The sequence below is a fragment of the Mesoplodon densirostris genome, chromosome 4 (genome assembly GCF_025265405.1).
Source record: "Mesoplodon densirostris isolate mMesDen1 chromosome 4, mMesDen1 primary haplotype, whole genome shotgun sequence".
In the NCBI taxonomy this organism is placed as follows: Eukaryota; Metazoa; Chordata; class Mammalia; order Artiodactyla; family Ziphiidae; genus Mesoplodon; species Mesoplodon densirostris.
The window spans coordinates 152,047,718-152,119,806 of NC_082664.1; the positions used below are offsets into that span (position 1 = coordinate 152,047,718).

A 72,089-nucleotide genomic window follows, 5' to 3' on the forward strand; every position below is an offset into this window, starting at 1 on the left:
TAGTATGTACAAGACATTTTCCCTTCTGGGGACAATATTTCAGCCATGAGCCACTGCCTTGGCACATTCAAGTTGCTTAAGAAATATCAGTTGACTAAATAAATAAATGAATAAACCGAAGGGTAAAAAAAAGATTGGATCAGAAAGAAGTATATAGGTCACATATACATTGCTAATGAGAAAACTGAACTTTAATAATAAAACAACAAAATGCTAATTTAGACTGCCTGAGACATCCAGATCAAACAGCATTGGTCCCAGAGAAAATGAGCTAGGAAAGGCTCCCTCATTGGGACTTCTGAAAGTATACAAGAATCATTAAAATGGAGAACATGACTGTGCATAACCAGCATGAAAATACCATGCACATGTTCTTCTGTTAGCAGGATAACTACTCAGTAACTTATTAGGAATAATTTATTAAGCGCTTTCCTTGACAAAGGAAAGGAAACTGTACTGTAATTAGCCACACTCGCACTACTGATTCCTAACAATAATTTTATGTCCAGGATGTAATGAACCTTTCGGGAATTTCAAAAACTGCTACAAGTTGAAGTCAATTTTGAGACAGCAAAGCAACAGTGTTTGTGTGGGTTGAAATGCGGTGGCTGGTTCCAGCCAGGAACTCCAAAGTTTTCCTGATTTCGGATACGGGAATATTTTCACATAACGTACTATCACTTCTGTGTGAAGTCATATGTACCTCCTCCCTCTTCTTTTCATTACAAGGAGTAGTGAAGACATAAACCAATTCCAGGTACAGCAAAATCTCAATAATTCAGGCTCACCCTGGAGAAAGCCAAGGGCAGCTATGGCCAAGCCTGAATTCTAAAGGAAGGAAGTGGTGTATGCTTCTTAAAAAGGTACATCCAATACTAACCAAGTATTGACTTTGCTAGTACCTGGGGGGAGGACTCTAAATTAATGTCGGATTAAAATGACTTACAATGGCATATTGCAATTGATTTGTCCTCTTAGGGAGAATAAACATTGTCTTCTACAAGATTAGTTATATTAGTCCGTGCGTGCTTGCCAGCGGTCCTCGTTCTCTCCATGAACCTGAGGGAGCCGCGGCCACCCCCGGCCGGCACTGCAGGCCCCCAGGATCCTGGCCCCGAGGTGTGAAATATTTCAGTCAAAGGAAGAAATAGCTCTTCTCCTAAGATGGAATCTGTTGTTTGAGAATGTGGTTGATCAACTTGATATGTTGGCCAAGTGGTGCCCTATGTAATAAACTGAAAAGAGGAGGCAAGATGATGTCATTTTCCCATATTGTGAAACCAAAAACAAATGCCTTGTGTGAGACCAAGCTAACAAACCTCTGACGGTGCAAAGAGTATTTCTGTTTGAAGAACTTAACAGTAAGATAGAAGTACTTTCAAGCTGAGGCCTGCAAGTGTATAAAGATCTAAAATACATATTGAGTAGGCCTGATCATCTGAGTCCCATTCAGTCGAGGAAGCATGGCTGTGAGTTGGATGGTCTTCATTCTGTGGCCCTCGACTATGTTTGTGGGGCATATAGGTGGGCACAGTTTATTTTCTTGTGAACCTATTACCTTCAGGATGTGCCAAGATTTGTCTTATAATACCACCTTCATGCCTAATCTCCTGAACGTTATGACCAACAGACAGCAGCTTTAGCAATGAAGCCATTCCACCCTATGGTGAATTTGGATTGTTCTCGGGATTTCCAGGCATTTGTGCACTCTATGCTCCTATTTGTATGGCATATGGACATGTCAAACTTCCCTGCCCTAGGCTCTGTCAGAGGGCTTACAGAGAGTGTTTGAAGCTCATGGAGATGTTTGGTGTTCCTTGGCCTGAAGATATGGAATTCAGTAGGTTCCCAGATTGTGATGAGCTGTATCCTCGACTTGTGGATGTGAATTTAGCTGGAGATCCTACTGAAGGAGCCCCAGTGGCAGTGCAGAGGGACTATAGTTTTTGGTGTCCCCGAGAGTTGAAAATTGATCCTGATCTTGGCTATTCCTTTTCACACGTGTGTGACTGTTCACCTCCTTGTCCAAATATGTACTTTAGGAGAGAAAAACTTTCATTTGCTCTGTATTTCATAGGATTGATTTCAATCATTTGCCTCTCAGCCACATTATTTACTTTTTTAACTTTTTTGATTGATGTCACCAGATTCCATTATCCTGAAAGACCTATTCTATTTTATGCAGTCTGCTACATGATGGTATCATTAATTTTCTTTATTGTGTTTTTGCTTGAGGACCGAGTAGCCTGTAATGCATCTAGCCCTGCACAGTAAGGTTTCCACAGTGACACAAGGATCTCATAATAAAGCCTGTACCATGATTTTAATGGTACTCTATTTTTTTTTTTATTATGGCTGGCAGCGTTTGGTGGGTAATTCTTACCATGATGTGGTTCTTGGCAGCTGTGCCAAAGTGGGATAGTGAAGCTATTGAGAAGAAAGCATTGCTATTTCACGCCAGTGTGTGGGGCATCCCTGGAACTACAGCTATCTTCCTTTTAGTGATGAACAAAATTGAAAGTGACAATATCAAAAAAAAAGATTACTTATATTGTTTTCTTAATTCATTTTTTCAGAATACTTAGGCAAAATTCAATCCAGGTCCAGTCCATCTGTATGCAAACTTTGGATTTGTGGGTCTGAATTACCATTTTATCATAAAACTAAAAAGCATTCTTATAACCAACATGGTATAGTCTCTCTAACGGTCTCCAAGATCTTGTCAGAGACCTCTTTCTGTGTTTAGGTGTCAAGATATTAATTGCTTTTTCCAATGTGCTGTGACTCATGTTTAGTCACTTTTCTTTAATGACTCAAGCTGGGAACTCAGTGACGTTTGTGAGTGGCAGGATGACACAAAAGAAGCCGGGTGAATTCTCTCTTCACCATCCTCCATGATATGATTTTACAAGCTCAGGCTTCTGCCCAAGTAACCTATCATTCCTTTACTTCATGGCGAGAAATGCCTAACGTCTCAGGGTTGAAAAAATTATGTCAATGTTGTGCTTACACAAGAACAGATGACAGGACAAATGGAGCAGAATAAAAAGTCCAGAAAACCATATTTACTTTCAACAGACTAATGTCAAAGGGGGAAAGATGAACTTTCTAATAAATAGCACCAATCAATGGATATACAAATGGGGAAGAAACATATCTTAACCCCCTACCTCATACCAGGTATAAATATCAATTCCAAAAAGAGTACATTATTTTTTAATATATTTATTTATTTATGTTTGGCTGTGTTGGGTCTTTGTTGCTGCGCGGGGGTTTTCTCTAGCTGTGGCGAGTGGGGGCTGCTCTTCGTTGCAGTACGTGGGCTTCTCATTGCGGTGGCTTCTCTTGTTGCGGAGCACGGGCTCTAGGCGTGTGGGCTTCAGTAGTTGTGGCTCGCGGGCTCTAGAGCGCAGGCTCAGTAGTTGTGGCGCACGGGCTTAGTTGCTCTGTGGCATGTGGGATCTTCCCGGACCAGGGCTCGAACCCGTGTCCCCTGCATTGGCAGGCAGATTCTCAACCACGGTGCCAGGGAAGGCCCCCCCAAGAAGAGTACATTATTAATAATGCCGATAATTTGCTGCAACATGGATGGACCTAGAGACTGTCATACAGAAGAGAGAAGAGATTCTCTCTCTCTGAAGTCAGACAGAGAAAGAGAAACATCGTATATCGCTTACATGTGGAATCTAAAAAGAAATGATGCAAATGAACTGACAAAACAGACTCACAGACTTAAAGAATGAACTTATGGTTACCAGCAGGGAAAGGTGGGGGGAAGGCATAGGGAGTGTGGGATTGACATGTACACACTGCTGTATTTAAAATGGATAACCGGGCTTCCCTGGTGGTGCAGTGGTTGAGAGTCCGCCTGCCGATGCAGGGAACACGGGTTCGTGCCCCGGTCCGGGAAGATCCCACATGCCGCGGAGCAGCTGGGCCCGTGAGCCATGGCCGCTGAGCCTGTGCGTCCGGAGCCTGTGCTCCACATCGGGAGAGGCCACAACAGTGAGAGGCACACTTACTGCAAAAAATAAAAAATAAAAATAAAAATAAATAAAATGGATAACCAACAAGGACTTACTGTATAGCACATGGAACTCTGCTCAATACTATCTAACAACCTAAATGGAAAAAATTTTGAAAAAGAATAGATACATGTATATGTATAACCAAATCACTTTGCTGTACACCTAAAACTAACATAACATTATTAATCAACTATACTCCAATATAAAATAAAAGGTTAAAAATATTAAAAAAATAATTTTAAAAAAGGAGCACAGATCTAACCATGAAAAATAAAACAATAAAGCTTCTTAAAGTATACAGCATTTTCATGACATTGGAGTCTGCATAGATTTCTCAAACAGGACTCAAATTGCCAATCATAAGAAGAAAATGATACATTTTTATGTTAAAATAGAGAACTTCCATTGATCAAAAAGACTCCGTTAAAAGAGTAGAAAATGCAGCTCACAGAATGGAAAATTGTATTTATAATGTATATCTGACAAATAACTCATTTCCAGAATTTGTAGAGAATGTCTACAAATCAATAAGAAAAAGACAAAAACCTAATAGAAACTGGCAAAAATGTGGACAGGCACTCCACAAAACATGAGATCTAAATGGTCAATAAACATACAAAAAGGTAGCAAGTCTTATTAGTGACCAGAAAAACACAAATTAAATACACAATGAGATACCACTACACACCGAGCAGAATGGCTCAGATGAGAGACAGACAGTATCAATTGTTTAGTAGGATGTAGAGCAGGTGGAACTCCCATATACTCTGCTGATGGGGCTGTAGGTTGGTAGAACCATGTTCAAAAACTTTTTGGCAGTGTCTACTAAAGCAAAACATAAGCACATCTCATGATCCAGCAGTTTTACTCCTAGGTATACCCGTTACAGAAATGCACATACAAGCATATTCCTAGCCCCAAACTGGAAGCTACCCAAATGTCCATCAACAGTGGAATGAATAAATAAATCGTGCTATATTCACAATCAGTGCAACGAGAATGAGAAAACTACAACCACACCCCACAGCATGGATGTTTTTCACAACATCATGTTGAGTGATACAAAAGAGTACATACCGCATGAAATGCATTCACACAAAGCTTTAAAACAGGCAAAACTAACATGTGCCTTTAAAAGTCAGGACAGTTCTTCTTTGCAAGGTTTTTGCTGGAAGGGGGCTTGAGGGAGGTTTTTGGGGTGGTTGAATGTTCTGGTTTTTCATCTGGGTGCTGATTACATGGATGTGTTCAATTTGTGAAAAAGCATCGAGTTGGACGCTTATGATCTGTGCGTGAAACTGACAACTTATAATTCATGCATAGAATAAAACCTCACGGCATGCTATTTTATCATTTTTCAGTTTATTTTCGATTATATTTGGAGAGGCAGATTTTACATGATAGCTTCAAACCAACCATTATACATTAACCAAATTTTACACAAGCCATTTGAAAAAAGATCTAAAAATGTGCTTAGTTATTGGTATTATATAACAATGATCAAGCACCAAGAGTGTGCTGAGAGCTTTTCAGAACAAACATAGAAAAGACGAGTCCCTGCCTTCATGGATACCCATTCCTTTAGAGTCTTGCGCATAAAACTTCACCTAATATTTCACACCCCTTTACTCATAAGGCATAAATAAGGAAGTTTGTTGCATTTCTCATTGTTACTTAATAAATATTTAATACACTTTTCCCCAAGTATACCAACTATTACTAATATTTTTGCCTTTAAATACAAATTTCCGAAGTACAATACACAGTATACTCTGATTTGGTATTCACACAGTTGACCACAATATTCTTGCAGGTTGGTTATAATATGAAGCATGTTGAATTTCAACATTCACACATTTTTATACCACTTAACAGAATCATTTACTATTGGCAGAGCTTTTTTTGTTAAGAAAAATGAGGTGCCATTGCTGTTAGATTGATAAACTGTAAACAAAAACAGCACTGCCTTGATTCCAATAAGGGTGTCAGAACTTATGGCACATTCAGAACAGTGAATTTTAGCACATCTATCAAGCTAGCCTTGCAGATACCAACCACATAGCTACATGCCCTAAAATACTAACAATTTATGATCAGCTAGTAATGGGTGATATATGTATGATTTGCTTGACTGTATTTTCCGTTTAAAGGAGAGGATACTGGCGTAAAATATCTGAAAACTGTGAGCTGGGCTGGGAAATTTTTTTGCTTCTCTGCAAGGCTGTGTTCCAAGCAAATTCAGAATGAAAAAGAGGATGAAATGATTCCAACTTTAATCATTGGCTAAAGAGATCTAATTTCAGAACAATCCCTTAATGACATCTGATTGTTCATTTTTTTAAATGCAAGAGAAATGAAGTGAATTTTGATAGTGTAGTGATTTTCGGTTTCGGCACAAGAAATCATACTTCATGGGAAAATGCCAGAGAGTGAGGTAGAAGCTGCGCCCACTACAAAAGTCAGGCCAGTCCCTATGTCACCTCCAGGGAGCTCACAGCAGCAGGAGATTAGAGGCAGGTTTTAGAGGGATGGGTAGATGCTTCCTTCCCGACCAGACTCTGGTCTTGACCCTTTCTGCAAATAGGATGGAGGAGCTGGAGTGAGTCTGGGGTCCAGGGAAAGAAGGTGTAACAAGCTTGGGATCAATGGAGAGAAAGGACCCGACTGTGAACTTCACCTTATCTAGATTCCAAGACCCCAAGCATCCATCAGGATTCAAGCCATGGTTATTCCCTTTCCAGAGGAAACCACCTTGCCTTTGGGCCACCACTGTGTGGTTTCCCAGGGGTATTATCAGGTCTGGATGTTTCCATTACATGGCAATGAGGCTGAGCTGAATTTTAAAGTTACACTGGACTTAGAGCAAGACTAAATTTCTTTCACAACCTCTCCAGATATGAAAAGAGTAGAAGAACATTCTCAAGAGTCCCTTCTCTTCTATGTGTGGGGTGGGGCTTATAATCATGCCCTCTCTACGGAGCTAGGCACATGGCCTCAACAGGGCCCATTAGGAATAGATTCACCCAAGGGCAGTGGCAATAGTGGTTTGGTCCATCCACCATGATCCTACCTGGCAAAGGAAGGAGTCCGAATGGGATTTGACAAATTTTTTTTATCCTGGGTAACTGCATCTCCACTTCTCTGCCAATCATAGAGCAAGAGATTGGGAACAACCTATCTCTGCTGCTCTCGTGGCTTAACCTGTGATAAAGGTGACAGTGGCAGGACTGGGATGTGTTCTAGAGCCATACTGGTTGGGAGGAGAGCTGGGATGGCAACACCCAACTCCCGAGGGTATTAATCTAGAATCCCTTTTGGGGTGAAAGAAACAACCTTATTGAATGTGCCCAACCCAAAACAGAGCACCAAAAGACTAAAATTCTGACAGTAGACAGTAATATATATGTTTTTTCATTTTCAATTATAAATCCTCAGTTTTCCATACTAAGGCTTAAATTGCAGTCACCTAGCTGAAAATCTGTACATAAACATGAGACTAGAAATAGACGACGTGAAGACCTCTAAAAACAAAGGTTCACGACAAATGAAAGCATCCATCCCTTATTTATTAACAACATGAAATGTTCTGACTACCCTTTACAGTGAACAATAGGATTAGACCCAGCAAGCTAAGCATTATTTGGAAGTTTTTAGGATGGAGGCTGAACGCCTATTGCTTTAAAATCTGAGATGCTTCCCATAACTCTCTTTCAGGAGTGTATTATATCATCCAGAGTGATGATTCTTACCACCAGCATATATTTATAATCCACCTTGTTCTCAGAAGAATTAAGGTAGCTAGTTTCTATCAATCGTTTTTCTTTAACCTGTAACAAGACATTAGGATCAAATGCCGAAAAGGATTCTTTCCGTCCAATTATGTCAAAGCACCATTCAACAGGTGGAAACTGAGATCAAATTCTAATGAAATTACAACGGCTTCCTTACACTGGAGAAACCTTGCTCTCAAGTTATTTAACAGAGATGACAATAAACCAAACTTAGGTATTTAGATAGACATTATAGATAGATAGATAAATGGTTAAATAGATCTTTTTTTTTTTTTGCACAGCTGACAAGTATTCAAAACTCTGGAGTAGGTGTTGGGGTAGTTGAGAATATCTCACAGCCTTTATCATATTATTGACAAGCTTTCAAAAATTGTTTAAAGCCATTGGAAATGGTTGGTATTAGTGGTGCACGGAAACCATGGTTTATAGTTAGAATGTCAAAGTTCAGCCATTGTCTCTACTCTTCAAGGCACAAGGACAAGTTCCAAATTCTTCAACTCATGTGTGAGAAGCAGAGCAATGGGTACCACCAGGAGACAGAAGATTAAGGAGAGGAACCACACACCAAAGCAAGAATGGGAGATCCTTTGGGATGCCATGACTTTCAGATATTGATCGTACGTCGTTAGCAAGCAACTCTCCCACACCTTGAGGTGGGTACAGGAAGGTCTCCTGGCCTGAACACCTTGGCCTATTAAGCAGAGAGCACAATTCACGCCACGCCTGATTTGGCAGTCCAGCACCTTCCTACCCGGGGCACCAGGAAGAAGGTCCAGAACGTTTCCATGAAGATCTGCAATGAAGATCGTAATGATGACAGAAGGGCAAGAATGAGAAGTCGGTAGCCCTTGATAAAAGTCAGCAGAGAAGTAACCCCCTTTATGGATACATACCCTGTTTCTTTGCCTGTGATGGTCTAAGTACATTAAGGGAAAGAGAACCCATGCTTTCTTTTTAATTCTCATCTTGCTATCTCCCTTAGCTTCCCTAAAAAAAAAGGCATGGGTGAACCATCTCCTCTCTAACATATTCCCCGCCATGAAATTTCAACAAAATGGAAAGAATCCAACCAATTAATCTTCCTCTTTTTTTTTGCTTGGAATTCAGTTTGTATCTACTGGTAGTCCATTACATTCTTTTGGTAGGAAAAGATATTGCACTTCTTAAAATTTATCCATGTTATTAAGTCAAAGCTAATAGGTAGGTAGATATCTCTCTAGAATGTATACTTTCTGAAGACCATCATCAGTATTTGCAGAAAAGCCTCCGTGATTTCTATTTCAACAAACTGTGGCCCCACTGGCACGTGATTTTAAACTACAAAGGGAGACGTCGGTGGTCATGAGCCGTAGGCAACATTGCATGTCCAGCGGCTCATGACTTCATTGTGCAGATGGGCACGACGATGACCAGAATGACTGTGCACGTGGCTGCAGCGATCAGAGCAGCGATCTTGCAGACCTTGGCTCGTCTGAACTCGGCTTCTTTCCTTTTCAGTAATGAGTCGTAGCCTGGAGTATAAATATCTTCCATCCAGTATTCTAAGTTGTTTGGGTTTAAAGATTCTTGAGTCTAAAAGTGAAGAGAAGATGTTAGAAATATGGTGAATATGTGCAACAGGTTCAAGACGTTCTGACTATCATCACCCCTGAAGCATCTCAGAGCTGTCTGCAGCTTGCAGGGGAGATGACCGAGGAGTCCAGCGCTGCCCACCAGCCCCTCCTGAGGTGGACCACCAAGGACTCAGGCTCCCGCACATCCCAGATTGTACCTGCCCCTCTCCTACTACAGAAGTCATGATGGTGGACTTCCCTGGTGGTGCAGTGGATAAGATTCTGTGCTCCCAATGCAGGGGGCCAAGGTTCGATCCCTGGTCAGGGAACTAGATCCCATATGCATGTCACAACTAAGAGTTTGTATGCCACAACTAAGGAGCCCATGTGCTGCAACTAAGGAGCCCGCCTGCCACAACTAACACTCAGTGCAACTAAATAAATAAATATTTTAAAAAAACAGGTCACAATGGTCTTGACACAGGAAAACCCAGGGATTTCCTGGGAGCAAGCAAAATAGGGCCGAGAAACAAGACTCTACCCCTCAAGGGCGTAAGGCCAAGAACAGGCTGGCCCTGCTGCATGGGAAGCAGGGAAAGTCACTGAAAAATATTCTCCACTAACGGTCCCTAAGAACAGGGGTGTCTAAAGCAAGGCTACTGTATTACGCTGATTTGGTTCCCAGTTCTTCAGTAAAGCCTCTACTGAAAAGTGAAAGGCACCTCCCAGATAAGCAGTTCAAACAAAACATAAAATATTTCCATTTCAAACATCTGTCAGGCCACTGCTCATAGGCCAGGTCTACAGACCAGTGGCAGGCCACCCCCATGCCAGGTGCAGGGTCCCCAGTGGGAGAGACCCCCACCCACTGACATTTGTCTCCCAGCCTCCCTGAGATTAATGCCTGTCTGCAGGAGAAATATTATATTTAACCTGTTATCACCCAGGAATCCCATTCCCCGTGGATGGCTCTAATCTCTTTCCATAAAGAAAGGCAGTGTTCTCATTTTACGGCAAACATTTAATAATGTGACTGACACATAAAAGCAGCAACACATTGCAATTCCAAGTGAGGTCGTCTAAATCTTTGAAACACAAGCAAAATATCCATTTTGAAGATTTTCTCAGATTGTTTAACGCTCATAAAGATGGGCATGTTACAAATCACATACACACACACACACACACACACACACACAGGATTACAAAACAAATGCTTCCAAAACTTAAAAAGAAACCAATTCAGTTGTACTATGTTATTGGAATATTGATTACTCTAACGCATATTAGTCATTCTCCATCTGTCCTTTCAGAACCATTCTCTGTTCTTTTCTGCCTTGCTCTGTGCCCCCAGGAGACCAGCCAATATGGACACATCCCAGGTGGATTCAGTCAGTGGGGTACAGTTCCCCCTGCTCCCTCCCTGATGGGCTACAATTCTATCAGGTACCTGCTCTCACAGCTGTGGGTCTTGGTGGGTTTCAGAAACAGCTCTCTTTCCTTGGCCTTCAGATCCAAGGGCAGCAACAGCCTCTCGCTCATGCTGGTCCCTGGGCGCTTCACGGGCTCTAAACCCTGCCTACACCGCCGCCAAGAGTCCTCTCCTTCCCACTCCCATCATCTGTGAGTATGCCATCTGCTTCCTGCTGGGATGCTGATGACCCACATGCCGTGGACTCCTCTGGCTGCCTTATTGCTCTCCTGTTTTGTTTTTTGTTTGTTTGTTTGTTTTTTGGCCATGCGGCGGCCAGGATCTTAGTTCCCTGACCAGGGATAGAACCCGGGCCCCCTGCATTGGGAGCACGGAGTCTTACCCACTGGACCGCCAGGGAAGTCCCTGCTCTCCTGTTTCTAATGGCCTTCCAGTACAGGGGCCAGCAGGCTCCAGCCCATGGGCCAGATACAGCCCAGCACCTGCCTTGGTACAGCCTACCAGTTAAGAACGGTTCTCACATTTTTAAATCATTGAAAAAAAGTAAAAGGAAAACAATAGTCATTGGTATGTGAAAATCATATGAAATCAAATCTCTGTGTCCCAAAATAATATTTTGTCGAAACACAGCCATATCCAGTCATTTACAAGTTGCCCATGGCTGCTCGAGACAGTTATTGGCGGAGTTGAGCAGTTGTGATGGAGACTGTAAGGCCTGCAAAGTCTTAAAGCAGTTACTCTCTGGCCCTTTAGAGAAGAGTGTGCCAATATTCTAGAATATTCTGTACAATGTTGCATAATGAAAAGAGAATGGGACTTCGGGGTCCCTGAAATCCTCCCAGGTCCCCTTCCTCACGGAGGCACAATGTTCAAAGACTTTTCCAATTATTCATGTTATCTGGAAGGGCAGGGAGGAGTGGCAGGCAATGCTGGCCATTGCGAGGACCCACACCATGAGACACAGGACGTGCTCCATGATGGAAAAGTCCTTAAAATGCAGGATTGTCTGTTCAGACTTTGCAAGAAACTCCTACTCCAGCACTTCTGCTAAGTCCCAGGAGCCACGGTCTCCCTGAGTTGCCCAGGGCACTTCTGCTACTGCCCAGCTCCGGCTGTTAGGACAAGTGTCCTTATGCTTGGGCTGCAGCTCTTTCCCCAACACAGCTCTGTCCTCCATGGGCACTTGGGGTCGGTCTGTTTCCCTGGACATGAAAGCTCTTCAGCAATTTAATGGGTACCCTAGAGGGGAGAGAGGGAGCCAAGGTGGGCATGTTAAGCTGGGGACTGGTCTACAGGGCTGGGCGGGTTTGGGTGGAAGGCTGAAGGAGCAGCTCTCCCTGCTCTGGCACTTCGGAGACAGGCTCTGACCAGGGAGGCTGAAACACCACCTCTTCTTCCCAATATTCCCAAGGTGGGCCAAGGAGATAAACAGTGTGTAAACGACACATCAGATTTTGTCTTATTCCCTCCAGCTCAGACAGAAGGCAACTGGCTTCCTTTCATGGGTAGCTATGCTTCAGGGGCTGGGATTCATCCTGTGAAGTAAATTATTTTTAATTACTTTTTCCAATAACCGCAAGCTCTCATGACACCCAGTGGGACACAGGGGGCATCCTCGGTTGTTAATTACTCCTGCTGAGCACTGGAAATGGAAACGGGGCCTGTACCTTTGCTGCACCCTCAAGTGGCCATTGGTGGCAAATTTACATCTTGATGCCATGAGGCCCCAAGAAGATGGTCCAGATGCAGAAGCTGCCCTAAGACAGTACCTGGGTCTCTGCAAAGCGATGAAAACAAGTAGGGTGGTGCCTTTCTGCCTTCATCGAGCTCCTGATACCTGTTCGGTTTTGCTGCAAACACCCTCGAAAGGCTACTGAACTCTTTCCTGTCTTATATTTTTTTGTGAGACTAGATACACAGAGACTAGATCCTTTGCATTTTTAAGTGATGTCACCTAAAGCTCTCTAATCTAAAGATCTTTTATTTTTTATAATTTTGCCTTTACGCTCCTAAAAATTGACACTTTAAAATTGCATGTGTCTGTAGGAGCGAAATCTTCCAGACTCTGCCTCCAAAACTTTAAAAAGATGTTTCTCAGTCTATGGCTCATTCAGCTAATCTGCTCCTGTCAAGGTCATCCCATGATACTGGTGAAACATTGATTATTCCACCAGGTGAGCCATTCACACCTCTGGGCCTTTTCTGACTCACCTGCAGCTCGTGGCATCCAATACCCACAGGTTGCAGTGTGGTAGCCACAGGAGAGCACTGGGACCCTCCTGCAGGAGAAGCAAATCCTATCTAGACTGCTTGCCAGCAGGATGGTGACAGGAGAGGACGTGGTCTGAAGGGTCAAGTGGCGTGCAGCTGGCATGGGGACAAAACATGCAGGAGGTGACAGGGGCCAGGAGTACCTCTGAGGTGGTCCTGATGTCACCACCCACTTGACTCTCAAGATCTGGCCAGAGATGTCCCTTCCCATAATTGCTGTCATTTAGGGCCCAACATAAACAAATGTCACTGCAGTCATTTGTGTGACATGAAGCTCCACTATACTGTCATCAATAGAAAAATGACATGGTGGAAAGGTAACATAGGAGGAAGTACAGGAGTCTTATGGCCGGAGAGCCCATTATGAATTTAGACCTGTCAGACCTGCAGCAAGTTCTTGTGCTTCTTGGGGCCTCGAGTTCCTCATTTATAAACTTGAGAAGAATATCATCAGCCCCGCCTGCAGGCCACTGTGCCTTGCGCGGGAGACCGTGATAAAAAGCCCCATGCAGAGTTGATCGATTTCAGCATCATTTCATCAGCGCCAAAGTGCCTTTTCGGTGACTTCTTAACGCCAGGTACTTTAAATACATTATTTTCATTTCTGACAGTGACTCTGAAAGTTAGACATTATTATGGACATTTAACAGGTGAGGGAACCAAAGCTCAAACAGGTGAACATTCCAGGCCACACAGCAAAGGAACCCTGGCTTAGAACCCACACTGCAGGAAAACACATTTCTTTTCTCGCCACTGCACTGCACCTCCTGCAGCCCCCTTGGCTTTATAGAGAGGTCATTTCAGGGGAGACCTTGCCATACCACCCCCCCACTGGCATCTCTCCAACTGCCCTTTAAGTGGTGTGGACCTGCTGGGACCCGTACGTGAGTGGTGGCGTTGGGATGATAGCCTCGCTGCCCACAAAGCTAGCTGGCAGGTGGGGACAGGGTACTTCCTGTATTCCCGAGGTGATGCAGACACACAGATAGATGCAGTGTGGATGGAACCAGGTGGAACTGCCCACCACAATGAAAGTGGCCAAAACCCAGCCTTGCCTGTGGTTGAACAGAAAACATGCCCTCCAGCCACAGCTGTATTCACAGAGCTTCCGGGGATGGCGCTTACCTGGGACTGCTCCGTATAGAAACATAATCCATAGCTCGGCTCCCACAAATATGCTTTTATCCCACGTGCTACATGTGGAAGGAGAAATCAGCTTGTGTTTCATTAAACAGTTGGGCTGAGGTCTTGTGAGCAAATACGAGAATCTGCACTTGGTATGGAGTCTTAAACGCATCATTAGCAAATCGGATGGCCAAAGTCGATCAATCAATCAAGCAAGCATTCCCACCGCTACGTGTTTACGAAGCAGTAAGCAAAATAGCAATCTCCTTGCGAAAAATCTCTGCTCTACGATGTATGCAGGTTCAGAATTCCATGGTGGGGCCCCAGGGAGCTGAAGGTGAGGGAGGGGGCTGGTTAGGGCATCCGCTATCCATTCCTGCATCCGCCAGGGCGTGGCTGGGCTCCCCCCACCCGGGGCAGTGAGAGGCTCACCTGCAGGTCCAGGGCTGTCAGCTTGCCCTTCTCGCCCGCGTTGCGAGCATACTCCTCGATGGTCCAGGAAGGCTGGCCCCGCTTCACCTCCGCCAGCTCCGTCAGCCGCATGTCTGTGTACAGAGGGTTGTTCTTCATGTGGGCCTTGAGGGAGGTGGGGTAGGGGTGAGGGCTGAACACCTGCTCCACCAGGAAGCCGTCTTTGGGCTGCTTGGGCAGTCGGTGCTGCGGGGGGATGTCATACTGCTTGTCTGCCTGCAGAGGGGCACAGAGGAGTCCAGAGAGCGACACAGATGCCGTCAGAGAGCCCACAGTGCCAGTGGGCAGACACCAGCTTTTCATCACTGGGCTCTGCCAGGGTAGCAACATGCAGTTATTCACGAGCACATAGAAAGAATATCTGGACTGGGAGAAATTTACTAGGAAAAGCTTATGACATTGATAATACTCAAACGACCCAACATTTCTATGCCAGGAAGAGATGATTTTATCTAACCCTCATACCATGACTACTATTATTAACACACATTGTTCAGGTAAGGAGATGGAGCCCAGAAAGACTCAGTAATTTACCCCAGGGTGTACAGCTGCCAACGGGAGGAGCTGGCATTTAAATCTATCATCTGGCTTCAGAGAAGCTTTGCTTAACCACCGCATAGTACTTCCCCCTTTTTTTTTTTTTTTCTTTTTTTTGCCGCACCACACGGCATGCGGGATCTTAGTTCCCCGACCAGGAACCGAACCTGCGTCCCCTGCAATGGAAGCACAGAGTCTTAACCACTGGACTGCCAGGGAAGTCACTGCTCCCTCTTTCTCTTACCAATTTCTACCTGGTACTGAGGAGTAAAAGATATGGGGTCCTTCCCCCTCGGAGCTGGCTGAAACCACTGATGCCACACTGCTTCTCTGGATGGAAGAAGCCAAGCCAGAAAGCACGTGGTTGGGAGCCTCTAGTGATTTTCAGAGACCTCTGTGTGGCCTTCAAGACAAGGGAACAGTCTGGACCACAGTCTGGAGGCAGGAAGGTGCCCAACACAGCTGGCATCACTTACGTTCTCAGTCCTTGAGTTCTGCCCGAAAAAGGGGGTTCTGTTCTCCATGAGCCCTGTTATAACTGGAGTCTTCTGGTACTTTCTACTTCTAACTTGAGGCCCTCAGATCTCCACATAGATGTCACTTCCTCCAGAAGTACTCCCTGACCAAGACCAGGTCAGCGCCCATCTACGTGCCCGCTTCAGACTGTGTACAGAGCCCGCGGCCAGCACTGTCCCACTGAACTGTAACTGCCTGTTTGTCTGTCTGTCTCCTCCGCTGGACTGTGAGTTCCCCGAAGGCAGGGGACAATAGTGAGCACCTTTTAATCGCCCGCTCAGCAAAATCATACCAGAGAAGGCACTCCAATCTTTGTTAAAGGGATGGATCCCAACACCATGGAGTCGTGCCCATGAAGCAGAGAGCCAGAAGAGCTGTGGGTGTGAGCAACAGACAAAGAAAAAGGAAAAATAAGAACATGAGTGAGGGAGAGTGTGGATAAGCAAGAGGGGGAGAATGGGCTCAGGTGTCAGGAAAGGGAGAGTTTATGTGTGAGCACCTGATGAGATAACGTGTGTGAGTGGGAGTGTGTGTATCCTACACGTGGATGAGGTCCAGGAGCACACTCCCAGCTACCAGCAAACTAGACCCATCAGCTCTTGCTCAAATACAGTGTAACTCTGAGCCCTTCCAAACCATTAAGACCGCTGATGCTGCTACAGAGAAAGCAGGATAAACTTGGCCAAATCCAAATAAGAAAGTGAGGTGTCCTCTTATTTTCTAGCTCATCAAACCCAAGTATCGTCTAAAAGGTGTCCCTGATTTTATTCATTCAGCTCATCACCACTACCGAACACTCAGAGGGCTCCCACGGCATGCAGGGCCCGTGCCGAGCTGGGGGCAGGGCAGGTGCCAATAATACCACCAAGGCATCATAACTGCAATTAACCGAGGGCTGACTGTGTGTGTCTCCTGTTGTGCTCGGGGCTGAACACGCGATATCCCATTTCAGCTTCTCGAGAACATCGGCAAGGCTATAACATTATAATCCCCGCTGTGGATGCGGAAACTCAGCTTAGAGAGATTAAGGAACTGGCCCAATGTCACACAGCCAGGAAGTGGAGAGCCAGGATTTGAATTTGTTCTCGCTTCTGAGATGGAAAGTTACCCGCTGCCCACGCTTGCCTCCCTGCTCCTACCATGGAGGCGTTTGCGTTCTAACGTGGCAGTCGGTATGTATACCTAAGATACTTTTAAAATAAAGGTTGGTATCTACTCTGTCGGAACAAAGAGGATGAAAGGCAGGAGATCAGAGACCAGCAATAATCTTGGGAGGCTTTCAGAGGCTTATGAATTAAGAGGCCTTGAGGGAAACTGGGTCTAGATCAGCACCGAGGAGGTGGACAGGACACTTTTTTTCTTTTTTGATGTGGACCATTTTTAAACTCCTTATTGAATTTGTTATAATATTGCTCCTGTTTTATGTTTTGATTTTTTGGCCACGAGGCATGTGGGATCTTAGCTCCCCGACCTGGTATCAAACCCACACCCCCTGCATTGGAAGGTGAAGCCTTAGCCATTGGACTGCCAAGGAAGTCCCTGGACAGGAAACTCTTGATGGAGGAATCACGTGAGTAAAGGTTCGACAGTGGGATGGGGCCTGGCCATCCCAGATGCTTCATCAGTACTTGCTGAATGAGTGACTGAGTGAATGAGGGTGGCACTTTTGAGGAAAACCAGGTAGACGTATCAAGGTGGAGAAGGGCCCAGTCCGGGTGAACTGGAGCCCTCCTGTTGGGGAGAAGGACATGACATGTCCAGGGTTTGAGTGGCCGGGCTGAGTGGTTTGAAACTTTTTGCTGAGCAAAGGGGAGTCAAGAGAAACAGGGAACAGGAGACACTGTTGAGCTTTAGGAAAGGGAGCATAGCAGTGGTGGATGGGATGAGATGGAAGTGTCAGCAGAGGCGGGAGGGGGTGATGAGCACGAGAGACCAGTTACAAATGTGCCCCCAAAGCCCATGTGGGAGGTGGTAGGAGCCTGGACTTGGGGGAGGGAGGGTGGATTTAAGCAGAAAGAAATATCACAGAAGATAAATCCACAGGCTCGAGTAGCCCAACTGGATGTGAGAGAGCCAACGAGGGAAGTCAGAGATGAGAGACGCCCCTTCAGTTTGGGGAATGGCTAGAATGGCGACCCCAGAATGGGTACAGGGAGAGGGAAGCCTGGCTTTGAAGGAACAGAAAATCTAGCTGGGACCTGCAGATTTCAGCCCATGGCAGACATCTCGGGGAGCTGGCCTTCAGCAGTTAGAGATTTGGGAGCAAAGTTCAGAAGGGCCCCAGGGTTGGTCCCCACCATGGCCGGCATCAGCCCAGGGATGGTGAGAGCCACACATCGGGAGGGAGAAATGAGGTCACAGAAGGAGGCCAAATGGAAGACTAATCACCCCAAACACTAGCAGCTTTGAGCTGTGCATTTCAAGGGATTTTTCTCAAGCTTATTTCTGTTGGTTTCTGGGGGCTTTGACATGTTATTGGTTGGACGCATGGCTAGTTCAGTTTAACTTGATTTATCTATAGAAGTGCCAAGCCACTGGAGTGCTCTAAATGGCCATTTGCAATGCTACCTAAGACCCAGGGCTCCAGGAACCTGGCCAGACTCTGGCAGCTAATTGACACGACAGCAGTGCCAGAGGAGAAGACCCACAGCTGGGCGTCTCGTCGGGGTGTCAGCACATAATATATTCTGATTTCTGTCCAACACCACGTGTTGTGAGTGGCTACCGAAGAGAACAGTGGCCGGCACAGGTACCAGAGGTTCCTTTGGGATCAGAAAAAAATCACTTCTTATTTTACTCTCTTTCCCTGCTTTGGACCCTGAAAACTTCCTTAGGGCTCCATTTTCTAAGCTCGCCCTTCTTGGCATTCGAGGGACTCAGCCTCCTGCTCTGTATTCAATGTTTGCAGCCACACCTTTTCACTCCCTCTCTGACGACTGGTCCTCCAAGCCCTCAGGAGGACCCGTGGTCTGTCCACTGACCTTTGGAATCAGGGAAGGGAATTGAGATGAGCAACAAATTGAAATGGTATCACTTTGGCCAGAAAGGGTTCAATGTAACCTACTTAGAAGGAAGAACAGCAGCCACAAGTACCGCTGAAACAAATCATCCTTACTTCAGGGGACGAGAAGAAGAAGGAATGTGAGTATGTGTGTGTGTGCTCACTCCAGCACTGACAGAAAGATGCTGACTATAAAGGTGCAAAAATGCTCAAGTTCCCATAAAACTGGGTAGGAAAAAACCTCCAAAGCAAAGAAAGACATCATATTAAGAGTTGCCATCCTCGGGCTTCCCTGGTGGCGCAGTGGTTGAGAGTCCGCCTGCCGATGCAGGGGACATGGGTTCGTGCCCTGGTCCGGGAAGATCCCACATGCCGCGGAGCGGCTGGGCCCGTGAGCCATGGCCACTGAGCCTGCGTGTCCGGAGCCTGTGCTCCGCAACGGGAGAGGCCACAACAGTGAGAGGCCAGCGAACCGCCAAAAAAAAAAAAAAAAAAAAAAAGAGTTGCCATCCTTGGGCAGTGGAACTGTGAATAATTTCCTTAATTTATCTTCTTTTCTTACAAATCATCTATTGATCTATTGATCTGAAAATGAAAAAAAACTCAAACTTTTAAAAAGGAACACCACGCATGCCACAAAGTACGTGAAAGGGCCATAGGAGCTAGCTCGCTTTTAAGTCATTTCCCTCCTTTTCTTTGCCTGCATCCTGCCCTTTCAGGAAGGACAGGAAGAAATCCTTGGTGATGCTTGTCTGCTCTGCCATGTTCCCCATTCTATGAAAATCAGGTCTCGAACCACCAGTCCAATATCTGAGTCATGCTTGCTCCCTTCGGCAACACAGCAGCATGTGCTCCTCCGGGCTGATGGACAATTTGGCGGGACCAACCACCAGGCTATGCTGTCCTCTCTGCTCTAACGTGGAAAGTCTGGAAGGATTACGAGCACAGGAAGGGCAGGCCTCTTTTTCGTGTAATGTAAGCTTCCAGGCTTGGAAACAGACCAGGGCTATATAGTAAGGCTGCTGCCTAGTTACGCGAGCTTACACGTGCATTACCTCTTTAGATTTTCGATGCCAGTCCTTACTCTCCCCAGGGCCTCTGTCTTTGACATCCTCCTCTCCGACGCCCACGCGGTTGGTGTAAGTGATGGTGCGCCAGTCCCTGGGCGAATTGGAGATGCTGGCGATTTTGGATTCTGTGGCGCTGTTCTCCTCCGTCAGGGACCTGGAGGATGGCCTGGTGAAGAGGCTCTTTTTTAACGCCTTGACACGAAGGCTTTCGCTGTTGCTTCCGCTGGCGTCTGAGCAGCACCAGTCGGCCGAGTTCTCCAGTTTGGGCCCGTGGGAGCCATTGTGTGCATGGAACATCCGGGGAGAGGCGCTCTCATCGGATGGAGCCTCGCTGGTCAAGGAATTCAGATCTATCTGCACACTCACCTTCTCGGGCTGCTGTATCTTCTGATCCAGCTTATTGAGCTTGCCCAGGACTTGGGAGATCTCCTCGCGGACACCCGACAGCGATTCGAGCTTCCGTTCAATTTCACCGATCCTGAGCACCAGTTTGCACACGCTGGTCTTCAACTCCTCTTCCGAGTGGTGGCTGTTTTCAGGCCGGTTGCCCTTTTCTCCTTTGCTGCTGGGGAGCCCGTTGGTGATTTTGGTTAGGTTGTGCTCCGGTGAACTGTCACAGTCCGACTTGTGAAGCTGAGATAAAGACCCTGTGCTGTTGTAGCAGGATGACTGTATCACTCCCGTCGAGCCACTGATGCTCATGTCATCAAGAAATCGGAAAATGTCACTGATGTCATCACTGACAACTTCCGAGTCGTCATCTGACTGCTTCATGGCGTGCCTGTCACTGTACTTGCCCTGCCCAGAGGCACACAAGTCTTTGCATTTCTTGGGCTCCAGGACGTGCTGCTCGGTCTGGGTGCCCACGCTACTGGTGTCTGAGCTGAGCTGCCTGCTGGTGCAGCTAATGCTCTTGTCTTTAAACTTTTTGACTGGTTCATGCTTCTCCAGGTCAACAGGGGACGAGATCTCTTTAGATTTGAGCCCGTTTGGCTTGGCCGCGTAGCCAACGGGGAGAATTGGCTGTTGCTCCTGCGGCATGAGGTAAGCTGGGCGCCTGTCTGGGGTTGGGAAGTTGGGGGTCTGGCTGCTGGGATTTGGATAGCGGAGCTTCTCCTCGGAGGGATTTCTATTGAAAAAGGACCGTTCAAAGTCAGGAACTTCTTCAGTGTTTAGGCTCCAGCTTTTGGCCGGCCAGGGGGTCTGCTTGCCCGGCCTCCCAGGACAGCGCCTGGCCTCCTGGGTCCCCATCACTGGAGTGGGTCCAAAATACGTGGAGGCTTGAAGGTCATCTAAGCTTTCGTGCTTTGCCCGTCTTTTGTCAGGAACAGGGGAGTACTCGGGATTCAGGTACTGGCTGTTGTAGGGCATCTCAAAGCTGTGATTGGGGAAGGGTGTCTTGTGGGACTCCTTTTGGCCCTGGGGTTTCCCGTGCTCACCCTCAGCCTTGTTAGCGGGGCTGGCCAACTCGGGGGACACAGTCATCAGGTTGTGAAACTCCTCTTTGAAGATGTTCCTTTTCTGGATACAGGACTGGACCACAAAGGGCTCCTCATTAGAAATGAAAGTCTCCTTGATGCCCTGGGTGAGGGGCAGGGAGTCCTGATCGGACATGGACTCGCTCTCGATGTTCATGGGGAAGTAGGTTCTCTGCATCTCGCAGGGCTGAGGGCTGGCCACCGAGTAGGGGGCCAGAGCCTGCAGCCTGTCCAGGGAAGCTGCCCGGTTTTTCACATCTTTGCTGACCCCCAGCAGGAAGTTGGGCTCGGAGGCAGGTACAAACTGCGGGCAGTCCTTGCAGTCCATCTTGCGGCACTTGGAAGACTGGCGGGTGGGGTAGCCCCGGCTGAAAGGCTGGTCACTCAGCTCGCAGCTGAGGGACTCACACTGGGCCACGGTGCAGAGTTCCGTGTCCGAGCGGCCCAAGTCAAAGGACGCCTCCTTCTTGCGCATCTTCTGCCGGCCGCTGGGGAGCTTCTCCTTGGCTGTAGCCCCGTTCATCTGAATGAGGTTGAATATCGTCACGATATCTGCCGCCACCATGATTTTCTTCGATTGCTGGTTGTTCACGGTGCATTTCATCTTGTCTTTGAATAACGTGGCTGGAAAATTGGGATCGAGACAAGCCGTGTAGAAGAGCACGCTTCTCAGTTTGGAGAGCTGGGACAGATCAAAGCGGGTGCACAGGGATTTGCACAGGTCCTGGTAGGAAACGGTATTTTGCTTGCTGTCCAGTTCCTCCAAGATCTTCACCAAGAAGAGAGAAGTTTCCTGATTGGTCTCCATGATTTAGAATTTCAAAGCCTCGCTGATGACACTGAAACTTCGAGTCAGTTCTACGGGGTGACTATTGAAAAAGAGAAGCGGGAGAGAAAGGATTATAAACACCAGTGGAGTTTTAAGTCAAGCTGGTTATGAACCACATAAAGAAATGCAAGGGGGGCTTCCCTGGTGGCGCAGTGGTTGAGAGTCCGCCTGCCGATGCAGGGGACACGGGTTCGTGCCCCAGTCCGGGAAGATCCCACATGCCGCGGAGCAGCTGGGCCCGTGAGCCGTGGCTGCTGAGCCTGCGCGTCCGGAGCCTGTGCTCCGCAATGGGAGAGGCCACAGCAGAGAGGCCCACATACCGCAAGAAGAAAAAAAAAAAAAGCAAGGAAAACCTTTTTAAGGTTTAAAAAATGTCATAAGTGCTTTAAAAATATTTATAATATACTTTGTAATTCACTTCCCAGTAATCTACCTAAAGAAATTATTGACTATGATTTTGCATAAAGATGTTCATTATGTATATGTACAACTGAATCACTTTGCTGTACACCTGAAACTAACCCAACATTGTAAATCAACTATACTCCAACAAAATTTTTTTTAAATAGTTACAATTATAAAAAAATGATGTTCATTACAATGGCATTTATAATAGTGAAAAAATAAAACATCTTAAATATCCAAATATTAGGGGAATGCATAAATAAAATGGGTTACCATATACAATGATTTCTTACAAACATTAAAATTATATTAATGTACATCCTTACAATGGAATACTACTCATCAATAAAAAGGAACAAATTACCAGTACTTGTAAATGACATGGATGAATCTCAAATGTATTGTGCTTGAGTGAAGGAAGCCAGACTCAAAGGCTACCTATTATATGGTTCCATCTTAACAATATTCTGAAAAACAGATCCCGGGGCTGCCCGGGGCTGGTTGTGAGGCAAGGTGCTGGCCAAACTGCACAGAGAAATTTTCCTGGATGATGGAACTATTCCACATCTTGATTGGAGTGGTGGTTGCATGCCTCTATGCATTTGTCAAAACTCACAGAACTGTGTGCTAAAACGTGTGAATTTTAGCTATGTAAATTGTACCTTAATTATAAAATTACACACTGAAGACATTTTATGACAAAAGAAAACTGTGGTACAATACTGAGTGGAAAATGTGAAAATAAATATGTTATGTAGTAAGATTTTAATTATATAAAATTATATCTTCTTGGAAATGAAACTGAAAGAAAATAATATACACTCAAATGTTAATGGTGGTTACCTTTGGATTGTAAATACGCATTTTCTTTCTGAATTAGTCATCTTTGTTTCTCAATATTTTATTATGCAAATTTTCAAACATACAGCAAAGTTGAAAGAATTTTTTTAATTAATTAATTTATTATTATTATTTTTTTTGGTTGAGTTGGGTCTTTGCTGCTGCACGCGGGCTTTCTCTAGTTGTGGCAAGCAGGGGCTACTCTTCGTGGTGGTGTGCGGGCTTCTCATTGTGGTGGCTTCTCCTGTTGCGGAGCACAGGCTCTAGGCACAAGGGCTTCAGTAGTTGTGGCTCGTGGGCTCTAGAGCACAGGCTCAGTAGTTGTGGCGCATGGGCTTAGTTGCTCTGCGGCATGTGGGATCTTCCCAGGCCAGGGCTCGAACCCTGCATTGTGGTCCCTGCATTGACAGGTGGATTCTTAACCACTGTGCCACCAGGGAAGCCCTGAAAGAATTTTATAGTGAACGCTCATATAACCACCATCTGTATTCACCATTAACATTTTACTATATTTACTTTATCACATATCTATCCATCTACCCTTCATGAAGCCATCTTGCTTTTTTTTAAAGCACTTCAAACTAAATTGCAGACATCGGTACACCTCCCCCTAAAGATTTCACCATGCATATAATTAACCCAAGTCCAATAATTGTTTACAGTTTCTCTTTTAACATAAGATTTACATACAATGAAGTGCATAAAACTTGAGTCTATTTGCTGAAGTTGTGACAAATGTATATGCCTGTGTTATAAGCAAAACCCCTACAAAGATCTAGAACGTTCCACTTGCCCCTTCCCATTCAACCACAGTTCTTATTTTTTACAGGTAACTCTAATATTTTCTTTATAATTTCCCTTCTTTTCCAAAATTCCTACCATGACCACGTATTATTTTGTAATCACCAAACAATAACTAACCTTATTTTGAAATGGGAAGAAAACTCTACATTAACATATCTTGGATGGAAAAGTGAAAAACATCAAACCAAAAGCTTAACAAAGCTTAAGAGAAAGTAAAGCTCTTCACGGATAAATATGGACCCAGTTTCTGAGATTTACAAGGAAACATCAAATCACACACGGTACCGTACCCAGTCACTCCTTGCTTAGAAAAGGCATTTTGATGATTGACTTATTGATTTTAAATTTGATTCAGGGCTTCCCAGGTGGCGCAGTGGTTGAGAGTCCACCTGCCGATGCAGGGGACATGGGTTCGTGCCCCGGTCCGGGAAGATCCCATATGCCGCGGAGCGGCTAGGCCCATGAGCCATGGCCGCTGAGCCTGCGCGTCCGGAGCCTGTGCTCCACAACGGGAGAGGCCACAGCAGTGAGAGGCCCACGTACCACAAAAAAAAAAAAAAAATTGACTCAGCCCACACACAGCCAGCCTATTTTCTAGGGAAACAGTGTCTGTGTGTGGGGGGGGTGTGTGTGTGTTAAATTTCAGCTGCTCTGGACCATGGGGTCTCTGTCCAGCGTGAGGGCAGTGCTCCCAATGGGTATCTATACACATTAGTGAGCTCTCTCCACGAACGTCTGCGGGGACATGCAGAGACCAGTGGTTTGGATTTTCTTGTATGGAAAAGGCAGTGAAGCCCCGAGAGGCTCTGTTCCTGCCCAGAACAAGTCACAGAGAACCCACATCTCCCCACGCAGCTCTCCCTGCCCTGCCCCAGCCGCCCAATCCGTGTATAGAAGCCCTGCATGTCAGGATGTTCTGGTTTGTTAAAGGCGGGGACAACCTGCCACGCTTGATCTGCAAGGAAATAAATAGGCACAGAAACCAGAGTGGCGGACAAATGAATGCAATTGAGGGAAGAGCAACTACCACTCACGCACACCATATTTCATAGTTTGGTGACACAAAGCACTTTCAGAGATACTCTTTTCTAGAATTCTTATAACAATCTTAGGAGGATTCTTTCACTATTACTCTCCGACAGATGAGGAAACAGGCACGGAGCACTGAAAGCAGCAACTAGGCGCAACTAGAATCATCAGAGCTGGATTTGCAACCCAACCCCATGGGCCTCTGCAAAAATCCAAGACCCCACTTTCCTGCAAGACTGTCTCAACTTTCTGTTCTACTTTGTGTGGCTAAAACTGTATTAATCCCAGGTCAAAAAAGAACTCGGAAAACCAAGGCCCAGTGTCTCCTGAAGTGAATAAAGGAAACACAAGTGATCTGCTAAACCTCAGTCATTTTCTATTAAGACTGAAATTGAGGGGATTATGAATGGCCGGGAAGATAGGCAGGTGCCCCTGTGCAAATGGGCACATGGCCACATGCCTGGTGTGTGTGCGTGTGATGATTAATCACCATAGAGAAACTCCATGTAGATTTTCCACAATATGCCAACGAAAGCCATAGAGGACTAAGGAGCAAAAGAGAGGCTCAAAGGAAAAAGCAGAGTTCTTGGCTCTGTGACAGTGTTAACAGGATCCGGCCTGCAGCACGCAGACCCTGGCAGCTACCTCTTCTGGCCACACAAACAGCTCTGTGGTGTGCAAAGAGCACTCCCTTTTCACAGATGAGGAAACTGAGGAAAGGAGAGGGAACTTGAGTTGCCTGGGGTCTGCCATTGGGCTAGGGCCCCAGTAGACCACAGCCCGTGATGAGCATATGCTGTGGGAGGGGCAGCAGGCTCCGGCTCATGCCAGGAGGAGCAAAAGCATTGCCACAGTGACCGATGTGAGCTGGTGGAGGGGGCGGGCTGAGTGGGACAGGCAGTGCAGCCTGACCACCTCCTGTGTACTGGGGCTTTTTTTTTTCTTTTAACTATCTTTATTGGAGTATAACTGCTTTACAATGGTGTGTTAGTTTCTGCTGTATAACAAAGTGAATCAGTTATACATATACATATGTTCCCATATCTCTTCCCTCTTGCGTCTCCCTCCCTCCCACCCCTCTAGTTGGTCACAAAGCACGGAGCTGATCTCCCTGTGAGGAGAGGTCACTGCTTCCCATGTATGTGGCTGCTTCCCACTAGCTATCTATTCTACATTTGGTAGTGTATATATGTCCATGCCACTCTCTCACTTTGTCCCAGCTTACCCTTCCCCCTCCCCGTGTCCTCAAGCCCATTCTCTAGTAGGTCTGCGTCTTTATTCCCGTCTTGCCCCTAGGTTCTTCATGATCATTTTTTGGTTTGTTTTTTAGATTCCATATATATGTGTTAGCATACGGTATTTGTTTTTCCCTTTCTGACTTACTTCACTCTGTATGACAGACCCTAGGTCCATCAACCTCACTACAAATAACTAAATTTCGTTTCTTTTTATGGCTGAGTAATACTCCATTGTATATATGTGGCACATCTTCTTTATCCATTCATCTGTCGATGGACACTTAGGTTGCTTCCATGTCCTGGCTATTGTAAATAGAATTGCAATGAATATTGTGGTACATGACTCTTTTTGAATTACGGTTTTCTCAGGGTATAAACAAGATGAAAAGACAACCCTCAGAATGGGAGAAAATATTTGCAAATGAAGCAACTGACAAAGGATTAATCTCCAAAATTCACAAGCAGCTCATGCAGCTCAATATCAAAAAAACAAACAACCCAATCCAAAAATGGGCAGAAGACCTAAATAGACATTTCTCCAAAGAAGACATACAAATGGCCAACAAACACATGAAACAATGCACTGGGGCTTTACAGGAAATTTCCGCAACAGCCTGGAGAGGGAGGCACCACCACTCTGCACCCTCTGCTGGAGGCATGAGGAAAATGAGGCCAGATTACACGGACGAGGAGGACCTGAAGCCGAATCTGGAGAAGGCCAAAGCCCAGGCAGGCTCTCTTCTCAGTGACAAAAGGGCAAGGAAGGAACATCAGCCCGAAAGCTCTGGGGGCTGAGTGAACCTGCCGTGGAACGTGTATGTGTGTGTACACACAGCGACGCCCACGCACACACACACTTATACCCTCACACACACAACCACACACACAACTCTCGGCCACAGTTCACATACGTACACACGCCCTCACTGCCACACCCACGTGGATAGGCACACACCCTCTCTCACCCACACCCCTTCTCTCTTTGGGCTCTCTCAGCCGAGCCCTCAGGGCTTGAATATTCTTAAGCTCCCAGCACAGCCTGATGTGCATCTGGGGAAAGGCCAAGGCATCCACAGAGCCACCCTCCCTGGCGTTTGGACGCCCACCCCCAGCACACCGCCTGAAGTGACCAGTCTCTGCTGAATCACGGGATGCACCTGGAGGCGGCAGGCACCACTCACAGGGCTGCACAGCCCCTCTTGGGGCAGGAGAACACGCCCCCCACCCCGCCAGTTAAGGCACTGAGAGGTGGCTGGCAGGGTCCCACCCCAGCTCACACTCGGGAGCCACCTGCTGAGTAACGTGCATGCACACCCAGGGGCAGGATGTCCGGCCTGGGGAGCCCGTGAGCAGCTGGGCTTCTGGAATTCAGACCCATCAGGACTTCATCAGGACCCCAGTGGTCCCCAACTGCCCGCCCAGATCAATCCTCACAGCCCAGGCCTCCCCTGCCTGCATCTCCTATGTCCACTCTGCATTTCCCCCAGGGAGGTCTGTGCCCTCTCACTGCCCACACCCTGGGAACCCTGCTTCCCTTCCAGGGCCCGCCTCCAACAGCCTTGCTTTCCCCCAACCTCTCACTGATCTCAGTTGGAATCAGTTGCTCCCTTTTCGGTGCTCAGCGGGCCTCTGTCCGCGCCTTGGTAATAGTGTTTCTCACACAGGAAAGACTTGCCTCAGATGGTTTAAAACATATTGAGATCTGGCCCCCCAACCCCAGACCGACCAATTAAATCAGAATTCCCGGGAGGAGTCCAGAATCTCGGGAGTTGTTAAAGCCACCCAGGTATTTCTGAAGCGTGGGGTTTCAGACTGAGGGATTGAGAAACCCCATTTAGAAAGTAAAGGGGCTGGCATTAAAAGGAATGAAATTGTGCCATTTACAGAGATGTGGATGGACCTAGAGATTGTCATACAGAGTGAAGACAGAAAAAGAAAAACAAATATTGTATAATATCACTTATATGTGGAATGTAGAAAAATGATACAGATCAGCTTATTTGTAAAGCAGAAATAGAGACACAGATGTAGAGAACAAACCTATGGTTACCAAGGGGGGAAGGGGGGTGCAATGAACTGGGAGATTGGGACTGACATATATACACCACTGTGTATAAAATAGATAACTAATGAGAACCTGCTGTATAGCACAGGGAACTCTACTCAATGCTCTGTGGTGACCTAAATGGGAAGGAAATCCAAAAAAGAGGGGATATATGTATATGTGTAGCTGATTCACTTTGCTGTATAGTAGAAACTAACACAGTATTATAAAGCAACTATACTCTAATAAAAATTAATTTTTAAAAAGGTTTCAAGTCTTTAATGAATTTCTGAGTAAAATGTTGACTGAGCTTAAAAAAAAAAAAAGAAAGTAAAGGGGCTGGGTTTTGCAAGAGGCAGTGTAACCTAAAGGTTGAGAAGATGGGCACACAGATTCCAGCCCTTCTCATCACTAGCTACATGACCTCCAGAAGGTCACCTACAGTCCCCAACCTCACTTTCCTCACCTGTAACAATGGGATTAATTAACAAGCTCAGGTACAGCACTTAGTAAAGTGTCCCCCAATGACAGCCCTTCCACAAATGACAGCAGTCGTTCATGGAACTGCGGTGGCTGTGGGAAATCTAGTAGTTTCCGTGGGTTGATGCCTCACAGCACCTCCTGCAGGTTAGGAAGTAGGACCACGTGAGCATTTTGGGGAAATGACTCCATTCTACAGAGAGAGCAAGACACACCTGTGCCTAAAGCAGCATTCTGGCCTCCCTCGTTTTCACATGTTCAATCTCTTCAAAGACTTTTAGGGGCTTCCCTGGTGGCGCAGTGGTTAAGAATCCACCTGCCAATGCAGGGGACACAGGCTCGAGCCCTGGTCCCGGAAGATCCCACATGCTGCGGAGCAGCTAAGCCTGTGTGCCGCAACTACTGAGCCTGCGCACCTAGAGCCCGTGCTCCGCAACAAGAGAAGCCACCGCAATGAGAAGCCCGCGCACCACAACGAAGAGTAGCCCCCGCTCACCGCTACTAGAGAAAGCCCGCACGCAGCAACGAAGACCAATGCAGCCAAACATAAATAAATAAAATAAATAAATTTATTTGAAAACAAACCTTTTAGTTTCCCACTGTAGAAAACTCTGTCCTCAATCACATGCTTTCAGGGATCCGCATTAAACCTGTGAGTTACTGCCTCTCTGGATCACACCTCAAGAGAAGAACAAGTTGTGTGCAGAGTTCCTTATTCATATCTTTTTTAAATAAGAGGAAAGTTCATAAACTGATTTCATGAGGAAGTTCTGAAGGCCAGAGGTTGGAATTATCCACTCAGAATAAACAGGGGTGTCCTCTCAGCCCCCTTATCACACGTCACTCTAAGACCGGGCCCCCCTTGTCACCTATCTGATGCCCACCCCGGGCAACTACCTCGGGTCTTTTTGAAGATTCTACAGGCCTTCAGAGATTCACAGACCATCAGAGCAACAGTATGTACATGGCACTGTGCAAGGGACCATGGTGAGCACCCAGGCTAAGCCCCTCGCCTTTACAAACTGGAAAACGGGGCCTAGGACCATCATTTTTCAAAGCCACATGGAGAGTTAGTGGCAGATTCGGCCGCAGGACGCAGGGTTTCTGACACCTTGCCTATTTTCACAAGTGTCTGTGCAGAAACGCCAGTCCTGGATGTCAGGTGCCAGAGAAGCATAAACAAGAAGCTGGGGCCCCGGAGGGAGTGAGAAGAATCCCAGCCACAGGGAAAGGCCAGCTTCGCAGAGGAGGCGCCATCTGCAAAGGCCTCGAAGACTGAGGAGGAAGAGGGTGTTTCATGGTCTGGAGGAAGGAGACAGAGGGCAGATTCCAGGGCAAAGGGCAGAGGCGTGAAGGTAGAGAGGGGCGGAGTCTGACTGTGGAGCTGGGCAAGCAGGGGACATTTAGAGAAGGCAGGGTGCTGAATCTGGGCTGGGAGTCTGGGCTCAATTCTGCGGGCAGTGGGAGCTGGGAGCACCAACAGAGCAGGTGCTGGAGGGGCCGAGCCTGTGGCTCAGGTGGGCACTCGCCCACAGGGTGCGCAGACCGGGGTCCACATTCTCTTCCTCGGCAATGCCTCCTGCACGTACACAGCCAGGAGGACCACTCCAGGCTCTTCCAGCTCCAGATCCATGGCTCTTTCCACCACACAGCGGTCTGTAGGTTTGGGAAGGGCAGGAAATGGATGCCAGATTTTTATGCCAGATTTTTTTCCCACTACCTCATGACACTGTGTGTCTTTCTCATGTCATGCTCCAACTATGACAAATGTAGCTGTTCAGTGTACGAGGCTAAAGTGAATGTCCACCTTTTCATGACCTTCTGCATTTTTATCTGCTCAAAGCCTTGACATCGGATGTTGATCAAAACAGAGCAGAAGAAAAGGACACGATTTAGGGATATAACTTGCAGGATTGCTGCATGAGTCTTTGGACAGAAGACAAGCTCTCTGAATTTCATTTCCACCAACTCCCTTAAAGGTTTCATTTTCCCTTCTGCCAAGAGCTCCAAAATCTGATGAGAACAAATGACCAACCTTGAGCTGGATTAGCAAAACTTGGTTGTGAAGTGTTCTTTCTTTTTTTTAATTTTTAATTTAATTAAATTTATTTATTTATTTATTTTTGGCTGCATTGGGTCTTCGCTGCTGCGCATGGGCTTTCTCTAGCTGCGGAGAGCGGGGCTTCTCTTGTTGCAGAGCATGGGCTCTAGGCGAGCAGGCTTCAGTAGTTGTGAAACACGGGCTCAGTAGTTGTGGCTCTCGGGCTCTAGGGTGCAGGCTCAGTAGTTGTGGCGCACGGGCTTAGTTGTTCCACAGCATGTGTGATCTTCCTGGACCAGGGATCAAACCTGTGTCCCCTGCATTGGCAGGCGGATTCTTAACCACAGCACCACCAGGGAAGTCCCTGAAGTGTTCTTATTAAAGCTTTCCCATATGCCATGATATACTGATCTTTCCAACACTGAAATAATGGGCCAAGATGGAATGTAGGCATAATGTTCTCACTTTACACTCATGAAAAGCACAGTAAAGAGCATTTCTCTGCAGGATTTGTGTAATTCCAGCCCAGATACTGACCTGGTTTGTTGTTTTGGATTTTGTTTTTTTCCAGGATGGTGAATGCTACTGTGATTCAGTGAAATTCTGGACTCAATGAAACTACAAAAGGAAGGCATTCCTCTAGGAATCTAAAATTTATAGATGGGAATTTCTACCTCCCCTTGTGTCACCTATAATACATTTCAAACTGAAAGGAGAACCCTTTCTCTCTTAATGGCAGTTTTCCTCCACAAAGCTGCTAAAGAGGGCAGCATAGAATTAGGAAGGGGGCTTTGCTCTTCTTTGCCAAGATGTATCACCACAGAGCTCAACCTTAGTGCAAAGCCCTTGATTAAGATATCAAGACATGAAGCATTTCCCAGATCTGGCAAGAAGGCAAGTTTAGAAAATGGGACAAGCCTCCCATTATGAACACCTAGAAATGCTGGATAAAATATGATTTTTTTTCTTAATGTGTGCAGCTAAGCTTGCAAGAGAGCAAGGTAAATGTCCAGGTGCCAGAAACAGAGAAAGGACTGAAAATCACAGAGCTGGTAATGGAGCTGCTCTGGGGGAGCTGGGGCAGGAGGTTTCTACTAAGTGAGAATAGAAGTGGCCCTCCATGAGATAGTGAGTGGGAAAGATGTCTTCAGAAAGATGGGACCCTTTAAGGACTATTCTCTAACTGTAAGTGAGAGTATGAAATAGAGGGAAAATCTGCTTATGAGCACAGGAAGCAAGGAAACTTGTCAACTTCTGCCTGGGCTCTCGGTTAAATGTAAAACAGGGCTTAGAATGTAAAACAGGGCTGATGCCTTAAATACGTTAGGGCTCAATTTATGTTGCTGGATGGTTTAAGGTCTCTTGAGTTAAGAAATTAATGTGCAAATAGGTTCTATGTTGGTGATATCCTTGGATACAAGCAAAACAAGTGCAAAACTGCTCTGAACAATCAAGGGTACCCCAAAGAGAAAAGAAGCCACGCTCACGTTGAATACTATTTTTAAAAATTACAACACACAAGAGGAAATACACAACAGTGAGTAACAGTCAGCAGACACAAAATAATCAGGAGGATTAGAACTTCAAGAACATCACAAAATGGAAAACAATCTTTAAAAAGCTATAAGTATATTTTAAATAAGTAAAGATATTTAAACATTTTGGAAATCCAAATTAAAGATGTGAAAAAATGAACATATGCATCTGGTAAAGAGTGAAGCAGTACTTCTAGAAATTAAAAATAATCATTGAAATAAAAATCACAATGGACAGATCAAATAACATATTAGATATAAGTGAAGAGAAAATTGGTGAACTGGAAGATATATCTAAGGGAATTTAGCAGTATGCAGTGCAGAGAAATAAAAAGATTTTTTATGAGATTGAGGTTAAAAGGCATAGAGCAAAGGAGAAGTTTTAACAAATGTCTAACAGGAGTTCCAGAAAAGATAAGAACAAATGGTGGAAAGTCAATAATCAAAGGGATAATGTCTAGGGAATGCTCCAGAATTAAAAACTTGAATTTTCAAAGTGCAACATACACTCCAAATAAGGCATACAAAAATGAATTCACCCACCCTTAGACACCAACACACATCATACTGAAATTGAAGAATACCAGAAGCAAAAAGAAAGCCTTAAAACGGGAAGGTGGTGAGTGAATTACCTAGAAAAGGGTAAACTGAAAACAGATTTTTAAAGAATAAAAATAGAGATCAGAAGACATAGGCATAAAATCCTTAAAGTGCTAAGGAAAAATAACTTATAGTTTTACAATTCTATTACCAGATAAACTATTATTCAGAAATAAAGAAAAAATTATAATTTCAGACAGTTTGTCACTCACACTCCTCATTGTAAAAGCTACTAAAGAAGCTCCTTCAGAGAGAAGGAAAGTGAATCCAGAGAAAAGAAAGAGGTAAACATATAGTTAATTCTAAACACATCAACTGTATAAAACAATTACTAATTTTAGAGGTAAAATGGAAGGGGCAATGATCAGGGTTAAAACTCTCTAAGTATTACCTGTATTCTCCAGAGGAGAAAAGGGATGTTAAATACATTTAATGTTGAGTAAAAAAAATGTATATTAGAAAAAATTTATGCATAACCACTAATAGAACAGGAAGAAATTGTAGAACTTAATGTAAAACTACTGAACCAGTGTACAGAAAACATGGAATAAATAAAATTCAATCAATTAATAGAAGGTAGGAAAGTGGGAAATAAAGAAGCAAAGACACATTAGGACAAGTAAAAATTACAAATAAGATGACAGAAATATTTCCAAATACAACATACACAGTAAATGTAAATAGGCTAAATTTACTGGTTAAAACACTATGACTCTCAAATTGGATTAAAAAACATTTTTTTTAATATTGCAGTCAAATGCTACCTATAACAGACATACCTAAACATGTTGTCACAGAAAGGATGAAAGGATGCAGATGGGATAAGATAGTATCAGTCAAAACCAAATTGGAATATAGTTGGTATCTGTTACAGGCAGAATGGCATAAGTGTTAAAGGTCATGACTCCAGAGCTAAATTGCCCAAGTTTAAATCCAAGCTCTTCCAGTTACCAGCTGTGTGACTTGAGCAAGTTATTAGTCTCTCTGTCTCAGTTTTCTCAGCTGCAAAATGGGATGATAATAGTATCTATCTCATGTTATACATATTAGCGTCTGGCAAACATTAAGCAATTTGGCAATATGGATAAGGCTCAAGATAAACAAATCCTACTGCCATCCAAATCCACCTCTGGTTATGTTGTTTATCTATGGTTACCAGAGATAACCATTCACATGGGCTCAGAAGGAAGCAAAACTGTTTATTAAAACACTTTTTAATAGTAAAATAGTACAGCGGAGGAAAAGATAAACTTGGGGTTATTCAAATAATTGATAATATACAGCAGCTAATATGAATGCATTTATTTAAAATAAATTTAAGGATAAACTTCAAAAACATAAAAATGCATGGAAAAAGAAAGTTGCAAATGGATGTATATCATTGATATCATTTTTTTTAAAAAAATAGAATGTTTAGGGATGTATATATAAAAAGGAAAGTACAAAAACTTATATGGAAATGACATATACCATGTCTGGCAGAGTGGTTTCCTTTGGAGAGAAAGAAGGAGAAGGAAAAATGTGGTTTAACGCCTAAAATTAAGGCCCAATATTATGTGCTGTCTTGACATCTGGTGAAACCTGGAGGGTCTCGAATGATCTAGCCACAAGCTCCTCTGCCTACTCTGCTCCTACAGATAGGATCCTCTGGCCAAATAACCATCCTCATCAAAGGGACCAGGTGGTTCCTACTTATCCCTGGGTAGCAGGTTTGGTACCCTGCCAGACCAGGGATATTCAAACAAGCCAATCACATCCTCCCACAGGAAACAGGGGTCACCTCACCCTCTTGTTACTATGAAGCCTGCCCCTGACAGACCCTGCTTGTTCACTCTGCTCCCAAGTCAACCTCAGTGTGGCCCTGTGTGATGTGCTGTGTCCTCCCCCAAGACTGTGAGTCTATGTGATTAACAAGCTTCTGTCAGTCTCATCTTCCAGAGTCAGATGTCAGGCAACCATTCCCATAACCCTAGGGACAGAATCCTCCTTCTCCAGTGGGGTGAATAGCTGGCAATTAAACAAAAGGAGGAGCAGGTAGAACTTGAACTACCACATAGTATTTTCTTTAAAAAAAAAAAAAAAAGCACGGAAGCAAAAATGACAAAATGTTAACACCTATTTAATCTCTGTGGTATGTGGACATCTTTTAGGTTATTTTCTGTACTTTTCTGCATTTTAAAAAATATGTGCTAATTTAAAATGAACATCAATTTTAAAAACTAGATAAACAAGTTCCCACTTAGACCTGTCAAAATAGAGCCAAAAGAAAATTTTTGTAAATAAGGCTGTAAAGGTAACTATTAAGAAAATTGACAACAGTTTTTTGTTGTTGATTATGTTTTGCTGCTTTTGCATTTTTATGGTGAGAGGCCCGTGTGTTAAAGGGAACGCTAAATAGTTATTTGCTTTATTTTAATTAGTTAAGAATTCTGGGTCCAAATGGCAATCTATTTGGATAGACAAATTTTAAAGCCTACTATACAAAGCTCCTGTAAGTATAATTTGACAGGTAAATCAATGGAACAGAATAAAAGGACAAGAAGCATACCTAAATGTAGCTAAGGATTCATTCTACGAGGAAGGTAGCATTTCAAGTCAATGAGAAAATAATGTTTTATTCAGTAAAGCATGTTACTGAATAGTTAAGTAATAGTTAATAGTTAAGTATTATTAGAAAAAACAGTTAAACAGTTGGTAAAAAATTAAGTTAGCTCTCATTCTTTGCCATATACAAAAGTAAATAACAGATTAAATGTAAAGAAGGAAATCTGAGCCAGGATTAAATCATCTGAAGTTGTGAAAGATTTTCCACACAAGATTCCAAAAGTTGAAATCATGATGAAAAAGATTTGTCAACTTGGATAAATGAAAATGACTTACCTTGTCAATAAACATCACAGAAATTGAAAAAAGAAAAGAATGCAGAAACTTTTTGCATCTTATAAAAACCTTTAAATATTAATACGAAAGAATGAACCACCCCAAAGACAAGGAGTCAATATTCAAAGAAAGAAAGGCAAAGGAAAAAATGGGCAACATCCTAATAAACAAAGAAAGCAAACTAAAACAGCAGTTTGTTTGACTGCCTTATCATTATACATCTAAAGAAAATAAAAATGATATATTCTTTCTAAGGTGAAGAAGCACCAAAATGCTATGGATTTTTTGCCTGCTGAATTGGTATTGGTTAAGAAGACTCATACCACTGTTGGGGAGAATGTGGGAAAGTGGGCCCTCCCAAGCACTGTTGGAGAGAGAAAAATTTGTGTGATCGTTACAGGAAGTAATCTGCATAAAACTTGAAATATGCACATCCTTTAAATACAACAAATCCACACCTGTACATACTTATCTAAAGGAAATAATCAGATATGTGTAAAAAAAAGTGCTACGAATATTCTCTATAATGTTGCTTATAATAAGAAAAAATCAGCAATAACCTTTGGTTATTGGTTATATAAAATTGAAGTACACCAATATGGTGAAATGTCATGCAGCCACTAATAAGCCATGTTGCACAGATATACATATTGACATGTTTAATTTTTAATGATGTATTCTTAAGTAAAAAAGTGTGCTTCTGGGCCTCCCTGGTGGCGCAAGTGGTTGAGAGTCCGCCTGCCGATGCAGGGGATACGGGTTCGTGCCCCGGTCTGGGAGGATCCCATGTGCCGCGGAGCGGCTGGGCCCGTGAGCCATGGCCGCTGGGCCTGCGCATCCGGAGCCTGTGCTCCGCAGCGGGAGAGGCCACAGCAGTGAGAGGCCCACATACCGCAAAAAGAAAAAAAAAAAAAAAGTGTGCTTCTAAATGGCATATTGTAATATGATATAAAATTATCTATATGCACACCCTATATACCAAAATGTTAATAAAAACTATCTCTCGGTGCTTTTTCCTTCCCTTTGTTTTAGGTCTGTATCAGTTAAATATTCGGAATATGTGATTTTCTAATAAAAAATAAAGAAGAAAAGATTTGCAGGCAAACCCAAGCAATGGAAACTTGGGGAAGTAAATTATTATCTCTGATCTTTGGTGTTCTCACCTAGAAAAGTAAGATTTCAATTCCTCCTCCTGGAATTACTAACAGGATCAAATGAGACACCCATTTATTCGTTCAAAAATATTTATTTTGTAACTGGCACGTGTCAGGCATGGTTTTAACTACTGGAAAGACAGCAGGGGGACTTCCCTGGTGGTCCAGTGGTAAAGAATCTGTCTTCCAATGCAGCGGACGTGGGTTCGATCCCTGGTCGGGGAACTAAGATCCCACATGCCACAGGGCAACTAAGCCTGCACACCACAACCACTGAGCCCACATGCCTCAAGTAGAGCCTGCATGCCGCAAACTACAGAGACCACATGCTCTGGAGCCCACGCACCACAATGAAGAGCCCACACACGCTGCAACTAAGACCCAATGCAGCCAAAAAAAAAGAAATGAAGTAAAAAATTTTAAACATAAAAAATAAAAAATAAAAGAAATACAGCTGGGTATTCAAAAAGACCAAAAAAAGAAAAAAAAAAAACACCTACCCTCATGAGCTTATATTCTAGTGGGGAGACAGATAATAAGCAAAATAGATAAGTAAAATGAATAGTATATTAGACGGTGGAAAATGCTATGGAGAAAAATAGAGGAGGGGTTAGAAAGCATGGGCCAGGGGTGGGGGCTGCAATTTTTAATAAGATGTTCAGAGAAGTCCTCAGGGGAAAGATTACATCTGAATGAAGTTCCCAAATACCTATTTGGGAAACCACAAGCAAACCACATGAGGAGGAAAGCAAGCATCCCAGGCAGAAGGAACAGCAAGTGCAAAGGCCCTGAGGCTGAAGCATGACTGGCGTGTTTGGTTGGCCAGGAAGGCACTTTATACAATATGATGTGCGAATAAACACTATTTATTAGTTTATTGTCTCTGATATAATATTTACCTCCAAGGTGATTATGTTCTTTATCAAAACATCTCCAAAAATAGCTCAGGTACCACTCATGTTCCATTTTACAGTGAAAAAATATTGAGAGCTGGGAGCACCCTCAACTTCCCCCCTATCCACCTAAAATCATTCCTATGTCAGCCTCCCTCCTGACCTTTGACTTCCCAGGAAGAGATGAGGCCCTGGACCAGATGATGACTGTTGGGATGAAGAGGTACAGACAGATACCATTTGAGGGAAGTCAAAATGTTTCCTAACAGTATAAGAATCCTCTAGTTCATTTCTCATTTAGGAAAGTTTTTCCAACCCTCCTTTCATGTATTTTCCTATATATGCCATTTGGGGGAAATGGTATGCCATTTTTATATGATTTGTCTTAATTTAACTGTTTGTTTTCATTTCATTATAAATGTAAATGCATACTCTAGATCCTGTGTGTGGCCATCTTATAACTGGGATGGCTATGTGGTCTCAGTGACTAGTCGCACTTTGGGGACAGTGTTGAACTTTTATTACTGTGTTTCCGAAACTGCAGTCGATGGAACCTTTGGCCTCTGTTGAGTTCATTGTAGAGAGGGTAGAGTTTTAGGATTCAAGAAACACTGACCAAGGTGAAGATCTGATCAGATTCCCCAGAATGTCCACTGCCACCAGAAAAAGTCAAAGTTACACCTCTGGTTCTGCAAAGTTCTGTGGCTTCCCAACACTTAGGTGGCAAATATTGATCATCTCAGAGGTTGTGCTGTATTCATTTCCTATTGCTGCTGTAACAAATTACCATAGATATAGTGGCTTAAAACCACACAGATTTATCATCTTAGAGTCCTGGAGGTCAGAAGACCAAATGGGTTTTTAAGTCAAGGTATCAGCAAGGCTGCACTCCTTCCAGAGGCTCTAAGGGAGAATCTGTTTGCTTGCATTTTCCAGCTCCAGGAGGCTGCCCAGTTTCCTTTGACCCACGGCCCCTTCCTCCAGCTTCGAAGCCAGCAATTACATCATTCTGAGCTCTTCTCCAGTGCCCACATCTCCATCGCTAACTCTTCTGTCTCCTCTTCCCCACTGGTAGACTCTTGTGATTACTTCGAGCCACCTCAATCACCCAGCATGATCCCCACAGCTCAAGGTCTTCACCACACCTGCAAAGTCTCTTTTGCCAGGTCAGGTCACAGATTCACAGGTTCTGGGGATTAGGATGTGGCCATCTTGGAGCTGGGTACCTCTTTAACGGAGGGCCTGAATCCCTGACCACCAGTGCACACAGGCAAGGAAGGAAGTCTTGTCCTCTCCACTTTCTTGTATTTAGGGTAGACATAGCTGGAAGGTTTGCAGTCCTTCTCAGAAGGCAAATGCTTTGCTCTAGTTGATCAAATAAGATCTGGTTTGCCCAGCCTGTCAGGTAGAACCCTCTACTGACTGGCAGCTGAGGATAATGATAATGCATGATGTTGATAAGGGCTCTCTGGTACCGTAATCCTGAAATACATCCTAAAACCCTGGACACATGTCACATCCCTCTCCCCATTCTCCAAGCTCACAGCAACCCTGACCCATGCCTGCCTGGGCACCACAGCCCCAAGACAGGGAACTGGTCCTTCACGCGTCCTCCAACCATTCACTTCAGGACCTAGCTGCAACCGCCCTGTACCCTTCCTATCGATGGGGACGAGGTCTCTGACTCAGATCTTCCCCTTCCTCAGGCAACTCCAAACAGCACTTGTAAACGTGGGGGATAAACAGGGGCCCGGGCCTTAAGCCCAGCCATTCTGCCGATGCAGATCAGGCATAGGCCTGAAATCTACATTTATAAAGATCCCCCCGGGGTGGGGGGGATGAGTTGGGAGATTGGGATTGACATATATACACTACTGATACTATGTATAAAATAGATAACTAATGAGAACCTACTGTGTAGCACAGGGAACTCTACTCAGTGCTCTGTGGCGACCTAAATGGGAAGGAAGTCCAAAAAAAGAAGGGATATATGTATACGTATAGCTGATTCACTTTGTTGTACACTGGAAACTAACACAACACTGTAAAACAACTATACCCCAATAAAAAGTAATCTAAAAAATACGATACAATAAAAGATCCCCAAGAGGCTTTGGTACTGTCCTTGCCCTGACAGTTGCCTGGGAATGCTGGACTAGACACATCTTGGCATTGATGCACTCTGGTACTTTAAATAATTTCCAATTGGCTCATGGGCTTCTGGAGTTAAGCTTCTTTATACTGAAGTACAGAAAATAATGGATGTCCCCTTCCTCGTTCCAGAAGCCATCTTTCAGCTAAGGATCTTTCCAGTGGCCACACCGTACTGTTGACTCAGACGGAGGTTACCGGACTGAATCATTCCATTTTTTCATCATGCGGCAGCTACAGAGCCAGGCCTCCCCCGCCCCTGCTGAGGGCCTCTGAATCATCCGACACGATGCTCATTCCTTCCTCTACAGGACAGCGTTATTGCACTGCCCAGCCTGTGCCTGTTCCGTGCCGGTCACTGGGGCAAGACGGGGACTGAGACACTGTCCCACTCCTCCAGAGGCCCACAGTTCGGTGGGAGAGGCAGACCAGCACGAGGTATGTTCAACACAGCGCAGGAAGTGCACCCGTGGCAGCAGGACAGATAGGGAGAGCGCACAGAGCCAACTACCCACCACACCCGTGCCCACTCCCACTCACTACCCATCCCCATCCCCCCCAACCCACCCACTCACCACCTGCTCTCCATCCTGCACCCACAATGCCAAACGGCTTTCCACGTTCTCCAACCTCAACTCCAGGCCCCATTCCCGTGTCTCTTGGCTGGCCTTCTCACGACTGTGGTCAACCCTCCAGGCTTCCAGGAGGTTCTAGAGCCCTTCGCACCCACAGGACTCCCATCAATCCCTACTGGCCTATTGATCTTTTTTGGTTTGTTTTCTCAGCTGTTTACCTGAAGTCTCCTTAAGTAACCATAAAGCTTGCATGTTTAGCATCCTGCATACATTTTTCCTTTCTCAAAATCCCAGTGATATTACAGAGGCCGCAATGTGGTAATCAAAGCACATCAGCCACCGGAAGTCAAAACTGCTCACCAGGACACAAGGAGAAAGGCAGGAGGAAAGGGCACAGCAGGTGGAAGGGCTTCTGAGGAAGGCTTCCACGGCGGAGAGGAGGTGCGGGGCTCGCTGGCTGAGAGATTTTGTAGGGCACTGTTCCCACAGGCCAAGCCAGTAGAAAAGCTTGCCAGGAAAGCTCCCATTGGCTGAGAACATGGGACACCAGAGCCCCAGAAGAATCATACAGTAATCATGCTCAACAAATCACGCACTAGGGATGGCATTAAATGGTGTCTGTGTGTATGTATGTAGTGCATTCAGCAGGTAGTTCTCGAACTTGGATAAAAAGGGAAACAACAGCATGTCACAGCCATATGACACTGGCCCTGCAGCTCACTCCACTAACTCCCCTACATTTCATTCCAAGCTCACAAAACAGCTTCTTCTTTTTTTTTTCTTTTTTTTTTTTTTTTTTTTTTGTGGTACGCGGGGTCTCTCACTGTTGTGGCCTCTCCCATTGCGGAGCACAGGCTCCGGACGCGCAGGCTCAGCAGCCACGGCTCACAGGCCCAGCCGCTCCGCGGCATGTGGGATCTTCCCGGACCGGGGCACGAACCCGTGTCCCCTGCATCGGCAGGCGGACTCTCAACCACTGCGCCACCAGGGAAGCCCAACAGCTTCTTTTTATTATCTGGCTTCTAATGGGCATTTCTCCCTGACCAGTGAACACACTTAACGATTCACTTTCTTCCCACTAACCTATTAAGCCAGCATTTTATGTCTTATGCATCAGGCCTTTGGTTATCATGGGTCCTTCTCTAAAAGATGGGCCTGGGTATATTAGCAAATGAACTCTGCAACCAGCAAAGATGACAACCACGTGCCTCAATCACACCAAGGTTCTAATCCCCGGGAAGCCCTGTCTCAGCAACCTCTGGCCTTCCTGGATAACACTGCTATGCTATGTGTTCTGATCCCAAACCAGCATTATCCTAAGCTCTTTACATGTTGCATCCATCAGGATAGGCTAGGTTATACTGCAGCAAGACTGTCCCCAGATTCCAGTGGCTTAAAACACTCGTGGTTTCTTTCTTATCCACGGACATGACCAAGGTGAGTCAGCCACGGGCTCTGATCCACATCACCTTCAGTCTAGGACCCAGGCTGAGGGGCAGCCCCAGTGCAGCTTATGGGATCTTAGTTCCCCGACCAGGGATTGAACCCAAGCCACAGCAGCTTGAAAGCTCCAAGTCCTAACTACTGGACCGTCAGGGAAATCCCATGGAACTCTGACTGTCCTGGAGCAGAGGAAAAGGGAGAACAAAGAAGTGAGGCACCTGCTAACTCTGAAAGCTCCCAGCCAAACAAGGCACAAGGCCACATCTAATTCCGTGTGACCAGGGAACTGCCATCCTCCATGTTCCCAGAAGGAAAGACAGTCAGACTCTTTATTAGCAGAATAATAACCACCATACGCATGGTGCTGATGACCTCTTAGAGCAATCGGTTCCCAACTTGAACGAGTTTAAAGGTTTTTCTTGCAATGAGCCAAAATCTGTCTTCGCTAGGCAGCAACAAGTCAATCAAAGTCCCTGCCCTCCTAAGATTTATACTGTAGTCGTTCCATCCATTAGTCCCTGTTCGGTCAAAATAACTTTACTCCCTCACTTTCTTATCCATGCAGCAAGCATTTACTAAGTACCTACTTACCTGCCAGGTACTGTGCTCTATTTAGGAGCTTTAGGGCTGAAGACGTCAGGATCTTTCTGGAGTCCACGTTGTAGGGGGTTAGCTAGCCATCGAAGAGGACCAGCTGCCAGATCCTCCTTAATAACACAGAACTAGGCGACCACAGTATTTCATTTCAAACGCTCAAAGGGGGAATATGCCACATTCTGGAGAGAAGGCTTCTAGGGTTTCTCTAACTGTGTTCTGGGGTGCCATAAGCAGTTCCAAGAGGGTGCTTCAGACATTACCTTGGGAATGAACAGGCTGCCATGTCCCTCCCTCATCTTTAATCTGTTTCATACACTTAACTTTCATATAAGATTTAACTTAAAGAGCTCTACTCTTAGAGAGAGAAAGAGGGGGAAAAAACTAATGGTCTAGTCTGATGCTCTGTCATTTTATATAAACATGAAGAAAAGTTAAGTAACTTACCAAGGTCATACGGTGAAGTTAGAAGCATACCTGAGGCTGGCCACCAGCTGCCTCTGCCTGTCTCTAAACTCCATACACCTCTTTTTTTTTTTTTCCAATTTACACCAAGTCTGCAGGTAAGCTCCAAATGTCAGTGGGAAAAGCTAATCAGTGGGCTTTAGCAACATAGCCACAGAGGAATCTGAAACCTTTCCCGGCTACTTTGAGAACACATATCACCACTCGGCAGAAGCAGGGAGCAGGGTCTTCCCCTTCCTTCTCTTGGTTATCAAATCCCTGCCCCGCAAGCACAAAGCCATAGCTGCAACACTGTTTTCTGCTTCACATTTGTCAAGATTTGAGAAAGGGCTTATTCGGGGACTCCTGAGTGAGAAAACCCCCAGACCAGTTCTGTGTGCAGTGCGCAGAGACAGGACAGACATCTTAACCTCACAGAGGCAACTGAATGTCTCGGAGGGAATATCAGAGGGTTAATAGCTACAAAAGCTTTGGAAGCTGGAAAGACGTATCAATTTTGCCTCTAACACTGGCCAGGAAAGAAAAAAAAAAAGGACTTTATATATGTAAAATTCAAAAAGAACACATCACCAACAAAGAAACCTTTGTCTGTCTTCCAAATATTAACTGCTGTACAACACTTCCTCACCAAACTCATCAGAAATGCAAATAAACTGTTTGATCTATTATTTCCCTGGCCATTTATTTGCACATAGACCCAGATTTATATAAACCTCTCAGACACGCACAATAAAAATCAGACTCGATTTACCAGACATTTAAGGTTTTCCTTCCAGGTTCCAGGAACCTAAGAAAATCTCTAAATGTGTTCTTTCCACAGACTCCCCCTTCTCTCTCCTGCTCTACCTTACTCTGATACACAGGAAGAAAGCCCCTAAAGGGGAGGTGTACAACTCTCCCTACAGCAGCAGGCACCTTACTCTCTTGAAGCTCCTTCTGTTATTTCAACTGTCCTCAAAATACTGCTGCGAGGGTCGCATTCCAAAAGACATCCTGTGGCCACAGCTGTCTGCTGTCTTCTACCTGCAGAGCAGACTCCAGGGATGCTGGCGGTCATAGAAATGGGAAGGAAGGGTCATTTACCCAACTCCTCCATCTGGGGGAGGCGGTGGCAACAGCTTGTTTGCTGGAGAAAGGGGTGCCTACCTGGCCCCATACCCTGCTGCCAAACCACTCCTGGCAACTCTACATGCCACGCATAAAATCGCAGCCAGCTGGGGCAGTGAAGCTCCCAATCACAGCCATGAGGGCGGCAGCATGGACTCTTCTCCTTCCACAAGACAAATGGGCTAGAAGCCTCTAAGATAGATCTCTATTGTTTGGGTTTTTTTTTTTTTAATCTCTATTGTTTATCGCAGAGACTCTGGATCCCCCAGCTTAGGTCTTTCGCAAACGATACTTAATTCCCACTGAAAAGTGTGCGTGAACCCAACCACCTTACACAACAGTTTAACACGGCTACAGTCTTCCAGCAAAACAATGCTGGATTGGACGCTGTTCCAGTGAAGCTGCTCAAATGCCGCCAGACGCTCCCGGCACCCTTGAGAGAGTAGGCAAACGGTTACCCTGGCTGGATGTGGTAGCCCGGAGGAATACTCGCTTAAAGAGGGAGGGCGGAACAGGTAGGGAATGCTGCAGATGCACGAGGTAGACAGCGTGTGAGTGCACGCACCTCATCCGCCAGGCCTGGCTTCTGTGTTTCTGGCAGGTGAAGTTGAACATCCTTATCTCCTCGGGAAGAACAACGATCCCATTCCACGTCAACGTGACTGGAAATCTCAATTTAAGAATTGGAGGCACTGGTCCGTCCAGCTGGGGTTCGTCCAGCTTTCCGTCTTACTTTGTGCCTCTGATGTGTCAGGCTTTTTGCACACAGTGCTCGCCTATTTAACCCTCAAGATACCGTTTTCTACAAGGGAATTTTCTGCCATGAAAACTTGCCCCAAACTGCACGATCCTTTCCCGTTGACTCGCTTAACGAACCCCCGATCTCTCCACCAGGTTTGGTCGATCCCAGCACCGCACACACACCTTGCCCATCACAGCTCGCAACGCTGCGGCCCGCAGTGCTCCGGGGCCGAGGGGAGGCGGGGAGGTGCGCCCGCAGCCCCGGACCTCACACCCCGCGCGCGTGTGCGGCGAGCCGCGGGCACACGGCGTACACACCTCACACCGGCACACTCAAGCACACGTGCGCTCCCGCCCCCCGCCCGTCCCGGGCTCTCCGAAGTTACCTCCGAGGCTCCCCCGGCGCCGGGCCCACGCCGCCCAGCAGGGCTCCCACTTCTTTCCCGCCGGGGTCAGCCCGGCCTCAGACGCCGCGGCTCGGGAAGACTCCGGAACCCGCCGGGCCCCGCCGACTCTCGGACACCCGGGGGTCCGCACCAGCGGCCGCACCCCGGGGGCTGGGGCGGCTGTGGCCTCGGCCGCCCCGGGTCGGGCTCTGCCTTCACCTGCGCGGCTCCCACCGGGCTGCAGCCGGGACTGGGGCCGGCGCACGGCGGCAAAGGCGAGCGCTCGGGCTCCTCCCGGGCAGCGGGCGGACGGCACCGGCTCGCATGGCGCTCGGGCTCGCAGCGGCCCCGGGACGTGGCCTCAGCCCCCGGGCGGCCCCAGCCGTGGTCTTTGTGTCTCGGCTGGCGCCGCCGCGTCACGGGCTTGCGGGCGGTGAGCGGCGCGGGCCGGGAAGCGGGCGGCAGAGAGCTCGACTCAGCTTCCTCATCTTCGCCCGCCCGGGGCGCGCTGGCAGGCAGGGCGCACTGGCAGCGACTGCGCGCACCCGGGGGACGGAGGGGGCGGGCCCGGGAGGGGCGCGGCGGACGCGCCGAGAGGCTGCCTGTCTGGAGGCTGCGGCCGGGGAGGGCGGGATGGGGGCCCAGCCAGAGCTCGGGGAAGGCGACGTCCGCTCGGTCCCGGGTCGCGGCTGTAGCTCTGGGGGTGAGCGAGCCGAGGCTGTGCGCTGGAGGGAGCACGGCGGCCGGAGCCGCCAAAGGGGTTCGCGTCTCCCCGCTCCCCTACGCTGAAGGTGACTGCGGCCCCCAGCGGCCAAGCAGGGGCGAACGGCGTCCTCGCCTCTCCTCTTCCCCGGTGCACTCGGCTCACCCTTCCCCGGCCTCCGACTCCGCAGTCCTTTGCAAGGCCAGGGCAGAGTGGTCACTTCGCACATTGATTTTCCCTCTTGGCTGCACTGGGCTTAAATGGTACCCAGATTGGAGCGACTGGCAGTCACGTGATCACCCCCTCCCCAAACACGCACAAATACACACAGGCACACACAGACAGACACACACACACACAAACACCAAAGCCCAATGAAACTAGGGTGGGTTTCCAAAAGTCAAATTGGATACATCCATTAGAACTGGAGGCCTTCAGCGAGTCACCCGGCGCGCTGCAGTGGGGCTGAAACGCAGCAGCCGCCTCTGAGGCCACCATCTATACGGATCCTGTCCCTGCGGCTGGGGAAGCTCCAATGAACAGCACTTTGGGTCCCCTCGTCAAGAAGAGCGCAAAAAGAGTGTAGTTGTAGACCCGACAGATCCCACTGCAAAAGGAAAGCAAAGGTCCCTACCGAGTCGCGAAACAGAATTGCTGAGGAGCTTACCTCCGCGGGGACAGAGCCCTCTCCCAGGGCCGCAGTCGGTGGCTTTTCCGGGAGCGCAGCCAGGATCCCAGCTCAGACGTTTGCTACCTGTGGTCTGAGCGCCAGCCCCCGGGGTGGGGGGGGAGGGGGACGGGGGGACTCAGACGTGTTTCAGCCTCCCTTCTCGCGCTGCCTGGATGTCGCTGGCGACGGCGCTCTAAAAGTGAACCTGCTAATAAATGGATACTTTAAATAATGTCTGATCGGGGTGATAGTGCTGACTACTTGATTTTCTCAGAGCTCCTCTCTGCCCGAGGTTTAAAAGCCATTTGCGTCTTAGTACCTCTCGTGAGGCAAGTTGAAACCCCTTCTATATAGAGAGGGAAAGGATCTGAAAGGGTGAGATGGGAGCAAAGTTTGTTTGATTCATTCTACCTTGCCCCGGGGATTTAAAAATCGTAAATAGTACTGTCTGTCTTTTGTTGCAATATTGTTTCTGGCAAAGAGAGACGTAAGTCCAAGGGATAAAGTGTGTCAAGGTAAGAAGTCTAGTGACAGCTAAAGTGATCTTGAGCCTCTCAGGATCCTCATTGCTCCTTGAGCTCAGAGGAAAATTATTTGAGACCTAAGCAAATTTATATATATATATATATATATATATGTATATATGTTTTAATTTTTTCTTGTTCTTTCTCCCATTTCTCCACAAAATACCACCATAGAGACTAAGCACTGGAAGGAAAAACCAGAACTTTGTAAAGGTGAGAAGGGACAAAATGGACAAAAATGAGAAAAGGTGAGAAGGGACAAAATGGACAAAAATGAGAAAAGGTGAGAAGGGACAAAAATCTTTTCTCCTGTAGTTCAGCTGAGGCAGACTAGAGATTTATTTAAATTTTTTCCAGAAAAACTGTTTGGAAACCAAATTTTTAAGCTTAAAACAGCGTAAAATGAACATGCGGGGTATAGCTGTCAGGCCCTAACATCACTAGATTCTAATCAGAAGGTGGCTAGTTGTATTCATAGTTACAAAGGACTTTCTCTCCTGGCTCCCAACTTCCTTACGCCTGTCCCAGAAGCCTTGGGAGGTATTCCTCTCACTTTCTGGTTGGCTACTCACTTTGGCATTACTCTCTGGACAGAGGCTGGAATTCTATGAGTCCCTTTACTTTTCTACAGACACAAGGGACATCCTTGTACCCACGCCACCTTGCCCTCCTGGGAAAGAGTGAAGGTCATTTCTCTGCATCACTCACTGTGCCAGAATGATACCAAATCATAGTCACCATTTCTCTGTGGACCCAAAGCATAAAGTTGGGGGAAAATGATACAAATTCATAGCACTACACTCCCAGGGTAAGTAAAATTTTGTTGTGGCTGTTGGGTTTTGTTTGTTTGTTTTTCCTTTTTTTGTCTGTAGAACAGAAGGAGACAGAGGAGGAGATGGGGGACTAGGCACCAGACCACAAACAGAAATGGAATCAGCACCCAGAAACCATCCAACCTCCACGGTTTTTTTTTTTTGTTTGTTTTTTCTTTTTGTTGTACGTGGGCCTCTCACTGTTGTGGCCTGTCCTGCTGCGGAGCACAGGCTCCGGACCTGCAGGTCCAGCGACCATGGCTCACGGGCCCAGCCGCTCCGCAGCATGTGGGATCTTCCTGGACCGGGGCACGAACCCGTGTCCCCTGCATCGGCAGGCAGACTCTCAACCACTGTGCCACCAGGGAAGCCCCAACCTCCACATTTCCCCCACTTCTTATGGAGTCCCTCCCAGATACCCACATTGCATTTCATAATATCAGTGGTAAAGATGTGAAAACCCAACATGGTGTAAGAGAAACAGCCCTGAATTTAGAATCTGAAGATCTGATTATAGACATCCATTAAATGATATAAACTACCTGTGTGAACATGGACAAATTACTTGGCTTGTTTTCTATCCTCTAACACTTGAAATGTCGGATTTTACTTAAGTTTAATATATGGGCTGTGGGGCTTCCCTGGTGGCGCAGTGGTTGAGAGTCTGCCTGCCGATGCAGGGGACACGGGTTCATGCCCCGGTCCAGGAAGATCCCACATGCCGCGGAGCGGCTGGGCCCGTGAGCCATGGCCGCTGAGCCTGCGTGTCCGGAGCCTGTGCTCTGCAACGGGAGAGGCCACAACAGTGAGAGGCCCGCGTACCACCAAAAAATAAATAAATAAATAAATAAATAAATATATATATATATATATATATATATATATATATATATATATATATATGGGCTGAGAAACATGGTTTCCCTCAGACAGAATCTGAGCTTGATTATGAAACCTTAAGCAATCTATGGGGATCCCTGTGATCCAGTTTCAGTAAAGTATCCTTGTCAATGAAATACAGTCCAGCAGCCAAAAGAAATGTATCATTAATCAAATCATTAATCCGAATTTCTCAGGGACTAACATCTTCCTCTCTGTGTCTTCTGTAATTCCTTCTTACCTCAGCTGTTTCCGAGTCTCTTTCTCACCAATATCCCCCAAATTCTCTCTAAGTCCATAGCATACATCTTTCTGCTTCTCCTCCTTCCTTCCCTTACTCTGTTATGTAGATCTACCTATTTTCTCCTCCCTCTAGACAGGGGAAGGGAAAACTGTGGTCAAAATCAGAATTCTCTTTAGTGATAGAGGCAGGAGAGGAGGCTGTGAATATTCACACATTAATACCTTTTGGTCCATCATAATTAGATCTCCTCTGGGTGCATTTTAAGTATATTGAAGTATTAGAAAAGGGCACTGGATGCGGTATCATTAGACAAACATTTTTATCTCCAGCTCACCTGCTGACTTGACACACACAGTTTCTTAACCTTTTCTGAGTTTCTGTTTCATCAACTCCAGAAGTGCAATAGGAACCTTCATAGGGTCATTGGGAAGACCAAACAAGTGCAAAGTTGGAAGTATCATAATAGGCACTCAGCAGACGTTTGTGGCTTTTCAGATGGCAGGAAGGAAGGAAGAAAAGAAGGGAGGGAGGGAGGGAGGGAGGGTGGAGGGGAGGGAGAGGGGAGGAAGGAGAAGGCCTTGCACCTTGGGCTTCTAGACAAAATCTTGATTGTACCAATGAACAAGAAATTGAAGCACAGGGAAACTCTTCCCTCCTCTGGCCTGAAAGGCTGAGCTGTAATCTACTTCTAGATCCCGAGAGGAGATGTTGCTTTGCTGGCCTGACAAAATGGCAAGCAGCACAATAAAACCATCATGCCCCTGGCATGGGTGCCCCACGGCTAATGCTTCGCACCTCACTCTCTGATTCTCCTCTGAGCTGCCTAAGAATCCTGTATCCTTACTGCTCCTGTGTATTCCAGGCTTTTCACCTGCCAGTACAGCACTTAGTAGGCCTCACCCTGAACCCGGGTCTTCCTAGATCCCATCCTATTAAACCTCAGTTGTCCTGGATCAGATCTGACAACTTAAAAAGATATCTATCGAGCAGAAATAAATCCCAGAGATCATTTCAGAGGTTGGTTTCAAACTATAGGAAGACGGTAGTCTCTACTTTACTTCCCAAAGAAAGCCTTTTTGATGTAATATCTGTTCCCCGGGGGATTGCAGCAGTGGCAGGGATTTCAAGTACAGTGACAGGCTTACAAGACAACTTGGAGGTGCGAGGGTGGGGTACAGAGTCACTCCCCACCCCCAATTACTTCACGGTGAGTTACATGGGTAGAGACTGTGTCAGCAGCTTGCCAGTCATGAAATGAGGCCCAGAGGAGCTGTAAACTTCGAAGCCAAGCTGTGAATTAGTAACGGATCTGAAACTGGGACTGAGGTCTTATGAATCCTCCGCCAGTGTTCACAGTGGGCTGCGGCCCAAATGTCCTGAAATGCTACCGGGGGCGGGACGGAGCGGGAGTTGTTCTCAGGCACCGCCATGCTGCCTAGGAGCTTCCCTGACTCAGGCTGCAGACCAGGGCCTCTTCAGACCAAGGTGAGTCTCTCAGCACCCATGGTCATTTTCTGAAGGCTGGGCCTTAGGTTGGACATACCCTATTCGAATATGAACCCTTGAGTTCTACTCTCTGCTTTGCACGTGGCCTTTTCCAAGCAGAAGCTGTTGTGGTGGGTTGTTTGCCAGGTGCAAAGGACATTTGTTAATTTCTTTGGCTGCCCAGATTCTGAATTCTCTTCTTATTTTGGAGGAAGTTGACACTTCGTGAAACTTCAATACCCCCTATCCTCCTGAACCCTGGCGGATAGGGCATGCGGCTGAAGCTTGGCCAACCCAACGCTTCTTGCCTGATGCTATGAATCTGAAGCCAGTGATGGTGCAAAAGAATCTGGTGACATCTGGTGACTCTCCTCTGTGCATCCCAGAATCCTTGCAAGCTTCTCACAGACGAGCTGAGGAAACAGAGGCCCAGAGAGTACAGTGCCTTGCCCAGGTGACACAGCCAGAGAGGAGAGAGGTGGGCCCGAACCCAAGCCACCTCCCTACTTGGTCAGTGCACACCAGGCAGCTCATGCATTGTGCACCATGGCCCTGTGTCCCATGCAGGAGAGGGAGCTGCAGGAAATGCTCTTTGCCTGGTGAGTTCAGCTCCCTTGTGGCTGGATGCTCTGAGCCGGACCTCATCCTGGTCTCCTATCTGGGATTTCTACTCCCTCGGGGGTAGTGACCTCTAGGGTGCAATGGCCTGAGTTCAGTATTGGGAACAGCAGAGCCCTAAACAAGCCTTTGACTGAGATTCAGGCTTCACCCCACCCCCAATTTCCCTCAGTGCATTTCCCAAGCCTGATTTTCTGGCTTTCCCACTCATTCAGTCAACTCCTAGGATCCTTCCAATAAATTCCTTTCTCACCCATGTAGACCAGAGTCAGGAGCTGAGGTTGGCAACCCAGAGTCCTGACTGGCAATGAGAGGTTGGCTTTCCACTCTTGGAAATTCTCATACTCTGGAAATCTCAGGGATGCACAGAAGAGAGTCCCTGAACACTGTCCTAACTGCTAGGTTTTATCCCCTCAAAGAGTGAGGCTTCTGGGAGTGAGGGAGGAAGGTGGTGGGAAGGGAAAAGGAGTTTTGTCCATGGTTTGAGTGGTTTTTAAAAATTATCTATCTATTTATTTGTTTTTGGCTGCACCATGTGGCAGGTGGGACCTTAGTTCCTCAACCAGGGATGGAACCCGGGCCCCCTGCAGTGGAAATGGAGTCTTAACCACTGGACCACCAGGGAAGTCCCTGAGTTTTTTCATTTCATTGTGTGAGATGGGAGAGGAGAGAGACGAGGTGCCCTGGAACAAGGGTGAGTGGGGAAATCATAACTTTTGGGCATCGCAGTCTGGGGGACACAGTGCCTCCTAATTGCCTACTGATTTGCAGGGTCCGGATGAGATAATAGTCACTCATTGTTACAGAAAGACTATGGTTCCTTCTTACTGAGACCATAATTACACAAGAATGTTTAGACGATCCATAGATGTTATTGCTTATGTTAGAAGATGAGAATTGAAATATGAATCCCCAAGAGAAATAATTAGGCTTTTCTTCTATTTATTTTCAACAGCACCCAAGTATCTGACAGCATCCAATTTACTTGGAAAGCAAAAGGATGAATTTTTGTGGGTTCTGATCACTATGTATCCCAGGCAGTGAAAAAGTGCCTGAAACATAGTTTGGGGCTCAGTAAATATTTTTCAAATGATTTAGGTGTTCTTAAAAAATTATTTAACATGAATCTCATTAGTTTTTAAGTCCCCAGATCCAAGTAGAAGGACTGGCACACAGTAGGTGCTCAGCCTGTTTGTAGAATCAGCTCTATATTTCCACAATGTTTTATCTGGGCAGTTCCCAGCCCAACCTTGATGTTAACCTCACAGTATCCTCGTGATGTCAGGGAGCAGGGGTTTGGTTTATATGTTTGTTGTCTTATCATGACTTGACAGACAGGAGAAGAAAGCCACAGCACTATGCATGAAAAGACTCTACCAAGGTCATCCAGAAAGTAGGAATTCTCTAATGCTGACCTAACATTTTCTCCACTAGACTGAACTTCAAAAAGAAATTGGATTTCAATTCAGCCAACCTAAATAATATTTCCTGACAAAGAGGAGTTCATTGAAGGGAAACTCATTGGAGAAGAGTACTTAAGAAAAATCCATTTATGCTGTACTTGAATTGCTGGCATTTCAGGTGCTATTTTGTGATCAGATAAAGGCTGGCTTCTCTAGCTGAAAGTCTGGTAACTAAGCCTCATTCTGAGATCACATTATTTCCCTGGAGTTATCTGGATCCTTGAGATAAACAAAAATATTTTTAGGGTTGACACAAATGGGCATGCCTCCAGGTTTCTACTGAAATAACCATCTCCTTTATCATGTCAGGGATGTCAGGTTACTGGACAACTTGAATCATCCAGAATTATCTACCAGCTAAGCAAAAAGGAAGGTAGCTTTGTTAGCACTGGATCACAGCGGGGTATGCATCTATTTATTCCTTGAAAACGCCAAGTGCCACAATGTGCCAGGCCCTCTGTTAGCTGCACCTGAATGCAGAGATGTCACCAAGAGCTGACAGTCATTTGGAATTTAGTACATGCCAGATATCAGTTCTGAGTCTTACCTTACTTAATCCTTACAAGAATCCTATAAGATGGTTAATACTATTATCCCCATTTACAGATGGGAAATTGAGGTGCATAGAGGTTTAGTTACTTCCTAAGGTCACAGACCTGGAGCAGGGATTTGAGCCTAGGTAGTCTGGCTCTAGAACCTATGTTTTGAACCTTTACACTATACTGAGATGAGTGACATATGGCCCTCAAAAGTCTCACTGTCCACTGGGAAAGACAGATGCCAAGAAGTCCTTATAATTCAGGGTGATCAGTGAGTGCAGAATGGCATGGGGACACTGAGGAGGCGAGGCCATCAAGGAGTCATGGTAGTGGTACTTTGTTTATTGTTAAATAAATTGCTTAATTTATTGTTTTAAATAAGTAATACATTTACAACAGACAACAGTCCAAAATTTTACAATATTCTAAAGATACCAACCAGTTACCCTGTCTGGAGACAGCTGACTCACCAGTTTCTTACTTGTCCCTACAAAGACAGACTATGAAAATAAAAGTAAATCAGCATAGTCTTTTATTTTTTTACACAACAACAACATTCTATACACGTTGTCTTATAAATTAATTTTTTTCACCATCAACAAGATATTTGGGGGATCAAACATCTATCAAGCTGCCTTCTTTTTTTGTAGTATTTTTTTTTTTTTTTTTTCTTTTTGCGGTATGCGGGCCTCTCACTGTTGTGGCCACTCCCGCTGCGGAGCACAGGCTCCGGACGCGCAGGCCCAGCGGCCATGGCTCACGGGCCCAGCCGCTCCGCGGCATATGGGATCCTCTCAGACCGGGGCACGAACCCGTATCCCCTGCATCGGCAGGCGGACTCTCAACCACTGCGCCACCAGGGAGGCCCTCTTTTTTTAAATTAAACTTTTTATTTTGAGATATATGTAGATTCACATATAATTGTCTTATTCTATTTTATGATTGCATAATATTCCATTGTACAGATGACCATAATTTATTTAATGAGTCTCCATGAATGGATATGTAGGTAATTTCAAATTTTCTACTATTAAAACATTGATACAATGAATATTCTTGGTCAGATTATTTCACACCTTTGAGAGTAAACATCTGTAGGATAAATCCTCAAAAGTAGAACTGATGAGTCAAAGGGTAGATGTAATTTAACTTATCAATATTAAAAATTTACACTCCATCTCAATAGATGCAGAAAAAGCTTTTGACAAACTTCAACACCCATTTATGATAAAAACCCTCCAGAAAGTTGGCATAGAGAGAACTTACCTCAACATAATAAAGGCTATATATGACAAACCCATGGCCAACATCATTCTCAATGGTGAAAAACTGAAACCATTTCCTCTAAGATCAGGAACAAAACAAGGTTGTCCACTCTCACCACTATTATTCAACATAGTTTTGGAAGTTTTAGCCACAGCAATCAGGAAAGAAAAAGAAATACAAGGAATCTAAATTGGCAAAGAAGAAGTAAAGCTGTGACTGTTTGCAGATGACATGACACTACACATAGAGAATCCTAAAGATGCTACCAGAAAACTACTAGAGCTAATCAATGAATTTGGTAAAGTAGCAGGATACAAAATTAATGCACAGAAATCTCTTGCATTCGTATACACTAATGATGAAAAATCTGAAAGGGAAATTAAGGAAACACTCCCATTTATCATTGCAACAAAAAGAATAAAATACCTAGGAATAAACCTACCTAAGGAGACAAAATACCTGTATGCAGAAAACTCTAAGACGCTGATGAAAGAAATTAAAAATGATACAAACAGATGGAGAGATATACCATGTTCTTGGATTGGAAGAATCAACATTGTGAAAATGACTGTACTACCCAAAGCAATCTACAGATTCAATGCAATCCCTATCAAACTACCAATGGCATTTTTCACAGAACTAGAACAAAAAATTTCACCATTTGTATGGAAACACAAAAGACCCCAAATAGCCAAAGCAATCTTGAGAAAGAAAAACGGAGCTGGAGGAATCAGGCTCCTTGACTTCAGACTATACTACAAAGCTACAGTAATCAGGACAGTATGGTACTGGCACAAAAACAGAAAGATAGATCAATGGAACAGGATAGAAAGCCCAGAGATAAACCCACACACATATGGTCACCTTATATTTGATAAAGAAAACAAGAATATACAATGGAGAAAAGACAGCCTCTTCAATAAGTAGTGCTGGGAAAACTGGACAGCTACATGTAAAAGAATGAAATTAGAACACTCCCTAACACCATATACAAAAATAAACTCAAAATGGATTAAAGACCTAAATGTATGGTCAGACACTATAAAACTCTTAGAGGAAAACATAGGCAGAACACTCAATGACATAAAGATCCTTTTTGACCCACCTTTTAGAGAAATGGAAATAAAAACAAAAATAAACAAATGTGACCTAATGAAACTTAAAAAGCTTTTGCACATCAAAGGAAAACATAAATAAGCTGAAAAGACAACCCTCAGAATGGGAGAAAATATTTGCAAATGAAGCAACTGACAAAGGATTAATCTCCAAAATTTACATGCAGTTCATGCAGCTCAATATCAAAAAAATAAACAACCAAATCCAAAAATGGGCAGAAGACCTAAACAGACATTTCTCCAAAGAAGATATACAGATTGCCAACAAACACATGAAAGAATGCTCAACGTCATTAATCATTAGACAAATGCAAATCAAAAATACAATGAGGTATCACCTCACACCAGTCAGAATGGCCATCATCAAAAAAATCTACAAACAGTAAATGCTGGAGAGGGTGTGGAGAAAAGGGAACCCTCTTGCACAGTTGGTGGGAATGTAAATTGATACAGCCCCTATGGAGAACAGTATGGAGGTTCCTTAAGAAACTAAAAGTAGAACTACCATAGGACCCAGCAATCCCACTACTGGGCATATACCCTGAGAAAACCATAATTCAAAAAGAATTGAATTACCCCAAGAAAACCATAATTCAAAAACCATAATTCAAAACCATAATTCATGTACCAAAATGTTCATTGCAGCTCTATTTACAATAGCCAGGACATGGAAGCAACCTAAGTGTCCATCGACAGATGAATGGATAAAGAAGATATGCCACATATATACAATGGAATACTACTCAGCCATAAAAAGAAACGGAATTGAGTTATTTGTAGTGAGGTGGATGGACCTAGAGACTGTCATACAGAGTGAAGTAAGCCAGAAAGAGAAAAACAAATGCCGTATGCTAACATATATATATGGAATCTAAAAAAAAAAAAAAAAAAAAAAAAACAGTTCTGAAGAACTTGGGGGCAGGACAGGAATAAAGACACAGATGTAGAGAATGGACTGGAGGACATGGGGAGAGAGAATGGTAAGCTGGGATGAAGTGAGAGAGTGGCATGGACATATATACACTACCAAATGTAAAGTAGATAGCTACTGGGAAGCAGCTGCATAGCATAGGGAGATCAGCTCAGTGCTTTGTGACCACCTGGAGATGTGGGATAGGGAGGATGGTAGGGAGACGCAAGAGGGAGGAGATATGGAGATATATGTATATGTATAGCTGATTCACTTTGTTATAAAGCAGAAACTAACACACCATGGTAAAGCAATTATACTCCAATAAAGATGTTAAAACAAAATAGGAAAAAAAATTTTTTTACCCTCCATTTAGGTTATACCAATACACACTCCCCACAGAATAGAAAAACATATCCGCATGATTTCAATTTTGGGGGCAATTTGACATTTTCTTCATGGCCTGAATAATGGTCAGATTTTTAGAATTTTTGTTTGCTGAGCATAGACTTCAAAATATAGCAGTTTATACCTTTTAAATGTGTTACTTAGATTTTCTTTAACTGCTCACTTTTTGCTCCCTTGCTCTGTCATTGGCTGAAGTAAGCTTTCTTAGTAATCATATGTTTTTGTCTGTTTCACCATTCAGTTTCCATAGTTGTTGCTTTATGAATGTCCCTTCCACATTATTTGGTACAGAGATATTCCACCTTATCTGAAATTAAGATGGTAACCTTTGCTCTTTTCATTTTTTTGTCTCTATTTTCTCAGTATGCCTCTGTCCAGTCTTTAATGTTCAACTTTTGAAGTCACCTTGTTTTAAGAGAGTTTTCAAATGTCACTTCACCCCAAGTAAGAAAATAAGCATATAATGAAAGAAACTCTAATACTAAGAAGCATGACATAAAATACAACAACAGAATCAAAACTAAAATGTAGGTCATATTAATCTTTGTGAGTATCTTAAACTTACTTAATAAAGGTTGGATTACCATGCAAAATTCAACCATCAACTCTCCCTGGAGACACTTGGAAACTCTGCTAAAACAAGGTGACTTCAAAGCCATACTGCATCAGAGCGTGATTAGGAAGATCAAATGAGAAAATTAAATTACTGAAACCATATACAGTAAGTCCCCTACATACATACCTTAAAGTTGCGAACTTTCAAAGATGCAAATGTGTGTTCCCATGTCCAACCATGTAAATTAGTTCACGTGTCTGGCGTACACTGTCACGTGCGTGCATCCTCTACAAGTGGTTGTGCTTTTGTGTACTTTACTGTACAGTACTGTATAGAGTATGGTATTACAGTATCTTTATTTCAAGCCCAGGATGTCCAGAAGCAAGCAAAAAACCAGCAGTGATGTTTTGATAGCTGATACTACTGTACTTTTCAAGGTACTGTACCATGATTAAAATGTTTATTTTTTGTGTCTGCTTGTTTTTTATGCATTATTTGTGTGAAAAGTATTATAAACCTATTACAGCACGGTACATACTATATAACCAACTGTGTAGTTGGGTACCTAGGCTAACTGTGTTGGACTTACAAATTGGACTTACGAACAAATTGGACTTACGAACAAATTGGACTTACCTAGGCTAACAAATTGGACTTAAGAATGCACTCTCCGAGGCTTCCCTGGTGGCGCAGTGGTTAAGAATCTGCCTGCCAATGCAGGAACACAGGTTTGAGCCCTGGTCCAGGAACATCCCACATGCCGCAGAGCAACTAAGCCTGAGAACCACAACTACTGAGCCTGCAATCTAGAGCCCGTGAGCCACAGCTACTGAGGCCACATGCCACAACTACTGCTCTGCAACAAGAGAAGCCCACGCACTGCAACGAAGAGTAGCCCCTGCTCGCTGCAACTAGAGAAAGCCCAGACGCAGCAACGAAGACCCAACACGGCCAAAAATAAATAAGTAAATAATTTTTTTAAAAAAAGAGTTCCTGGTTAGCTTGCGTAATATTTAAGATATTTGTTTTACGGTCTCATCTAGTAGCATTTATTTACCAAGAAGAAATATTTTCTATAATAGCTGACATTTCTTTAGGAACTCCTTTTAGTTTACCTGCTAATATAACCAGATTTGAAAATATCTGTCATGAAAAATGAATAAAACACATTTTAGTTGGAATAGAGACTCCCTCTTTATTTAAACTTGTTGAGCAAAAACTTTAACTGAATATTTTTACCAAAACTCCTTTCCAGTGACAGAACTGACCATGCTAGTGAAATGACCTCCCCCCATCAGAACTTTCTGTTTTGAAAGTGCTTTCTTGTCAGCTCCCTGCTTTGATCCACACAGCAAATGGGGTAGCCCAGGTTGTTTGGAGACCACTCTGACCTGAATTTCATCTCTTCTCTCTTTTTTCAGTTACTACGGGTGCCAAGAAGCAATTACATGCCTGCAGGATAGATGGCTGGGGTAAGGGTGTAGGTAGTCCATTGGAAAGCAACTCGAACGTTCTGTTTAGTTCCATTTCATGCTTACATGTTCAAAAAGACTTCTTTAAAAACTTTCATTATCTTGCTGTCCTTATGAAAGTGATACCTGGACTTCTGCCTGAATGACAAAATAAGCTTATGTGGAAAGACCCACCTCTTGCTCTGAAAACATACAAATGTTGCATAAAATATAACAACAAAATTTTTTTGAAATATAAAGCCAAGTTCAAAATCAAGAAAGAAAAGCAATACCAGGTGTAGGAAATGAAAAAGACTGTAAGAGTTGGAGTGATGCGCTGGAATAAAGCAAATTGTCTGTCAAAGATTCTGGCTTGAATATATCCCTTAGAACAGGGGATGGCAAACTACGACCCAGGGGCCAAATTCAGCTCACAGCCTATTTCTGTACAGTTTGGGAGGTAAGAATTTTTTCATGTTTAAATGGTTACAATTTAAATGGTTATAAGTACACTTGATTTTGCTTCTTGGTCCAAAAAGCCTAAAATATTTACTATTTAGCCCCTTGCAGAAAAAGTCTGCCGACCCAGCCTTACAATACCAATGCCCTCATGGGCACAGTCTGAGTCAAGGGCTCCAGCCCAGCAGGAGTCTGTATGTGAGCGCTCTGCATAGAGAGGGGAAGCCCCCAGAGGGGCTTCTCCACCTGTGAACAGAGGTAGAAAGACTGCACACAAGTTAGAGGTGTGTGTAATGACAGGCCCTACGTGCGTCATGGAAGAAGGAGGCTCACCCTTGAGAGTTGAGAAATCTAAGCCTGCCTGGACTGTGCATATGGGGATGAATTTCTACACTCATCCCCAGGATGGGTGTAGAAATTCAGATCAGACTGAGTGGGAGAGGGGTGGAAGGATATACACATGGAGCGTCCTTCCAGGCGTCTCAAGTCTCTCATTCCATTTCTCTGGTGAACATTCCCTGTGTCTTCCTAGGGAGAGACCTGGCTGCCTGTGTCCTGTGCAGAGGAGTGGACAGGGGGTGTGGAGGGTCATCTGGTCTCCAGTCTGAGTCTCCCCCATCTCCCTCTTTTCAGCCATCTTCCTCTTCTCTTGTGCCTCCGAGTGCCAGCCTCTCCAGGTTTTGTTGGGTAAACTGGCTCTCACCTCGGTACTCACCTCAAGAGAGCAGTTTCTTCCCTGGGTTAGATCACTTACCACTCCCCTATTTCCTTTCTTTTTCAAAAAAAAAAAAGTGTTTTTTCAACTGATTTCCCCTTTCATACTCCGACTGTTCTTTGGAATCTGTGCCTTTTTTTATTCCCTTACCATCATTTTACTGGATTTCATGAGAGAGGGAGATAACCTCATATGGTCAATAGACCATCTTTGTCTGAGTTCATTGCGAACTGAAAGCCTTAAAATTGTTTTAGAGATTTTCTGAAATGGCTCTATGGTGTAAATATATTGTCTAGACTTTAAACATCGAATATATGGTTGTTTCCTTTTCCACTATAACATATTTAGGACTTTCAGTTTCGTTAAAGCCATATATATATATATATATATATATATATTTTTTTTTTTTTTTTTTTTTTGCAGTACGCGGGCCTCTCACTGTTGTGGCCTCTCCTGTTGCAGAGCACAGGCTCCAGATGCTCAGGCTCAGCGGCCATGGCTCACGGGCCCAGCCGCTCCGCGGAATGTGGGATCTTCCCGGACCGGGGCACGAACCCATGTCCCCTGCATCGGCAGGCGGACTCTCAACCACTGCGCCACCAGGGAAGCCCAAAGCTATATTTTTAAGCTATCTTTCAAAGATTATTTTTAATTGCACAAGTAATGTATGAATATATTCTCCATTCATAATTGACTCTTTTTTTCCCTACTAGTCTCTTCTTTATTCCTGCTGGAATATATCCTGTAGCTATTCTTTCAGGAGTATCTGTGGGTGGCAAGTTTACCTGAGTCCTTAGAAAAGTGCCTATATTTCATTCTCCCTGTAGAATGATAATCTACTGGATATACCATTCTAGAACCAAAAGGTTTTCTCCCCTCCCTCAGCACCTTAAAGATTTTCCTTCATTGTCTTTCATCCAGTGTTGCTCAGGTAAATTTGATTCTCATTCATGCATAAATATTCTATCTTTATTTCCTGGAAGTTTTTAGAATTTTTCTTATTTATCCTTGAAGTTTTGAAATTTCACTACAATTTGTCCAGGTGTTGTCTGTGGGTTTGTTTTCTAATTCATCCAACTCAACCAACAGTAGATGTTTTCAATCTGAAGATGAATGTCTTTCTATAGTTGTAGAAAATTTTTAGCTTTTTTTTTCCAGATATTGCATCCCCCCGACCCCCATTCTGTCTATTCTCTTCTTCTAAAACTGTTCTTAGAAGGATTTTTTAATCTCTGGATTTATCCTTCATGTCTTTGAATATTTCCTTTATCCTGTCACTTTCTTCTTTATCTGTGACCTCAGAGAATTCCTCAGTTCAATCTGCAGTTCACTGATTCATTCTTCAATTCTATTCATTTGGCTATGCAACTCACTTATTGGAATTTTTATTTTAGCTTTTATATTTTTATTTCCAAGATCATTGTTATAAATTTCTTTCTTATATCATAATTATATCTGCTCTTTGGGTGGGGGGAAGTTCGAGGCTATTTTACATATACAGGAAAGCCCTCTCAATGTAGGGGTGCATAATGGCGCAATCAATGAAAGACAAAGGCCCAAACCAGCACGGCTGGCCCACTGAGAGGCACAACGGTGCAACTATAAAATCCAAGTCCATCTAAGTTCCAGCTGAAGTACGGCACCAACCTGAGAGTGGTTGTCTGCTTTGGTTGAATATCAGTAGAGACTATTTTGAGTCATGTGGCTTCTGAGGTTTCCAAGGCATCAGGAATACCCCCAGAATTCTCCCAACTAGTTAGGCTCTTTTAATCAGCTCAGTCTGAGAATAATACCTGAGCATGAGGACTCTGCTCCCAGCTTCCCTGCCAGCCTTTTCCCTACCCCGTCTTGCCCTCTCTCCCGATCCCCACAAAGGCAAGAATGATACCCCATGGCAGAAGGGGACCCACGCCAGTCACTTTACATCCAAAGTCACGCATGGCAGCGTGTGCTACCTTAGGATTAAATTTGTCCTTTTTTTGAATGTCTTGTGTCTTTTGCACGAGTTGCACGGCTCTTCTCAACTGTTTGCTGACTCTCAGCTTATTAGCTGAGACTCCTAGTTAGCTGATCTGCGGCTGGCCCCGGAGGGGTCGGGGGAGGGGGAGGAAGCATTCCTGCAGTCTGCACTGTGCTCAGTAGAGTTAGGCAAGCTGGCCAGGCTCCCAGCGCAGTTTGGTCATCTAGGTGTGCATGTTCCCAATTCTCCCAGGAACAGGCTCTGCCTGTCCTTTCCGGTCCAAGTGCCTGCAGTCATTCTTCCCACTGGAGGAAAACATGATTCCTGCTGCCTGGGGAAAGGAGAGGATGTTTGTATGGGGTCAACCCGCCTGACTGCTCTCCCCCACCCCCAGCTTGTCCCACCTCCTGACAAAAAGCAGCCTCAGCACTGTTCCCACCTTTCTGTGCCAGCACTCACTCACCCCTGGTGTCCTGAGCCATCTCTTCTGCTATCACAGGCTTGCCTTGCTGGCTTCCTGACTGGTTTTGTTTTTTGGAGTATAGTTGCTTACAATGTTGTGTTAGTTTCTGCTCTACAGAAAAGTGAATCAGCTATATATATACATATATCCCCTCGATTTTAGATTTCCTTCCCACTTAGGTCACCACTGAGCACTGAGTAGAGTTCCCTGTGCTACACAGTAGGTTCTCATTAGTTACCTATTTTCCACATAGTAGTGTATATAGGTCCTGACCATTTTTGATCTTTCAGGGACCCTTCACAGATTCAAGACTGAGAGCATCCAGTGTTGTTTACAAGGGTGACTACATTTAAAAAAAAAAAGAAAGAAAGAAAGAAAAAGGCTTTTCTATCATTTCTATGGAGTTTGTCGATGGGCAGGGTGGACGCAGGGTCGGGGGAGAGGACCGCCCAAGTCAAAGGCATTAAAACCAGTCTTCACAGAGGTGTTTTTAAAAGCCAGTTTAAACCTAAATATCTTATTTAAATAACATCTGCTTAGGGCCCTTAATAGGTTTTCTGTGTGACTTGGGACAAATCATTCTACCTCCTTGATTGCATTTTTTCACCTGTAAAATGAAAGATGTAGACAAGATGATCTTAAGCTTCTTTCTCTCTGAAATCCTATATTTATATTTTAAATGCAGCTGCGTATAACCAATGCAGTCAGGCTTCCTACCTCCAGATTCCCATAAACAATTCATAGCTTTGCTATCCTTTATTGCTAAGGAAAATCACATGATCCATTCTACCCTTCCTAGTCCCTGCGTCTGCACTTGGCTTTACATTAAAACTCATTAACTTGGATGACACTAATTTAAATATATGATAATTCAGTGACTGGACCAAAGTTTATCTTTGTTTAGTAAAACATGACTTCATCGCAAGTGCAGATAAACAGTATCAATATCACTGCCAAACCAGTGCTAAGAAGTAGCTCTTTTTCAAGTCCCTGTAAGCATTTTCGACACATGCATTTATATCTACCCAGAAACAGCTTTTAACCCAGAGCATCAAACCAAATCACCTGATGGACAGGACTCTTGTCTGCTCTAAGCCTGGCTTTCTTCCCATTGGCACTGCTGTGTGCTTGCTCCATGCTTTTGAAAATGGAAAAAATTCCCTGCCTCGTAAAAGAAGGAGTAACCCATGTTGCAGTGGAAATGAGATAGTCACAAAGAGACACTCTGGTCCTGCAGCAGCATATAGAGAATTTCTAACTGCAGCTGCTGCAGCCTAATGGAACGGGTACAACAGACTGAAGAGGGAATCTCTAATTAATGAGGGAGAAGCCCTTCCAGGTGGCATTTACCATCACAGAGCCTGGCCAGTCATTTCAGCAGAAAGCCTTGCAACTTTGGAGGAGAATCCTGTCTTCAGGATCTGTATATTTTACAAGTGCCATAGGTGATGTCTAAGCCCACTCCTAGTTGAGAAATATTACACTGATAAGAAGGTATTATTAACTGGTAGTTAATAAGACTCACCCTGCAGTGATGCCTGGAACTTATCTGGAATTTAATAGACAGGTGCTTAAGTTAATAGTTTGCTAAATTGTGTGATTTATATTCTTACTATTGTTAATGAGATATAGCTGAACTGTGTGAACTCAAACAATATTTGCAACCCAAATCCTTTTGTCTGGAACGGACAGAAAAGATAAAAGCAGCCCCTTGCCAAGAATTGAACTTGGACAGAGAGTCGGTCCCTTTTGGAGTGTGTCAGCCCTCTCTGCAGGAGGACAAGGCCAGGTGAGCTGATTCAAGTTTACTTGTGCTGTAAATATGGTGCATGGCAGCTGTTCACCTAAAGGGAAACTTTACAATTTCCTGGGAAGAGGGAGATTTTCCAAATTCCCTAGAGGAAAGAACTCATTGTCAGCTAGCGTCACAAGCTACCCTGGGTCCAGATTGGGTAGTGACGATAAGGATGCCGAGTGATGGGGGATCACATTGGGCATTTGGCTTCTCTTACTGTATAAATCTGAGGGGGAGGACATCCTTAGAGACTGGGCAAACTTGGGAGCTGAGATGGTAGACCCACAATGTCCCTATTAGCCAGCCACCGTGTCCCCAATCTGTCCCACTGTTATGAATTTATAGCAGTCCTTAGTATGTTGTTAGATTTATTCTCACTTGTCCCATTTTCTATTCTAACTCCCTTCAGTGTCTCAAGTTATTTCCATAATAGTTCTCCCCATCACCACCACCTTCAAATTCGCCTTAGAGATCAAACTTTGCAAGGTGCTTGGAGATTTCTTTACTGTTCCACGAATCTGAAAGTAAACGACCCCATCAGAGAACACTGTTATCATCAGGGAAGTGATTCTCTCCTGGTAAGATGAGACTTAGAGCCCCTGGAAAGAGATCACAGAGCTGGTAAGCTGGGAATTTCTGATAATGGGCAGCTGATCCTGGCTGGCTGGGATTTTGGGCCAAGAAGTCTGTCCTATCACAAATCAGACCCTCCTCCCCAGAAATGTCAGGCAAGAAACTTGCCAGATGCTTGAAATTTCAATACCAGCTGCCCAATTAACAGGCCAAACTGAGAATTTTAAGTCCGATTTATAAAAAGTCAGAGTAGGAAGCCAAGAGTGACATTTCCCAAAAGCTGTCCACCACGATATCTGCAACCGCTTTGTCTAGGATAGAAAAAAGTTTCCAGTGTTAAGAGAAGGGCTCTGAAAAGCGTGGTACGCTCTCTTAGATGGCATGTTCTTCAGTCGCTAAGCTCAAATTAATGTGGTATCTGAAAAAGAAAAAAGTTTATGGTGTGCTATGTTTAAAAATGACAAAAGGAATTATGCACGTTACCATGGCAACGAAGAAAATACCTTTGCACGAGGACAAGGATTGGGAAGTATGGAGTAGGAAGGAAAATAAGAGTTGCTCGTTTTTGCTATAAAATTTTCATTAAAAGTATTACCTTACTCCAAAAAAAAAAATTTTTTTTTCCGGTCACACCATGGTGCCTGTGCTTATTAAATCCCCTGAGCTGTTTCCTGAGCTCTATGTTCTCAGCATAAGGCCTGTAATTAAAATTTGTTTTGTGTTTCTTGACCTTGCTGGGAGCACTGCTTTTTATATGGCTTTGATATACTCAGACATTAGACCCTGGAACAACACATAAGGAAAGATCCAGCCAGTCCCAAGTGACCTGGCTTGACCGTGCCTGCATTGAGTTTCCACAACTACTATTGACTTTGGTGTGTAACTTCAAAAAATTCAGCCACCATGGGTAGAAAAATAATAAGTAATAAATCCATCCCCCAATCGTAATGACAAATGTGACTAGGAAATTGCTAATAACAAGGCAAACAACCTAAACTGGGCCATCTGCAGGCCCCTTCCTGCTTTCGTGCAAGAAGTTACATTTGTTGCTTTATTAAAAATGACACATGGTCTGATCAAGCCACTGACATGTTCAGAGAGCATCGGTGGCTGCTCCCCACTGCTGACCTTGGTAAGGCAGACCCCTCAACCCCGCTGTCCTGGGCCTCCCAGTAGGTGCCTGTTGGTCACCGGGTGTGCCTGTCTCCATTTGAGCTAAAGGGCAACTCTTGGCTCTTCACATATATCCTGTGCTTTCCCCGCTCTGTTCTGCTGGAGCTCGTCACTCCTTACCCTGTGTGAGACCCCACCCGGAACCTCGCTGGACTGTGTTAGGAACCCAGTGTGGTATCTCTGTGAATTCCCCATCCTGGCATGAGCAACCTCCAAGATTCAATCTATGGTTTCTGAACACAGACCTGCTGTTGAAGTTTATGACTTACTTTTCTTACTCTTGCTGGAAATCTCTGCTTTTCATCACGAGTGGGACATGCTCAGGCTCTAAACCCCTCTGGAGCCCCAGCGTGCTGGCTTGCACCCCTTCTTGGAGCACTCGTTGAGTACTGCACTGAGCTATAATGATGGGTGTCCTCCAAGTAAGTCCCCCATCCCACCCCAACATGACCTGGTCTTATTCATCTCTGAATCTACAGTGCCTCCATAGGCACACAGTAGGTCCTCAACAAATATTTATGAAATCGAGGTGACTAGTCCAAGGAGGCCACACGATGCCTTGAACCATGCTAGGATCAGCCCCCTCTACAGCTGTGCCATCCTTGTTCCTTCTTAACCTCCCTGTCCACCCTACCCCAAACTGGATCTGTCCATCAAAACTCAGCTTCCCTGGTGGCGCAGTGGTTGAGAGTCCGCCTGCCGATGCAGGGGACACGGGTTCGTGTCCCGGTCCGGGAAGATCCCACATGCCGCAGAGCGGCTGGGCCCATGAGCCATGGCTGCTGAGCCTGAGTGTCCGGAGCCTGTGCTCCGCAACGGGAGAGGCCACACAGTGAGAGGCCCACGTACCGCAAAAAAGAAAAAAAAACTCAGCTCAGACACTCTCTCTTTTTATTTTTTTAAAGATTTTTTTTGACACAGATCATTTTTAAAAAGTCCCCACTGTATCCGCTACAATATTGCTTCCGTTTTATATTTTAGGTTTTTTTGGCCGTGAGGCATGTGGGATCTTAGCTCCCTGACCAGGGATCAAACCCGCACCCCCTGCACTGGAAGGTGAAGTCTTAACCAGTGGACCACCAGGGAAGTCCTCAGACACTTTCTCTTTAGCATCACCCCTGGTTTGCCTCTCACCCACAGCCCTCCGTCCTCTTCCCTCCACTCTCACACTTTGGGTCCTGACTGCATCCCATATTTTGACATAATCACTTGTATAAACTTATTGTTTATTTAGTCATTTATTCAACAAAAATTACTGAGCATTTATTGTGTGCCAGATGAGTGGAGATAGAAAGATCAAAGGTGTGTGTATAAGTAGAAGATTGTTTGGTAGGTATGGATTCAATACAAAGGGATCTTAATATACATGTTAGGGTCCTTTGCATGCAGTCACAGGATCTGAATCTGGATAGTTTAAATGAGAAGAGAATTTTTTTGGAAGGCTGTGAGGTTGCCTAAAGGAAAGAAGGGAAGGCTGGAACATCAGCACGGACTATGCAAGTGTCTGCCATCACAGGTGCAGGGACCGCCACTTCTTCAGTCCTTTGTTTCTCCCCTTATAATTCACCTTCAGGGAGGGCACGTATAAAGAGCCTAGCATGCATTCTCTCTCAACTAGAGAAGGGCAGGGTCTAAGCAAATTAACCCCCAGGACGGTATCCAGTGGCAGAGAAGTAAAAGCTGGCTGGTATTTTCAACAGAAGATGGCATGGGTGCTGGACAGCCATAAACAATTCATGTCCAGCTCAGTGAATATGTTCTGATAATTTAATAACATGAAGTTAAAACAGCCTGGTGTGTCCAGTTCTGTAATTGGGTCAGTCCTGCCACTTATGACTGTCACGATAAGGCTAGCGTTAAGGCATCCTCACCCCTGCATGGTGCTGGGATGGGCACTGCCCAAGACTTGCATCTCCCTCTTTATCCCAAACAGACAGTGCGGTTCCTGCTAGAACAGGAACTACATAAAGTCCATTCCTGAGTCCTCCCACTGTCCAGCAATGATCTGTGCTCAATGAACATGCCTTTGCACAACTGAACTGGGACAAAGCAAGGGTTCCTTACCTGGATGGCAGTTTCCCATCTTCAAACCTCATCCTCCATCTATTTTGAGAAGATGACTACTCCAATCAAGAAGTTCATTGAAAGAATGAATCAAGACTTCTTGGTTGGGACTTCCCTGGTGGCGCAGTTGTTAAGAGTTTGCCTGCTGATGCAGGGGACACAGGTTCGTTCCCTGGTCCGGGAAGATCCCACATGCCGCAGAGCAACTAAGCCCATGCGCCACAACTACTGAGCCCGTGTGCTGCAACTACTGAAGCCCACGTGCCTAGAGCCCATGCTCTGCAACAAGAGAAGCCACCGCGATGAGAAGCCCGCGCACCACAACAAAGAGTAGGCCCCGCTTGCCGCAACTAGAGAAAGCCCGGGCAGCAACGAAGACCTAATGCAGCCTAAATAAATAAATAAACAAAAAACTTCCTGGCTGTTTCCACGGAAGAGCAGCTCCTCTGCTGGGTTCCTCAGAGCATCTGGCATGTGTCATACTCCTTGATGGGTCAATAATGGGATGAATCACAGAACTCTAAGTGTAGCTGCCAATGTTGGAAAGTGATTGTCAGTGCATTTGGGGAAGCAGAGTCTACAACTACAGCCCTTCTCTGAATCTGACAATTGTTAAAAAGGACAAAAGGATTCAAATGACCAAATTCAGAGCCACGAATGGGCCTGGATCAAGCCCTCCACTTGCATGCTGTATTTCTGTGGGTTACCCAGTCTCTTTGGGGAATAATTTACTTTGAATGGTGACCCGAATGACCTTCCCCTACCCAGGAAGGTCACACCTTCACCATTCAGAAGCTGCCAGCTCTTGGGAACCATCAAGTGTATTGAACAAGTTCTAGTTCTTGCTTTGTCCCTGTTGGCTGTGTGACCCTAGGTGAGTTACCCAACCTCTCTGAAACTGTTTCTTCCTGCATACATTAAGTGATTAAATGCAATTGTCAGACCTGGAGTTCTACAAATCCCTTTGCTATTGCCAAGTGCGAAAAACCAACATGTTTCCAGTGCTCAGGTTTCAAATCTGAAAGACAAATACACAGAGGATGCTTTGAGGTCAGAAGTCAACAAGTCTCACATCAAACACCTTATGGTAATGACGTGATCTTCCTGTCAACACATTCTGCATTTAAAAGGCAGGAACTGTTTCTGGAAATTTATTGTGATCGACTTGGGAAATTATAATTTAGATTGAATCTCTTCAAATCATTGCTTCTGAGATGTTGCTGCCCACATTCATAATTGTGTTTCTCCTTTATCCCAGGTACCCTCATTCCTACATATACATTTTTAAGAACATATATATGTCACACATCTATCTTATATTTTCCTCCTAATCTGAAGCTTAAATGCCTATGGGAAATCATCAGGCAGCGTTTCATAGGTCCCAAACAGCAGGCATTTCCTGTTAAATTAAGTTGGTGGTGGAATTTATTATGTTAACTAAGCCAATGTCCTTGCAACTTCAGGGAAAATTCTGTCTGGTGTCTCGGCTCTCTGTGGTGCTGGCAGTCCTTTTCTGACCACATCACGGTCGCCCCTGCAAGGGTTCCTGCCAGTTAAGAAGATGCAATTTGATGGCAGTGTCCTCTTCTTCTCTGCTGCCAGCAAAAGGGAATGGAGGCTGCGTTCTCACAGACAGAACTAGGCTTTTTCACACTTATTAATAACCTGCATTAGAATGGGAAGTGTTCTTTGTCATTTGACTTGGTTTGTATAGAGCTATCATGTTTAATACCTTGTTTATAAAATCATGAGGTGATAAATGAAGGGAATGTTATAAGCCATTCTCAGCAGACAGCATCATGGGCAAGAAATACAGTAGTATGTTCTGTTTCCAGAAGGAAATATACAAACTCCCTAGGTCTATGGACTTAGCTCATTTTAAACATGTATTTGTTTAATGAATAGGTGGTATAAGTGTGTGTATGAAATTCATAGGGTCCAAAAGGTATGCAGGGTACGGTGAAAAGTACCTATCTGATTAAGTATGGCTCTTATGCAAATTCAGCACACAATTTCCTAAAACTGATCCCCAGCTAATCCGTTTACTTCTCTAGGGGCAACTAAGGTTACCAACTTCTTGTATGTCCTATGGCTTATTTTACAGTTAAGGAAAGCGAGGCTCAGGACAGCAAAATGCTTAATCTAAAGCCACCCAGTGAGTTGTTTGCTGCAGCCAGACCCTGGCCCCTTCTCCTCTGGAACACATTTGCACCCACAATATGTAGCTGTCAGCAAGCCCTAGGCAAACCAAAGCATTCTTTTCTTAAAAGGCAAACCAGAACTTTCTAATAAAACAGAAGATTGAGGAAAACATTCAGACAAAGCGCTTTTATTTGGCTGAATGTTCAATAAAGGCACAGGATATATATTCTGAAAGAGAAGTGTAGGAAATCTATTCTAATGGCTTCAGCTGACAGAGGAGGAAACTGAGGCTCAGATAGGGAAATAAATGTCCATCAAATAACTGTTGAGTGGGCCTATTTTCGTGAACTCTGAGCAGTGCTTTTGACTTTGCAAATGCAGCCTAAGTTCCCCCTCACCCCAGCCTAGTCATTAGCTCTGGGTTCCCCTGGCTGTATCTGGGTCATTATGGCTGAGTTATACTGGAAAATGCAGGAGCGCATTGATTTCCTATAATGGTTTTATCTATAAAAAATTGTGAGGACATCTTTTGGCCAGAGGATTTGGCACTGAATATCTGAAAATCTTGAACTGTTCCAAAACACTGCCTCCCAATTGAGACCAAATAAACCTTTGCTCCTCCAGAAAAGCCTTTTCTGCATCTGCAGACTGTAACTCCTTGACCTGTTCTTATTATAAGAGGCATCATGTTGGAAATGGGTTGCTAGACATTCAGGACGTCTTGTTGTTTTCTTAGTAATGCAAGTTATAGGCTTCAGAAAAAAAAAAACAATCACAGAATCAAGCTTTGGAGAGAAGCTATGTACTAACGAGGGGATCTATGTGAAGTTTTCTCCTATCTTTCTAATTTAGATTGTATTAAGACAATGGAATTACAGAGACCCAAAGGGAGATTGAGAGCAAGATGAAAATGAAATACAGTGAAGCTGTGGACCCTCCTTCCCTGTCCTGGGGAAGATGCTAAGCTTTTTAAAATGCCCCTACATGCAGTACTTCTACAGTCCTTTCTCTTCTGAATCTCACAATAAACCTGGGAGGCAGGAATTCTCACCACTTCCATTTTAAAGCTGAGAAAAATCAAAGCCCAGAGAGATCGAGTGATTTATCTAGAGTCACACAACAAAGAACTGACAATCCCAGAACTAAACACAGGGTTTCTGGCTTCCAGGTGCCATTCTTTCTGAACACCACCTCACCTCCAATTTCCCTTTTCACTCCTTCTCTAACTCCTTGGTTCAATCCTTTCCTCCTTACGCTCACTGAAATTTAGGCGTCCTTGAAGTTTCTCTCTTAGGAGCACTTCTCTTTTCTCTCCTCAAATGATTTTGTTTACAATCCCTTTTATAGTTGCAAGCAGTACCTCTTTGAAGACCCCCTATCGCTACCACCACCCCAAGTCAATATTGAAAGTTCAAAACCCTCCTCTGCACCCATATCATAGATTCTGTGGGTCTCTGAAAAGATTCTGGGGTTCACACATCAGGTGGGAGCCTGCAGAAGGTGAGAGCCAGCCTGGCAGAAGACCTGAGGCCGCAGCCCTGAGATTAGGGCTGAAGACCAAACCTGCACAAGAGGGTCCTCCTGAGATGACCTGC

At 44.9% G+C, this 72,089-nt stretch overlaps 1 protein-coding gene and 1 pseudogene across 1 annotated transcript; one reads left to right on the top strand and one right to left on the bottom strand.

Annotated features, from left to right (window-relative positions):
• The first annotated feature begins 1,463 nt into the window (after positions 1-1,463).
• LOC132487638 (frizzled-3-like) lies at positions 1,464-2,525 on the top strand (annotated as a pseudogene).
• Positions 2,526-9,035: 6,510 nt separating this feature from the next.
• On the bottom strand, positions 9,036-45,589 carry MINAR1 (membrane integral NOTCH2 associated receptor 1). The gene is made up of 4 exons (XM_060095376.1): positions 45,508-45,589; positions 19,781-22,142; positions 14,633-14,887; positions 9,036-9,391 (listed from the first exon to the last, which is right to left on the bottom strand). Exons 2-4 carry the CDS (start codon positions 22,079-22,081, stop codon positions 9,194-9,196), a joined length of 2,754 nt encoding a protein of 917 aa, XP_059951359.1. The 5' UTR covers positions 22,082-22,142; positions 45,508-45,589; the 3' UTR covers positions 9,036-9,193.
• Positions 45,590-72,089: the final 26,500 nt, after the last annotated feature.

Excerpts from the sequence above, each read along its gene's own strand:
- MINAR1 (XM_060095376.1), bottom strand. The coding sequence starts at position 22,081 with ATGGAGACCAATCAGGAAACTTCTCTCTTCTTGGTGAAGATCTTGGAG. Across the intron at positions 14,888-19,780 it reads GGCATCGAAAATCTAAAGAG|GCAGACAAGCAGTATGACAT; the intron begins GTAATGCACGTG and ends GCCCCTCTGCAG. Across the intron at positions 9,392-14,632 it reads TGACAGCCCTGGACCTGCAG|ACTCAAGAATCTTTAAACCC; the intron begins GTGAGCCTCTCA and ends CTTCACTTTTAG.